Source organism: Bos indicus, chromosome 14 (assembly GCF_029378745.1).
Source record: "Bos indicus isolate NIAB-ARS_2022 breed Sahiwal x Tharparkar chromosome 14, NIAB-ARS_B.indTharparkar_mat_pri_1.0, whole genome shotgun sequence".
Lineage (NCBI taxonomy): Eukaryota > Metazoa > Chordata > Mammalia > Artiodactyla > Bovidae > Bos > Bos indicus.
This window is the reverse complement of record NC_091773.1, coordinates 10,895,284-10,966,176: the sequence shown is the minus strand read 5'-3', so window position 1 is coordinate 10,966,176 and position 70,893 is coordinate 10,895,284. Positions and strand designations below refer to the sequence as shown.

Genomic DNA, 70,893 nt, shown 5'->3' with positions numbered 1-70,893 from the left:
ATCCCCGGTCAGGGAACTAGATCCCACATGCCAGAACTAAGACCTGGTGCAGCCAGATAAAGAAGTAAATATCAGATCAGATCAGATCAGTCACTCAGTCATGTCCAACTCTTTGCGACCCCGTGAATCGCAGCATGCCAGGCCTCCCTGTCCATCACCAACTCCTGGAGTTCACTCAGACTCACGTCCATCGAGTCAGTGATGCCATCCAGCCATCTCATCCTCTGTCGTCCCCTTCTCCTCCTGCCCCCAATCCCTCCCAGCATCAGAGTCTTTTCCAATGAGTCAACTCTTCGCATGAGGTGGCCAAAGTACTGGAGTTTCAGCTTTAGCATCATTCCTTCCAAAGAAATCCCAGGGCTGATCTCCTTCAGAATTGACTGGTTGGATCTCCTTGCAGTCCAAGGGACTCTCAAGAGTCTTCTCCAACACCACAGTTCAAAAGCATCAATTCTTCAGTGCTCAGCCTTCTTCACAGTCCAATTCTCACATCCATACATGACCACAGGAAAAACCATAGCCTTGACTAGACGAACCTTTGTTGACAAAGTAATGTCTCTGCTTTTGAATATGCTATCTAGGTTGGTCATAACTTTCCTTCCAAGGAGTAAGCGTCTTTTAATTTCATGGCTGCAGTCATCATCTGCAGTGATTTTGGAGCCCCCAAAAATAAAGTCTGACACTGTTTCCAGTGTTTTCCCATCTATTTCCCATGAAGTGATGGGACCAGATGCCATGATCTTTGTTTTCTGAATGTTGAGCTTTAAGCCAACTTTTTCACTCTCCACTTTCACTTTCATCAAGAGGCTTTTATATTAAAAGAAAAAAAAAATAGTGACTCTGACACCAACTATGTCACTTGGGGCCAGTTACTCCAATTTTTTGAACTTCATATTTCTAATATAAAACATTGATCCTCGTGGTTATTGTGAAGACTAAGACAAATCATACAACTCTGTGACTTAAGTGTTCATTCTGTGATGGTGCTCACCACCTTCACCCCTGGTTTCTAAACCTTTATTTCCTTCCCTACTTCCTAGTCCATGTCTTGTTTGGTCTTGATCTCCTTTTGCTATTTTCTGACTGTTCCTTGTACAATCCAGGTCCTTCAGGTTCTAACCATCTCTTCCGGGAAGGAAGTTCCACTGCTCAATGGTCGGCATGCAGAAGACCCCAAAAGAAAGAGCAGTTCTGTTTTCCTGAGAGCCAAGGAAAGTGGCACAGAGGAGGTGATTATGATGTAATCACTGAGTGTATAAAGTTACCAGGTGGAGGAATGTACAAGGGCCCTTGGAGCCTGGCGTGGCTGGCACGTCCCAGTGCCTGTCATGAAGCTGAACCTTGGAGCTGGGCCAGGGCGGCAGAGGAAGCAGAGAGTGACCAGGTCTCATGGAGCCCTGTGAAAGCCCTGGATGTCACCCTAAACCTTTGAAGACCATCCTGAGGCTTCGGGTGGGTTTTGAACATGGGAGAGACATGATCACATCTGTTTTAGCTCCAACCCACACTAGAAATGGGAAGAGTAGATGGGAGAGAAACAAAACTAAAGAGTTAGAGACCAGCTGGGAGGTTTTCCAGGCTTCCCTGGTGGCTCAGACGGTAAAGAGCCACAATGCAGGAGACTCAGGTTCAATCCCTGGGTCGGGAAGATCCCCTGGAGAAGCAAATGGCCACCCACTCCAGTACTCTTGCCTGGAGAATCCCATGGACAAAGGAGCTTGGCAGGCTACAGTCCATGGGGGTCTCAAAGATCAGACACAACTAAGCGACTAACACTTTCACTTCTTAGGAGGTTTTCCAGGTGAACACAGGCAAGATACAAAAGGGGCCCCAGTTAGAGCAAACAGGGATGAAGACAGAGAATGGATCAAGGGACATGCCTAAAATACAACTCACGGGATCTGGTCATCGCTTGACTGGGGAAGCAATGGAAAGACAGCATAAGCATCAGGTTCTAGCCTGCGAGCCAGGTTTCTGGTGTCAGCATTAACAAAAATTTGGGGGCAAGAGAGGCACACCCCAGACAGGGTGAGATGAGATTAGTTTGTGACATGCAATATTGGAGTTTCCTCTGGAACATACAGCTGAATCCCAAAGAGATTCTAGCAAATGGATCTGGAGTGAAACCAAGACGTCTGGACTGTGTTATAGTCCACGGGGCATTTGTCATAAAGGTGATTGATAACCTTTAGGGGACTAGATGAGGCTTCCCTGAGACCTCTTTTAATGAAGAATCTGCCTGCAATGCAGGAGACCTGGGTTCGATCCCTGGGTTGGGAAGATCCCCTGGAGAAGGGAAAGGCTACCCACTCCAGTATTCTAGCCTGGAGAATTCCATGGACCGTATAGATGAGTTCACCATGGATAGAGTTCCTATTTAAAAAAAAAAAAAATTCTGAAATACCAGCATTTCAGAGGCATTTGGAGAAGGAGAAACACGCTAGGAAAACATGAAGGAATGGACAGAAATTAGGAGGAGGAGGAAAGGCTGAGAGGGGCTGGTGAGGGTGAGTGGAGGAGAGAAGCAGCCATACAGAGGTTACACAATTGCACACCTAGGCTACAACTCACACAACTGTGCACCAACATACTTCAATTTTGCCCTAGAATGATTGAAAAACTAAAATCAGTGAAATACAACTACTGAAAAAAACAAAATCAATAAAAATTGAGAAAAAAAAAAGTGTCTACTAACCACAAAGGAAACCCATCTTGACATTTTGGCACATTTCTTTTTTTTTTTTTTTTCTTCTTATGCATTTCTTTGACATAGGATTCCCAGGTGGCACAGTGGTAAAGAATCCCCTTACAGTTCAGGAGATGCGGGTTTGATCCCTGGGTCAGGAAGATCCCCTGGAGGAGGAAATGGCAACCCACTCCAGTATTCTTGCCTGGAGAATCCCATGGACAGAGGAGCCTGGCAGGCTAGTCCACAGAGTTGCAGAGTCGGACACGGCTGAGTGCACGCACATGCATTCTGTTTGTGCAATTAACAAGTCCACGTGTAATCTTTCCTAATTTACATTACATTGCTTAAAAAATTACATGTGTTACGTAAATAAAGTGCTGCTGACACAGGGAGGAAGGACGGAAGGACTAAGGAAGCGAAGAGGGAGGGAGAGAAAAGGGACCATTGATACTGACCATGATACACTGATCAACAGTATCACAGGGAAACACAGAAGATGCCTGAGAAGACGATATGATTTCTTTCAAATTCATTTTAAATCCTACCTAAAGCTTAGAAGTATACGTCCTTTTAGAAAGCTCCCTCCCCAATTTTCAAAGAAGGGGGTGGGGGGGAAAGGCTTATTATTTTTCCGGAAAGGAAGGAAGCGGCAGTTTCAAGCCACGCGTTTCAACTCCCCGTGCGTGCAGTAACATCGCCATCTGCTGGACATGGATGACATTGCCACAGAGCATAACTCTGAGCCCAGACCTTCCGCGTACCCAGGAGTGGATTCCTTCCACCCCTTCCCCCGTTAAACACTCTAGCACCCCCATGGTCACAAAGAAGTAAGCATCAGACAGTACCAGGGAGTAACGGGGAGAACCCCACTGAATGCAAGAGACGCTGGATGTGATTTAAGACACGGCCAAAAGGCAAGTGGATAGGTTGATTTGGAAAATTGAGACTCCCACATCCCAAGCCAGGTATGCTGGCTGGCGTGGTGAGACTCCAGAACTCCGAACAAGATCATGGCTTTGCCACCAACGGAGAAGCCCTCGGGGTTCACATCACAGCAGCACTCTCAGTAGTGTGGGGTTAGCCAAAAATTGCGTTTGGGATTGTCTGTAACAGCGTTTTAAAAAAAAAACAACCTGAAGGAACCTTTTGGCCAACCCAATAATTAAGTTGATTGCTTTGCCTCCAGTCACCAGCTCCCTTCCTCAATTTCTTAGTAAGTTCTAGACTCAGAGTTATGAAAGAAGTATGATTAATTAGCCTCCTCAGACTTCATTGGTTCACAGAGAATATCTTTGCAACAAAGGATGCTTGGCCCAGCAAAGCCTATCGTGGAAGACAAAGGGGTCCTCAAGAGCCCACTGGGAGAAGTGATTTGAAGTGAGGGATCTCTCCTTACCCCCTCCTGTGACCCTCACATATGAGACCACCTGTCTGCTCACACACGATGAAGCCCTGTGCCATCACCACACGTGAGCCTCTGGTTGTAGCTCAGAGACGGGACAAGTCCTAGTCTCTCTTCAGGTAGATGACCCGCCAAGAGCCCCAATACATGAGGCTGGGAGGTTCTCAAAACAAACAAAAATGAGCTTAGAGCTCAACTCCTAGGACTTAAATGGACTTAAATGAACACCGAGATTAAAACGTTTCTTGGGCTCAGACTGCAGCCTAGAAGACAGATGTGAGCCTGACTGCTGTGAGCAGCAAGGGAGGAGGGTGGGAGAGAAGCAAGCAGCTGGCAAAGTCAGGGATGAGGAAGAGAAGAGACCGGGGGACCCTGGGTGCCCACCAAGTCCGCAGTGCAGACCCATGAGCCTGACCACGACCTCATCCTCCGGGGAACTTTATACAAGGCTCTCTACTCACTGCAGTACTTCGACGATAGAAACTTCTGGCAAAAAGGAAAATATAGCATTACCTGCTTACTGGCAAGGTAAGTGAAAACACAGTTAATTTAATTCCTAGAAGGGACACTTGGTCTTTCTGCCATGTCTGATTCCTCTTCTCTTGCTTAATGACATCATGCAGAGAGGCAATCAAGTCATGGGGGTTTGGATGTGTTACGCTTTCGTTCACAGAGGATGTTTATTTAGTGCCTACTTTGGCCGGGAACCATACAGACACACATGGGGGATACGACATTCAGTACAGCAGACTCAGGCGCTATCCTCCTGGAGCTCACAGCCACGGGAGGCTCTGGGACGAGACGGCAGGGCTCTGGTCCACCGCTTCCTACCTGTGTGATCTGGGGTGGGTTGCTAAACCTCTCTGCGTCGTAATTGTCCTCATCTGGAAAATGCAGGTCATAATAGTATGGACCTCCTAAGGCTGGTGAGCATTAAGTGAGGTTGCAGCTAAGAGTTTAAAGCTGGGCCAGAGAACACGGACAGCATCTGATGAAAGTGCTAGTCGCTCAGTCGTGTCCGACTCTTTGCGACCCCATGGACTGCAGCCCGCCAGGCTCCTCCATCCATGGCATTCTCCAGGCTAGAATACTGGAGTGGATTGTCACTCCCTTCTCCAGGGAATCTTCCCAACCCAGGGATCCAACCTGGTGCTCCTGCATTACAGGCAAATTCTTTACCATCTGAGCCACCAGGGAAGCCCAAGCAATCAATAAAAAAAAGGCAATTATTATCACATAACAAGTCCTAAGGGTCTTCATTCTAATGTAATAGCTGTACTGAACAGTGCAGATGACAGGGTTTAAAAGAGAGGCAATTACCCTGAGATCGCACTGACTTAAAACCTTACTCAGATATCATGGTAAGCAGAATGATGGTCCCAAAGATATCCATGACCTCAGCACTGGAACTTGTAACTTTATGTGGCAAAAGAGACTCTGAAGATGTGACTCAGTTAAGGATCCTGAGGAGAGGAGATCACCCTGGATTATTCAGGCGGGTCCACTCTCACATAGGCCCTTTTAAAAGGAAGGCATGTGGGTTGGATGCAGAAATAGAAGAAAGTGGGCTTCCCTGCCGGCTCAGTGGTAAAGAGTCTTCCTGCCAGTGCAGGAGACACGGGTTCAATCCGTGATCCAGGAAGGTCCTACATGCCACGGAGCCACTAAGCCCATGCACCACAACCACTGAGCCTGTGCTCTAGAGTCAAGGGGCACAACTATTGAAGACCACTTGTGCCCTAGAGTCCCTGCTCTGCAACAAGAGAAGCCACCGCAATGAGAAGCCTGCACATGGCAACTAGAAAATAGCCCACGCAGCAACAAAGACCCAGCACAGCCAAAAACAAATAAATAAAATTACTTTTTAAAAAAGAGAGAAATAGAAGAAGGTGGTATGATGATGGGAACACGAGGGAGAAACGGGGATGGGATGAGATTCCTTGGCCACAAGTCAAGGCATGCGGGAAGCCGCTAGAAGCTGGAAAAGTAAGGAAGTCTTCAGAAGGAAGAGAAGTGTGCTGACACTTGATTTCAGCCACTTAAGATTCATTTCCGACTTGTGACCTCCAGAACAATAAGAGAACAAATTTATGATCTTATTCGCCACTAAGCGTGTGGCAATTTTTCTCAGCAACAATAGAAAACTGACACATATTTGAATAAGAGCACCGGTTTATTTCCTTACCACGAGTACTTGTTGAAACACAGCACCACAGGGCAGACGAAGCACTGGACTCGGGTTGGAACCCTGTTTCTGTGCATTACTGGATGTCTTCGGGTAAGTTTCTTAACCTAGCTGAGCCTCGTCGTTCCATCACCAAGATAAACATGACTAGTTCCAGTTTGGGTTGTAAACATATACAGGAGGGCACTCAACAGTTGCATCAGTCTTTCCATTAAAAATACAGAGCCCTCTCGCCTTCCCCCCAGAAGCTGGTAATTTAGAGGCTTCCGCTTAGCTCAACCCAGTGCTCTGTGACAAGCTAGAGGGCTGGGATGGGGTGGAAGGGAGACTCGAGAGGGCAGGCACATATGTACGCTTCGGGCTGATTCGAGTTGCTATACAGCAGAAACGAACACAACATTGTAAAGCAATTATCCTCCAGTTAAAAATAATTTTTTTAAAAAAAGCTCTAGCTTTTCTGCACTTTAATTAAGGATATTCATTTGAACGCAGGCCACTGTCCATTTCTGAGTACTCAACTTCTCGTTGCTCCTAGAGGTTGAGACTGACAACCTAGATAACGTGTGTTTGCCACAGATAGTATTTTGGTCTCTGTTACCCTAGTCTGCAGATAACCTGAGCCCTACCCAGCGCCGCTCTCCATCCCTGCTGGTGAGAGTCAGACCCCCTGCTGATAGTCTGTCCTCTGCTCTGTGGCATCTTGTCTCAGCACACCAATTCACCACCTTATTTTGGAGTGGCTAGAGAAACATCATCAGAATCTTCACGTGCCCATTGGAAATACCACTGCTACTCTTACTGCTACCAAGAATACCGATGGCCGGCACCTGTTACTGCCAGGGCACTGGAGACTTTGTATAACACACTGCAGGGGCAGGGGGGCAGGTTCATCCATCCCAGTCTCTGGGGGTTTTGGTAAGAAGAAAAATGCAGCCTTGATTAACTAAACAGCATGCTGGCAGTATGCAATAAAGGTTGTCCAGATTGGCAAACAAGAAACTTGGTCTTGTAGACCAAGACTCCAAGAGAGAGTCTCCACCCACTTCCCCATCCAACCCCAGCCCCCATCTCTGCCCCCACCTCCAGCTACAAAAGCAGTTAAGGCGTTCCTTCCGCCCTAAATGCGTTCAAAGAAGAACAAGAGGGTACCGGTAGAACCAGAGCATGAATTCTTGGTGGGGACTGAGATGAAGGCAGAGTGACTGCCCACCCGTGGGGACCCTGAAGAGAAGGAGGGGTTGTCGGGGAGGAGGGACTCACAGAAGGAAAGCTCCCTCTTGCCCTTTGCCCCCGATTCTCTCCCTGCAGGGTCATCCAATCACGTGGTTCTCAGCCTGGTAGTGACCTGAACCTCTCCATCTTTCCCCAGGTGGCAGACGGAGCTAGGAAACTCCATCATGGACCTCATTTCATTGAATTCTCATGAGAACCTGTTAGACGGGCGATATCGTTCCCAGAGGGTAGGTGAAGGGTCGATGCCCAAGGGAGCCTCTCATTGCAGCCTGGATCCAACCCCCCAAGCCCAGGGCCTGTACTCTCCCCAGAGAGCCTGGCCCTGCCACCGCGGCCAGACTTCACATCCCCTCCCCAGGACGGCCTCTGGAGCCAAGAACATTTCCAGGGCCTCTTCCAGGGAGGCCCAAAGGCCTGGGTGGTCTAGAAACCTTGAAGCAAGTTCCGTGCTTTATCCCGGAACAAATGAGAAACGGGAAGGGAAGGTCCGTCCCGGGCTGGAAACAGCTGGGCCCAGCTGAGGGGCAGGATAAAATCACCTCTCAGCTCCGCACCACCCTGCAAACGGAGGCCCATCGCCCGCGGGGGCTTGGAGGAAGGCCAGGGGTGTTTTCAGAGAACGGCATGGCCAGGCCAGGCCTCAGAGCCTGGGGAAGGGGTGGCCAGGGATGTGGGCCAGCTGCTGGGGTGGAGGCCCCTGAGCCCAGAAGAAATGCCCCCTGAAGCTCTGGGCACAGCTGGAATTCAGGCTAAACTGCCAGGGTCCTCCCTGCCTGTCGGGAGGCTCACACTTTCCGGGAGCACCTATTGTGCATAGCAGGCACTGCGCCGTGTGCTTTCAGGGATGTGGTCAGAGACAGAGAGCTTCTCAGGGTCAAAAGCCCTCCACTGCCAGCCTGTAGAGAGCGCTCCTCCATTTACGGCTCCGCCTGAATTCAAGTTCAACCCTGTACGCCACGCTCAGTCGCTTCAGTGGTGTCCGCTCTACGTGGCCCCATGGACCGTAGCCTACCGGGCTCCTCTGTCCATGGGATTCTCCAGGCAAGAATACTGCAGGGGGTTGCCATGCCCTCCTCCAGGGGATCTTCCCAATGCAGGGTGCGAACCCACGTCTCTGATGTCTCCCGTATTCACAGGCAGGTTCTTTACCACTAGTGCCGCCTGGCAAACCCATGTTCACCCAACGCTATGCTGGGCCTTTTTCTTTGAACTGAACTGGCACAGTCCTGCTCCTCCTAGCTTCACAGCTGGTTCTAAACCTTCTGTGTAGGCAGTAATCACTGGTTTTGTGGGTCTAATGAGGACACCGGGAACTTACATGTTTAACAAGCCTCCCCAGGTGACTTTCTTTTTCTTCCTGCCATGCTAGAAAGCTTATGGGGGTCTCAGTTCCCCAACCAGGAACCAAAACTGGACCACGGCAGTGGAAACCTGGAATCCTAACCTCTAGGCCACCGGGGAACTCCCCTCCGGGTGACCTTTTTTTTTTTTTTTTTTTAATATGGACCATTTTTTGAAATTGTTACAATATTACTTCTGTTGGATGTTTTGGTCTTTTGGCCGAAAGCATGTCGGATCTTGGCTCCCCAGCCAAGGATCGAACTTGCAGTCCCATGCAGAAGAAGGCAAAGTCTTACACTGGACCACCGGGAACCTCCTCTCCAAATGACAAGGCTTCTAGGTAGACTGGCCCCAGACCGCAGCTGGAAGACACTGCTCCTTCTCTAGACCGGGGCCTCCAAGCCCTGCTCTTTCAGACCCCGCACTAGCATGTGGTACAACACCCCTGCTCTCAGAACGCCTGGCTTCTTCCTGGACACCCAGGCCAGCATCCTGCTTCTTCAGCACCTCGATGGCACAGCCAGCCCTTCCTGGACTGAGCTTTGAACCGCATCAGGCACCTGACTGAGACAGTCGGCTCTGGGTCACACTAGTGGAGCTGGGCCCACAGTGTAGGGTCTGCCTGCAGGAGGACCTGCCTTGAAACATGCCTTGCCTGGTGGGTTCCTCTCTTTGGCTTGTGAGCAAGCCTCCCTCCCTCCCTCCCTCACTTGACTCAAGAATGTCTTCTCCAGGCTCAAAGCCTTTTCCCAAGCCCACCCCGGCCCCCTCCCAATCCAGCCTTGGCCCCACAATCTTCACCAACAGACTGCCCTTTGCCCACCAAGGCTCCACGGCAAGGGAGAGGGTCCTGAGGATTCCAGAACTCTTGGGCGTCACGAAAATATGCAGTCTGACAGGAGAGAGAAATAGAGCAAAGAAGTGCTTCTCAGAGTTCGTAAAGGAGGTAGGCCAAACGGCAGGAGAGGAGGAATAGGTCTTTGCAACAGTCTGACACGGGAGCCCAAGTGAGCCCCCTGGGAGGGGGACATGTCTTTGAAGTTTCTGGTCTCAGCTTAAAATTTAAATGCATGTGCGTTCAGCCCCACCACAGAGCTGTGCTGGTTTGAAGGTACAATTGATGTTTGAAATCAGTTGTGACTAAGAGGGGTGCAGGGGATGAAGAAATGTGTTTCACATGGGATGACATGAGAGAAGAGCATTGAAACATACACATTACCATATGTAGAACGAAAGCCAGTGGGAGTTTGATGTGTGATGCAGGGAACACAAAGCCAGTGCTCTGGGACAGCCTACAGAGGTGGGATGGGGAAGGAGCTGGGAGGGGAATTCAGGAGAGAGGAGACGTATGTATACCTAATGCCAAGTCATGTCAATGTATGGCTAAAACCATCCCAGTATTGTAAAGTAATTATTCTCTAATTAAAAAAAAAAAAAAAAAATATATATATATATATATAAAGAAATCATCCTCATGATTAATCCCTGTCTTTGTCTACAGTGTAATGGGATTTTAGAAGTTAGGTTTTAACACTCCAAGGAGGTAGAAAGAGTCTGATTCACTGCTCAGAGGTGCCCAGAATAGGTGAGGAAAATACACATGGAAGAAAGAACCGGAGCATGAAATGAGCCAGGTCTCAAGGCTCCACGACAGGCTCAGGATTTAAAGCGGAGGGCAGTTAGGACTTCCCTGGAGGTCCAGTGGTTAGGACTCTGTGCTTCCAATGCAGGGGGCGGAGGTTCAATCCCTGATCAGGGAACTGAGATTGGCAGGCTGCAAAGAGCAGCTAAAAAAACGGGGGGAGAGAAATTAAAGAGAGCAAGGAAGGTGGCATAGACCAGGGGTCCCCAGTCTCTTGGCTCTAATGCCTGAAGATCTGAGGTGGAGCCGATGTAATAACGGTAGAAATAAAGCACACAATGAATACGATGTGCTCGAATCATCCTGAAACCATCCCCCCACCAAGCCCAAGCCCATGGAAGGACTGTCTTCCACGAAACCCGCCCCTGATCCCAGAAAAAGGCTGGGGACCTCTGCCGTAGACAACGTGACCGCATCATTGGTCCTGCCAGGAGACACGGGTGCAGAAGAATGTGAGAATATTGTTCCTGGTGACGAACACAGAAGAACTGACCTCCCCACCACCAGAATAAAGAAAACCTCATTTTACAGATAGGAAACCGAGGCCCAGAGAGAAGCAACTCAGCCAAGGACCTCATGGCTCAGCTCGTAAAGAATCCACCCACAATGCGGAGGGCCTGGGTTCATCCCTGGCTTGGGAAGATCCCCTGGAGAAGGGAAAGGCTACCCACTCCAGTGTTCTGGCCTGGAGAATTCCATGGACTGTATAGTCCATGGGGTCACAAAGAGTAGGACACACCTGAACGACGTCCACTCCACTCCACTTCAGCTGGGGGTCTCAATGAGCTCAGGCCGGGCTGTGCCCCACGCCTGGGCTCCGCCCCCCCACGGCACGCTGCTCCCAGCCCGAGCATCCCCCCTTCCGGTACCCAGTTCCCATCCATCACCGGGCTTCAAGGGCCTCTGTGATGGGCACGGCCGTGCGGTGCTCTGACCTGAAATAAATCACCGCTGCTAATGGTCTTTCTGCTCCCCATGACCGATGGCAGACAGCCCTGCTCTCACTCACTCGTGCAATAAAACAGCTGAGGCCACGGCGTGCCATGAGGGAAGTGTGGGAACCAGGAGATGGGAGAGGCCCCTGGCAGGATCTCGTCCCCCTCCCCCATGCCTGCTTCCTCTCTCCCCTCCCCTGCCTCCCCTCTTTCTTCCCTCCTCCTGGTGTCACACACATAGGGCACTATAAGCTAACAATTTCTTTGTGATGACCCCACCACCTCGGTCATTGGGAACACCACCCTAACACAATAGGGTCACTTTATGATTCGGAGGGTCTTACTCTGTGTGGAAGCTGGTGGAGGGCGCCGTAGTGACGACCACCCACCCACACAGGAGGCTGCAAAGACGCCCGGACCCCTGCCCCCAAGTGCTCCGAGTTGGGCAGCCCTCTGCTGCTTCTAGGCCGAGCTCCAGCCTCAAGAATTCCTGACCAGCGGCCTCGGGTGGCAGGTCCCGAGACAACCGGCTCCCTCTCCCTCACTTAGATCTCCAGGCCTCCCTGCAATACTACATGGGCCAGCACCGCTCTGAAGCCCGAAGAGTCCGCTCTGCTCCCCCAACCCAGGAGAATCTCTTCCAGGCCCTGGGGGCTCAGCCAAAGACTTTCCTTGCCCAGGAGTGTCCATTCTTGAGATGCTGCTTTTCCAAAGGACACAGGCCTAAGCCATTTACCTTCATGGATCTCAATTTCCTCTGCTATAGTAGTACCTTCTCAAAGAATTATTGAGAGAGTCTTTGAGCTGGTGCAATTATGGAAGAGGAAACTAAGATGTAATGTATTTAGAACTCTGGCTGCCATACAGTAACAGCATATTAGCAGTTACTAGGCTATCAACGGTGTACAGCAGCTGCCCCCTCTCCAGAAAATGAATAATTCCTTCAGTTCAGTTCAGTCACTCAGTCGTGTCCGACTCTCTGCGACTCCATGAATCGCAGCACGCCAGGCCTCCCTGTCCATCACCAACTCCCAGAGTTCACTCAGACTCACGTCCATCGAGTCAGTGATGCCATCCAGCCATCTCATCCTCTGTCATCCCCTTCTCCTCCTGCCCCCAATCCCTCCCAGCATCAGAGTCTTTTCCAATGATTCCTTAGGCTGTATTAATGAGACTATAATATGCAGATTGATGGAGGTATGGTACTTATGCCATATCCAAATATCAGACCAACACAGAGTGTATCTCAATTTCAGGGGGAATATTTTAAGAGAAACTTAGATAAACAGAAGGCCATTCAGAGGAGATGGATCCAAATGATATAGAAACTTAAGAAAAGTGTCAGTCACTAAGTTGTGTCCAACTCTTCACCACCCCATGGACTGTAGCCTACCAGGCACCTCTGTCCAAGGAATTCTCCAGGCAAGAATACTGGAGCGGGTAGCCATTCCCTTCTCCAGGGGATCTTCCCGACCCAGGGATGGAACCCAGGTCTCCCGCGTTGCAGGCAGATTGTTTACTGTCTGAGCCACCAGGGAAGCGCCCCCACAGAAACATAAGATTTTCTCATTTGAAAAGGGTCTGAAAACTAGAGATGGTTAATTGGAAGTAGAGATAGTTGGAGGAATGAAGAGATGGAGTAGAGGCCAGTGCATATTTCATCCTCAAATATATGAAAGGGCTATTATGCCATCTTCATCTTTGTATCGCTGGGTCCTGGCAGGAGGAATGGCATTTTGGTCATGTTTAATCACTGTTAGCTTCCGATTGAGAAGGCAGCCAGCTAATCCACCTGCCAATGAATACTCATATGGACAACATATGAACAGCCCACATGGGCAGAGACTGATATGAGAAATGACAGGAAAATAAAATAGACATAAAGAAATTCATATAAAGACATTGCAAGAATAATTTGTACAAAGAGTCAGGGAGTTTCTCTGCCCTTGGAGAAATCTCTATCAGTGTTCTTTTCAGAATGATGTGCAGAATGGTGACGCTGCTGAATGAGGGACAAAGAGGTGCAACTGGACACCAACACCTCCCAGATTCTGTAGGTGTGGTCCTAGGTCCCTAATCAGGAACTGAACGTGCACCCTCATCAGTGAAAGCACAGAGTCCCAACCACTGAACCACCAGGGAATCCCCCAGATTTTATATGTCATAGACCAGTAAAAGTTTTCCCCACCCAAATGTCAGAGGACTGACAGAGGGTTGCCCACATTTTGCCAACAATGGATACGAAACAAATTCAGCTATCATCTACTACTGCAGTCATTCTGCTTTAAAAAAAATGCACATTTACATTTTAACAATTGCAGAGTAAAGGAAATCCTTTAAATTCACAAATTTAGCTCTGTGAAGCCTCAGGCTTATCTCACTGTTCTTCTGTGACCCAGTAAAAATATCACTCGGCAGGACTGGATTGAGGGTCCCCATTTGGAAACGCATGTGTGCAATGACTCCTAGGTCCTTTCTTTATCTGACTGTTCATGGTTCTGACCCATACCTGGAACCAGTACCTTAGTAGATGTTCAATATACATTTGTGGGAGAAAAGACCAAATTTTGTTCAGACATTTGATATCGGGTGGCACCCCTCACCCCAAGATAGAAATCTCATCTGGATAGACACAGAAGCAAGACACCTGTCCAACACCCCCAAAAGTGCATGCTGTCATGTCCGATTCTTTGAGACCCCAAGGACTGTAACCCACCAGGTTTCTCTGTCCATGGAATTTTTCAGGAAAGAATACCGGAGTGGGTTGCCATTTCCTTCTCTAGGGGATCTTCTCCACCCAGGGATTGAACCCAGGTCTCCAGCATTGTGGGCAGATTCTTTACCATCTGAGCCACCAGGGAAGACAAAGCTCTTTCCGAGCCAGGAATCAAACCAGCGTTTCCTGCATTAGCAGGTGGATCCTTTACCACTGAGCTACCAAAGTGCATGGAGAAAACCAAATGGATCAAAATTCATGAGGACAGGGGAGAAGAACATCTTGCTCTGCTCTGGCTGAGCTCTGGAAAGCTATATTCTCTGCAGTACCTATATTTCCCCCACCATTAGGGATAACCCTCCTATTTCCATAGTGTTAAGCAGTTAACAAGACACTTTCATGTTCATTACATTACATATTCTTTCATCAAACATATATGGAGCCCTCACCATGTACCAGGCACTGTGCTAAGTTCTGGGAAAGAGTGGGGTAGGTGAGCCTCACCAGACATGGCCTTCCCCACCTCCCCACACACAGGGCTGCCCCTGCCCTCAGCCCCCCTCACTGGACTGGAAACTCCTGACCGAGCAGGGGGTGCATCCTATTTATCGGTGGATGGCCAGCACCTAGAAGGATGATGTGATCAAAGAACGAAGGAACCAAGGCCAGCTCAGCTGTCTCTCAGCTGAGTGCTGTAGCTGTCCAGGTCAGGCACACCAAAAATGTTTGATAGGATAAGCCCTGAGTGTAGGAAGAGCTACATCATTTTCGAGGCCTAGAGCAAAATAAAAAATATAGGACCCCTTGTCCAAGAGGGAAGACAAAAGAGCCCTCAGAGAAGCTGAACTTTTTCCTTTTTCATGGTCTTGTTTTCAGCTAGTGATGGTGTGTTTGTATGTGCTATTTAACATGACTGTAAGGAATGAATTATTAGCGTAAATTTTAGTGTTCATCTTTATATTCCTCTGAGGCTGGTCTTAGGAACCTCTCTGCACCTAGAAATGGGGAAAGGACCAAGACAACAGTGCCAAGCTCAGTAGGACTCAAATTCCCAGGGAATTCCAGTCCCAGTTCCACAAGAAGCGTGTCTTGCATACACACTGATGACGGAGGTCATCGGATCGAAAACAGGAGGGCACTGGAGGTAGAGGGGACCAGCCCTGGTCACTGGCAGCGCAGCCAGGTAGGTTCCCTTTGAGGATACGGCCCACCCCTAGCCCTGACTCAAGCGCTGCCATATGGAAGCCTGGACCACCACCCTTCAGCTGTGTGCCTCAGTCAAACCCGACTCTTTGCAACCCCATGGGCTGTAAGCCCGCCAAGCTCCTCTGTCCCTGGGATTCTCCAGGCAAGAATCCTGGAGTGGGTCGCCTTTCCGCCTCCAGGGGATCTTCCCGACCCAGGGATCAGACACACATCTCCTGAATCTCTTACCTCGGCAGGTGGATTCTTTACCCCTGAGCCACCCGGGAAAGCCCATCCTTTACCTATGACAGACAAAATGACTGAAATCTCTCTTCAAACACCGAGCTGAACCGTTTCGTATGTTCTTCCCTCTGCCCCCTCGTTTGGCATAACCATCTCTTCCTCTTAACTGAGATCTCATTAATTTTGATGTTTTTTGATCACTGGGTCTAAGGCGGTCTCCCAAGGCGCCCCGATGGTGGAGACAATGTATCTGCTGCTCCTCTCTGGGTACGGGCATCTAACATAGTGGGTGACACACAGTTAGTTTGTGAGTGTTAAATGAATGTGAAGTAAATATTTTTTTCTTCTGCCCTATGCATGTAATTCTTTTCTGGGTGTTTTGCAAATGCAAATTGTATCTCCCATTAGGATGCAGGCAAGGTAAGCGTTATAGATTTCTTTTGTCTGCAGTACAGTATAGCACTTGATACGACACTCAAGAAATGTTTGATGAATGAATGGCTGGGTCACTGAATAAACAACCAGTCGGGCACTTGCCCAAAACTTGCTGGACTGAATTAAGCAGACCTGCGTGTGCAAAGGAGGTGCCACAGCCTCACGACAGCCAACATATGTTCTGTATTTGTCAGCCGGGCTTTCTTACACTCGGGCCCCTCACGTGGTCCTCACCCATCAGCCCGCTAATGGCATCATAAAGGGAAAGGGTCCCAGGTCCTGGGCTTTCTCAGAGCCATCCGCTCCAATCCCTTTTAATGTGAGTTCCTGACTCGACTGGGTGTGGAGAGAAGAGAAAAGGTGATGAATGGCCCTGAGAGAGGAGAAACTCAGATACCTGACTTTGTTCTTATCTCGGGAAGAAGGCGGCAGCCTGAAAAAGCCGGCAGCAGGCACACCGACTCATGATGAACTAAGAAACTCAAGAATGTCCCTTGATAAATGCTTGCTGGATAAATGAATGGGTGCTTCTGTTGCTTATTACCTTTTAAGTGAATAGGGTCAAAGGTTGGTATGAACCCAAGGCTCATGGGGTAAGATATCCTTTGTCATCTGGCAGGAATTATTACGGAGGGCAGACTGGGCCAGCCGGTTCACATGGCTAATGAAGGCAAGGTCACAGGTTTGAGGCCCCCTGGAGACTAGTTATCTGCAGGCAGAGGAAAAATCTGCTTCGCAGCCACACTCGGTGCACTAAGTCTGGGCAACCATCTCGCAGATTCTTGTGTTTGTCCAGAAGGGGAGGAGAGCATATGAGTGGCTTAGCTGAAAGCCTCCGTCAGAGGAAAACAAGCGAATTCTTATTTAAACAGGCTGTCTTAAGGATGATGACAACGACCATCCTAGCAGCACCAACTGAGAAGTTGCTCTATGCCAGGCAGTGTGCGTGGATTTTCTCACTCAATCCTTACAAGCAGGTACCACCGTCCCACTTTCCAAAGGAGAAACCTGAAGCGTAAAGAGGTTAGCAAGACACTTTCACCTCCACTTATTCACATCATCTAATTGAATCCCCTGCAGCCCTGTGAGGGAAATTTCATTCTCCTGCTTTTACAGATGACAAAACCAACGGCAGAAGAGATTGGTGGATTTGCCCAAGGTCACCCGGCTGGGGAGTGGCAGAGGCTGGTCCCAAACGCAAGGGTTCCCAGAACCAGTTCTGTTCTCTGAACCATGAGATCAAGAGGCACTGTTTTTTTCTTGACAAGCAGATTAATAACGTGGTCTTTACCAATGCAAAGGGACTAGTTCAAAATCAATGAAAGCAAGGACTTTGACTGTTGCAAAGAAATGCCACCTAAGGCATCACCCGAGCTAATCTCTTGGCCCCAAGGCTGAGAAAGAGGGCAGGGAGATGCAGAGAGAGAGGCGGCCCTAGAGCCAGAGGGCCTTTCTGCAAGTCCCAACTTGACCATTTACTGTTAGTAGGCATGGAGCTCGACATTTCTGGGCCCAGCGAGGCACTGTTCTAAATCACAAGCCTTGGAAATGGGCATTAGTAGTTTTATTCTATGAGTAAGAAAAAAAGACTGAGTCAAAAAGAAGCTAAGCTGCTTTTCCAAGGTGATGGTGGTTTAGTCGCTAAGCCGTATCCAACTCTTTGCAACCCCATGGACCATAGCCCTCCAGGCTCCTCTGTCCATGGAATTCTCCAGGCAGGAATACAGGAATGGGTTGCCATTCCCTTCTCCAGGGGATCTTCCTGACCCAGGGATCGAACCTGGGTCTCCTGCATTGAAGACAGGCTCTTTACCATCTGAGCCTCCAGGGAATTAGACTACAGCAGAGTAGGCATTTCAATCAGGTACTCTGGCTCTAGTGCCGGTACTGTGCACACAGGACTAAAATAACAATAATAATTGTAATAATAATAATACCACCCACCTCATAGGCTTTGGGGATCTGAGGCACGTAAAGTATTACATGCAAAGTGTCTGGCCTGTAGTACTTACTCAATACAGGATACATTTTATCCTTAAACAAATTTCCCACCTCAGAAGATTCATTCATTTTGCAGTAGGTGTGTAGGACTATCTTGAGAAGCTACAGCTGGATGATACACAGATGGTCCCAGGCAACCCAGGATTTGAAATTAAACATTCTATGCATGGGCTGAGCTGCAAGTCCTAGGAAGGTAGCTAGCCCAGCATCCTGACACCGGTGCAGGGTGCATTCACTAGTGAGGGGAGCTAGCTCAGGGGTTTCCACCAGCCACAGAAGACAGAGCACAGCAACAAGAAACTGGGAGAAATTTATGCTGAAGGTACAGGTCTATACTGAGGAGGAGGGGAAGGAAGCAAGACCAGGCAGCAAGACCTCAGTCAGTGGGCTGGGCCCAGGGACAAGGTTATAAACCCTGGGGAGATGATCTTCCCAAGACAAAGCCGGGCCGGGAAGTAGCTACACCATGAAAACCAAGGGGGAGGGATGGGTAGCTGGTGTAGGGATGGCTTCATCCCAGTTGCTAGATAACTGGGCAAAGATAGGGAGTAGAGGAGCAGCCCAAGGGGGACCTAAATGTTAGTTTCACTAACTCCTCGAGGGTTTCTAGAAACGCTCCAGCCTTGGGATAGCTGGGGTCCTGAGAGCTCCAGCAAACAGCAGAAGATGCCACAAAGGCTGGGCACCAGGCAGGACCCACCAACTGAGCCACCAATGGGCGCTTGTCTCGAAGGTCAGGGTGGGATTCTTGCATTCCGTAGAGTGTTGGGCCGGCAACCTCTAATGCGCCGTCCAAGTCCGCAGTCCCAGGACTGTAACAGGCTCACTCCCCTGTGCTCCCCTCTGGAACATCCCCTCCTGGAACATCACGCAGCATCTTCAGGCTGGACCGAGGCATCTTAGGACTGCTTATGTGATAACTGCTATTGTTTCAAATACAGAGGCAGCATCAGTTCTCCGAAACCTGACCCTGACAGAGATGTCTACCGAGGACCATCTTCCTACAAGGTCAAGGCTCATCCTGAGATGTAGGACTCCACAGTCGTGCGTCTGTTCCCCCCAGGGGATGCGATGGGGAGGTCGGAGCCCCTAGCGTGGCGCCAGGTCTCTCGAGGAGCAGGGATGGGATGGTCCCGGGCGTCAATGGAGCTCTGTGGCCTCCGAGCAAAGGGAGGAACGCCCTGTCTGAGGAATGCAAACCTCCAGAGAGCTGAAGACAGCCGCTCTTTGCCATTATGAAACCCCAAACACTCTGGGTGTGGTGGGGTTTTTAAAAGCGGATTCTGCCGCCACTGAGGAGCCTTGGAAATGTGGACGGCATACCAACCCAAGCCATTAAATGCCCAGACGGCTCAGGACAGAGTCGCGAACAAGGAGCCAATGAGTTTGGGGCAGAGTGTCTCAAAGAAATAAACATGCGGTGAAGGTGTTTCCATAGCCGGTAAATACTGTCTTTCAGGGGGTTCAGAAGGAGACCAGACAGCCTGCCCCCACGATCCCCCCGATAAAAGAGTGACACTGTGTATCGAAGGAGCAGGCCGCCAGGCACAGAAGCCAGCTTTGCCAGCCACCCTTTAATTTATAGGCCGTAAATGATGGAGCTCATGATCTATTGCCCCTGACTCGGCAGGGGCGGGGGGGATTTATCCTGGCTACGAGCACACACAGAGCCACTGATATAAGTAACGGCCTTGGGTGGAAAAAGGTCGGGCTCTCGCTAAATGCTAAGTAAAGACATTTGGAACAGACAGTTATATTACTGAGCAATGGCTCTGAATACATCACAGGAAGCAGCTCACACCACCCATCCTGGCTGAGGCCGAGCTGGAGGGGAGAAAAAGCTGGGAGGCTGCATCCCAGGGAGGGGCGGGGGGGAGCGGTCTGCAGCCACTGCCAGCCAGCGTTGATCCCTAATGACCTTTCTTCCCACCGGGCATCATCTTTTCAAGTCATCCACTTACCCCAGCTCTGGCCTCCTCGAAACCTGCTCTCAGGTAAAAAAGCTGGTTCTTCTCCTTCAGGTGAGTTGCAGGATCACTGCACCCTGAGATCTGAAACTTCATGTGTTCCGTGATCACTGTGATGCCAGAGCCAGTTCAGTGCTGTCCCAGCAAAGAGGCTCAGAAAGTCTTCATTGAGTGAATGGACAGGAAGTCTGCTTCTATTCATTCATTTATCCATCCATCCATCGGTCTATCCATCTAACCATCCAATCTGTATTTCCCAAAGGGCATGATTGTTGGGAAGACAGAACGTATTTCACGCTCAGTGCCAGGCCAGCAAGAGAGAACTTACCCATGTTTCATTTTCACTGTGTGTGTATGTATATATATGTGTGTGTGTGTGCATGCTCAGTCACTCAGTTGTATCTGACTCTTTGTGACCCTATGGACGATAGCCCACCACACTCTTCTGTCCACGGGATTCTCAGCACAAGAGTACTGCAGTGGTTGCCATGCCCTCCTCCTCCAGGGGATCTTCCCAACCCAGGGATCAAACTTTCATTTCTCATGCCTCCTGCACTGGCAGGTAGGTTCTTTACCACTAGCACGACCTATAACTAAAAACTACTAAACTAAAACTGTGAAGTAAAACCTGATTGAGAAACTGGCATTTCCATGCTGAGATTTCAATACCCATGGGTATCTCTCAAAAGTTGCTAGGACAGTAAGGATATAGAAGATATGAACAACCCTATCAACCAACAAGAACCAATAGACATTTATAGAACACCACACAATACCAGCGTAATACATGTTCTTCCCAAAGGTACATGGAACACCTACCAAGATAGATTAGATCCTGGGCAGTAAAAGACCTCAGCACATTTCAAAGGATTCAAGTCACACAGAGTGTGTTCCCTGACCACATGGATCATGTAACTTCTCTGAGATGCAGTGTTCTCATCTGGAAATGGAATTAATAACGGGAACTCTCCTTTAGAGGGTTCATATGAAGCTTAGACACAGTAATAGGCAAAAGAGCTTCAACATAAAAGGCACTCAACAATGTAAATGATAATGCAAAGTAACTATGATAAGATACCAAAGCTAGTAAGTTGGCAGAAGCCAGGATAGAAACCTGAGTTTGACAAGCGTCAAAACATGTGCTTCTCCCAACATACAAATCGGGAGCCCTCATGAGGATGTGGTGAGAACAAATAGGAGGGTGCTCATGACCACATTTTATAGGCTAAAAACCGCAAATTTACTAAAAGTTAAGTTTAATAACTGTTATTATCAACACCCAAGACTGTGAATGTATTTATGTTCTGATACCAAGATATGGGCAATGTTTTCTTTTTTTGCTTAAATTCCTCTTTAATAAAGTACATTTTAAAAGCCAGTAACGTGGCTGTTTTCTGAGTACTGAGACAAAAACACACACACTCACCCCAGTACACATACATCATACCTACCACACATATATCGTGCATGAACACACTTATGAAAATTCTAAACTCGTAAAATATTAATGCTATTCTGCATTCATATATACATGATTTATCACATATTAACGAACATACACACAGACATTGCAGCCATTTGTAATAATGCCACCTTAACACATATATAAATTATAAAGGCTTATAACAGGAATGTCAGCTTATAGTCGTATGTTAACTTACCATTTACAAAGCCATTTCATATTCATCGCTTCATTTTAGGGTCTCAATCGTCTTACACTGGAGTCAAGCTAGAAATCGTTCCAGCAAAGCATAGCAGGAAAAGCATGCGTTCTAGAGTCAGGAGGATTTGGTCCGGAATCCTAGCTAAGTCTGTTGCAGAAGCAAACTCATAGGCATAATGATAACAAACTGTGTTTAAATGCAGAGGGAAGCTGAAATAGGTATTAGGAAGGCAACCTCCGGTGCACGTGAGCTACAGGCAGGAGGTCTACCTGGAGGAGGTGCCATCTGTCTTACAAAGTAACTGACAGCCCACTGGTTCCCAGGGGCTCTGGAATACACACACTTGTCTGCAAACAAACACACACAGTAAGAAATCACCTTCACTGGTTCCTCTTCCTCCTCTCAACTCCTAAACCTGGGTCCTCTAGCTGGGTCCACCCATGGCCCATCTTTCTTATACACATGCTATGGACTGAAGTGCTTCCCCCTAAAGTTCATTATGCTGAAGCCCTAGTACCTTTGTGACTATATTTGGAGATAAGACTTTTAGGAGATAATTAAGATTAAAATGGGGCTTCCCTTGTAGCTCAACTGGTAAAGAATCCGCCTGCAACACAGGAGATCCTGGTTTGATTCCTGGGTTGGAAAGATCCCCTGGAGAAGGGATAGGCTACGCATTCCAGTATTCTTGGACTTCCCTCGTGTCTCAGATGGTAAAGAATCTGCCTGTAATAGGGGAGACCTGGGTTCATACCTCAACTGATAAAGAATCTGCCTGCAATGCAGGAAACCCGGGTTCAATCCATGGATTAGGAAGATCCCCTGGAGAAGAGCATGGCAACCCACTCCAGCATTGTTGACTGGAGAATTCCACGGACAGAGGAGGCTGACAGGCTACAGTCCATGGGGTTACAAAGAGTCGGACACAACTTAGTGACTAACATTTTCAATTTTCACTTTCTTTCAAGATTAAAATGAGGTCATAGAATCATACTGAGTGAAGTAAGTCAGACAGAGAAAGAGTAATATCTTGTGACATCCCTTACATGTGGAATCTAAAAAGAAATGATGCAAATGAACTTATTTACAAAAGAGACTTAGAAAACAAACTTCTGGTTGCCAGGGGGAAGGGATAGTTAGTGACTTTGGGAAGGTCATATACATGCTGCTATATTTAAAATGGATAACCAACAAGGACCTACTGCATAGCACATGAACTCTGCTCGGTGTTATGTGCCAGCCTGGATGGGAGAGAGGTTTGGGGGAGAATGGATACATGTATACGTATGACTCAGTCCCTTCACTGTTCACCTGAAACTACCACAACATTGTTAATCAGCTATACCCCAATACAAAAGGGTTTTGGTGTTAAAAAAATTAAAATTCAGTTCAGTTCAGTCGCTCAGTTGTGTCCAACTCTTTGCAACCCCATGGACTACAGCACACCAAGCTTCCCTGTCCATCACCAACTCCCAGAGTCTGCTCAAACTCATGTCCATCGAGTTGATGATACCATCCAAGCATCTCATCCTCTGTCATCCACTTCTCCTCCTGCCTTCAATCTTGCCCAGCATCAGGGTTTTTCCCAATGAGTCAGTTCTTCACATCAGGTGGCCAAAAGATTGGAGTTTCAGCTTTAGCATCAATCCTTCTAATGAATATTCAGGACTGATTTGCTTTAGAACGGACTGGTTGGATCTCCTTGCAGTCCAAGGGACTCTCAAGAGTCTTCTCCAACACCAGTTCAAAAGCATCAGTCCTTTGGTGTTCAGCTTTCTTTATGGTCCAATTCTCACATCCACACATGACTACTGGAAAAACCAAAGCTTTGAGTAGATGGACATTTGTTGGCAAAGTAACGTCTCTGCTTTTTAAGATGCTGTCTAGATTGGTCATAGCTTTTCTTCCAAGGAGCAAGAGTCTTTTAATTTCATGGCTGCAGTCACCATCTGCTGTGATTTTGGAGCCCAAGAAAATAAAGTCTGTTGCTGTTTCCAGTGTTTCCCCATCTATTTGCCATGAAGAGATGGGACCAGATGCCATGATGATAAAAACTGGTGTCGGAAGATTCACCCATCCTCTCCTCCCTCCCCTCTTTCTCCATACATATTCACCTAGGAAAAGCAAGAAGATGCTGCCTGCAAACCAGAGGCCTGAGCGTGCTGGCAACCTGAGCTTGACTTCCAGCCTTCAGACAGAACCACGAGAAAACAACTTTCTGTTCTTAAACCACTCTGTCTCTGCTCTTCTGTTTCGGCAGCTGAAAGATTAACATATCCACCCCTATGCTCTCGTCTGGTGATTTTACCCACTACGTTTTTGTTTTTAATGATTTCCTGACATTTTAAAAATAGTCTCACTCCTTAGCTGCGGTCCCAAGTTTCCCACTACCAGGTTGGACGCCCAGCCAGCACTGGCAGCTCAATATGCCTACAATGGGTGTCATGCCTTTGCCCTACTCCAGATCATTCTCCTGACTTCCTCACTTCAGTCAGGACACCACCAACCTAATCATCAGGCTCAAGATGACAAATCTGGCTTCTCTGGTGATTCAGTGGCTGGCAGTCCACCTGCCGGTGCAGAGTCACAGGTTCGATCCCCAGTCCAGGAGGATTCCACATGATGTTGGGCGGCTAAGCCCAACTGCCCCACAGCTACTGAGACCACATGCCCTCGAGTCTGTGCCCTGCAGCAAGAGAAGCCACTGCACCGGAAGCCCACGCTCCACAAAAGAGAGTAGCCCCCGCTCACCGCAACTAGAGAAAACCCACGTGCAGCAATGGAGACCCAGTGCAGCCACAATTAAAGAAAAAAAAGATGCCAAATTGTACTGGCTTCCTCCTCCTCTCATTCATCTGCCATATTCTTCTGCAGTTTTTCTCCAAATTTCCCCTCATTTCAGTTACTGCCATTGGCAGCAACACAGATACAATTAGAGATGATCATACTAACTGAGATAAGTCAGAATGAGAAAGACAACCCTCGTATCACTTAAACGTGCCATCTAAAATACGGCAGAAATGAACCTCTCTTTGAAACAGAAAAAGACTCACAGATGCAGAGAACAGACTCGTGGTGGCCGAGGGTGGGGGAGAGAGACGGACTGGGACTTGGGGTGGTGAGGAAACCAATCACATTTAGAGTGGATAAACAACCAGCCCCTGCCATATAGCACGAGGAAGCACATCCAGTCTCCTGGGATAAACCCCAATGGAAAAGAACATTTTATAATATATATATGGGGTGGGGGAAGGTGGGTATAACTGAGTCACTCTGCTGTCTAACAGAGATTGGCGCAACATTGTAAATCAACTATACTTCATTTTAAAAAAAAGAACCCACAGCTCGAGCACGGTTCACAGCAAACATCTAGAAATGCTGACTTGGGGATTTCTGTGTACCCGTCAAAATTCTCACACACGCCCACAGGAGTCCTCTTTCCTTCTCCCTCACCAGGAGAGCTACATGAGTTTTTCTCTTTCCCATTATGTCACGAGCCCCACTAGAATGTAATACTATGAGGACAAGAAATATATCAATTTTATTTATGTCTATATTACCAGTGTCGTGCAGAGTACCTGGCAGATTGTATCCTCAATAAATCTTCATTGATTGAATGAATGAATGAACAAGGTCAAACATTATTCTTGCAGTTCAGGAGCATTTAATCCAGAGACTTGCATGTAGCATGTGCCCGCTAGATGTTTACTGGATTTCATTTAATTCAAAACATGTAAGAAAAGGAAAGTAAGGTTTTCTGGTTTGAGGCTAATGCAAATTTTGGGAAGTAGCTGGCTTTGCACTATCTATGTACCAACATCTCCAAAATGTGCAGCTTTCAATCCTGAAACTGTAGACTATTTCACTGGCAAATAAGCCACGTTGCATTTTCCATGTCATTCCCATTTCAACACAAGTGTTGCTGAAGCAGGTGTCAAGGACGTTTGAAAACAAGCTTTATCCTTTCTTAGATGTGAATGGTGTCATTCTTAGCCATCCAGAAGAAGACACGCCGGCCTTGAATGCACACCCCTCCCCTGTCCCTAGGTAAACTTCCCTCCTGTGCCCGGCCAGGTGACCCTCAGCGCTCAGCCTCCAGAGTTTCTCTGCTGCTCTAGAAACGCAGTGAATTTTAATACTGTTGAGCAACTCTGTTCCAACACTCCTGGTGTGAATTGAGAACAAAGCTCTGGTTGCTAGGCAACTGTTACAAAAGCAGAAGGATTTCCAAAATAAAAAGCAACCCAGAATACACTTGACTGGAGTACATTTGCACTCTTAATTTGCAATTGGTTGGCATGCACCCTTACCTTGGTCAGATGGTTTATTTATTGGTTACTCTATAAGATTTGTTGTTGCTGTGGTTGTTGTTCAGTCACTAATTCATGTCCGCCTCTTTGCAACCCCATGAACTGCCACATACAAGGCTTCCCTGGCCTTCACCATCTCCCAGAATTTGCTCAACTCATATCCATTGAGTGGGTGATGCTCTCCGACCATCTCATCCTCTGTCACCCCCTTCTCCTCCTGCATTCTGGAAGATAGCTCTTCAAATTTTTAACTAAGCTGAGAATTTCCTTAATTCTTTCCAGAGTCCAGTGAAGAAATAAAGAGTTATGTTCCACTGTTGGGATCGCGGGCAAGCAGTGGCTGCTCAATGACTGTTTGTTAAATGAATGAATATCTGGGCACAGGGGCCTGCTTCTGCATCCTGAGGGGATCACGACATTGGTAGGTAGATAAAAACATACTTATACATCTATGTGATGGTTTTAAAAGAGTCCACAAATTCTTTGGTACCCCTCACTTCACGAGATGGAACATGAATGGGAGTTGGGTTTAGGGGCTAACTTTTTTTTTCTTCAATCATTATTTATGTCTTTCTTAGGTCAGGCCGTGAGAGGCATGTGGGATCCTATCTCCCCAACCAGGGATCCCATGCACCCCCTGCACTGGAAACAGAGTCCCAACCACTAGACCACCAGGGAAGTCCCAGGGACTAACTTCTAACAAATACAATATGGAGAATTCACAGTGTGTGAGTAGATTGTATGAGGCATGGAAACTTTCTTCTCTCTCTCTCTCTCATCATTCATTCTGGGGGAAGCTACCTGCCGTATTGTAAGGACACTCAAGCCATCCATGGCTTGGCCCACACAGTGAGGAACTGAGCCTCCTGTCAACACACACGTGAAGAGACCCATCTTCAAATCAGATTCTCCAGCCTCAGGTAAGCCTTCTGATAAGCACAGCCTCAGCCAACATCAGACTCCAATCACATGAAAGACCACAAGCCCAAAGCATCCAGCTAAGGTCACTTCCAATTTCCTGACCCACAGGAACAAGGAAACATACACTAAATGTTTGTAATTTGAAGCCACTATGTTTCAGAGTGATTTGTCACACAGCAAGAGATAATACAAATGTCTTTCCCGTTTTCTGAGATGACAGCTTATAAAATATACATTCCTTAAAGCTGTCTTATTCTATGTCCTCAACACCTAGCATCTTGCGTGTGGTCAGTCAACCATAGGTAGCAGCTCATTTAATGACAAGCTTTCCCTTAATCTTTTATGGAAACCTATACATACATGAGGTGGGCATGGCAACCCACTCAAGTATTCTTGCTTGGAGAATCCCCATGGGCAGAGGCGGCTGACAGGCTGCAGTCCGTAGGATTGCAAAGAGTCAGACACGACTGAAGCGACTTAGCATGCATGCATACATGTAAAAGGGCTTCCCTGGTGGCTCAGTGGTAAAGAATTCACCTGCCAATGCAGGAGATGCAGGTTCAATCTCTGGGTTGGGAAGATCCCCTGGAAAAGGCAATGGCAACCCACTCCAGTATTCTTGTCTGGAGAATTCCATGGAGTGAAGAGCCTGGTGGGCCACAGCCCAGGGGGTCACAAAAGAGTCGGACATGACTGAGTGACTAAACAACGACCTCCCCTAATTGGAGTGAGAGGGCCCTACGTCTAGAAGGAGTATTGAGCCTTGGTGTGTCCAAGGTAAGAACAATGAACAAGACGCACAGCCTGAGAAGTCCACGAGAAGGAAAGGGAATCAATGGTCTCAGGTCTTAGATCCCACATGGGGATTTTCTTGAAGTTCTCCTGAAGCAAAGTCATCAGGAGCACTCAAGCTTACAAAGACCAGTTGGATGGCTCTTAAAGATTGCTGAAAATGAATACGAATGAATCTAAACTATCTATAATCTAAAATAAACACCAGCATTTACTTCTTGGGAAAAAAAACAAAGAAACAACGAACAGAAACGGCCAGTAGGAGGAGATAACCCTTCAGGACCTTGCTGACTTGAGCTGCCATAACTGGAAGACCCCCTCCTGCCTCTGCTCCCTGCCCACCTGGGAGGCGGGTGGGGTGTGCAAAGTAAACCAAGGAGAAGACAGAACACCTGCATTGCCCATATTCAGGCTCACACGCTCTCTATCACCATCACGGGATGAGACAATCAACTTGCAAACAGGTTACACACCTCCATAGATACAGGGCCTCCTTGATGGCTCAGCGGGTAAAGAATCTGCCTGCATTGCGGAGACACAGGAGACATGGGTTCGATTCCTGGGTCAGGAAGATCCCCTGGAGGAGGACAATCAAGGCGAGAGATAAGATCATTCCATTTTTGCCTGAAAAATCCCAGGGACAGAGGTGCCTGGCTGGCTATAGCCCAAAGAGTCACAAAGAGACACGACTGAGCGACTAAGCTCACGCGCGCACACACACACACACACACACACACACACGCAGATAAGAGAGGGTGAATGATGGCAGCCAATCACTGTCTTGCTTCCTCGGTGATGACAAGGATGATACAGATTAAAAGCTAGACTTGCCCTCCGGGACCCAATGGACTATACAGTCCATGGAATTCTCCATACTGGAATAGGTAACCTTTTCCTACTCCAGGGGACCTTCCCAACCCAGGGATTGAACCCAGGTCTCCCACATTGCAGGCAGATTCTTTACCAGCTGAGCCACAAGGGAAGCTCCCATGGAGGGCTACTGTACTCTGATAAAAAGACCCTGTGATGCTCGCGCTTCTTTTTAACAACTGGTGTGTGCTCCACACACGTGACATATGTGAAACGTGCACGGAAAGTAGCGTTCGGTCTCTGATTCCAGTTACTTATGGGCCCACTCCACAGGGAGGGGACATTTTTAAATATGCTCAATTACCCAAGAATACCTATAAACTTTAAATAGCGGTTTAAACGTCCCAAAATAGAGAATCACATTTTTCTCTTCTTTTTCTTTCTTTCTCTTCTTTCTCTTTCTTTTCTCTGCTTTTGAGTTTTCTTCACTCTGGTGGCTCAAATGGTAAAGAATCAGCCTGCAATGCAGGAAACGCAGGTTCGATCCCTGGGTCAGGAAGATTCCCTGGAGAAGGGCATGGCAACCCACTCCAGTATTCTTACCTGGAGAAGGAGACTGGCGGGCTATAGTCCATAGGGTCGCAAAAAGTCGAGCATGACCGAGCTACTAAACACAACACAGGCCATAATACCAAGGATACAGCCTTTAAAACTTCATGTTACTTCTGCCCTCATTTCCATCCATTCAAGGAAATCTTATTGAGTAGCAGCCATGTGCTAGATGCATGGTAGGATCCTATACAACTTATTTAATTAGATCCAACAGCAATTCCCTAAGATGAGAAAACTGAAGTTCAGAGAGTCTGAATTCTCTACCAGAGGTTACAAAGCTAGTGGTCTGTCCAACTCCAAACCCAGATTCTTGCGTCTGACCCCACCAACCAGTCACAATCACTCTCTAAGTACATGAAGACAATCTTTGTTTCCACCAAGACAGTGAATCCCAAGATTTTCACCACCCCTGTTTTCCCATGTGTTAACCAAGGTTCCAAGAGCTTGCAAAAGTTTAATTGCCTGGCTGAGTTTCTCTAGAAATAATATTTCCCTGCTTTTTGAGAAGCACGTAAAACTCTCAACCTGGGCTTTTGCTCGGCCTGAAAACAATCAGATTTACCACAGAATCCATAGTAATCCCAGCATAAGCAGCTGACATTTTACAAGTCACAGTTTCTCTGAAACACTGAAAATAGCTCTAAGTTCCCTGTGTAATTCAGGTCTTACCCCCGGTTCCCCACCCCCCTCATTCTCAGGATATGAAAAGAAACCAGTATTAATGCCCTCTGCCATTGTCCCATTTCTCCCAGCAGAGAGGAAACTGGAAGGGGGAGGAGAAAGAAGTGGGGGAGGGCAGGGAGGGAGCATAGATGAGACAGAAGACAGAGGCCTGATACAGTCGGTCCCTCTACAAATGAAGGCATTGCAAGCTGGCCCTGCAAGCTTCCAGCTGCTTGATAATGCTGCCACCTTCTGGCATAAATTGGAAATGCGTGAGAAAATACTGCCAGTCACTGGCACTCATTGGATGAACTACAAAGATGAGATCCTATATACGAATCAAGTTTATAAAAACAAAATTATGCTCCAAGGTCTCCCTGGCATATGTTTAAACTATAATTCAGTATAATTCTTTTTTAAAGCTCCTATTATCTAGTGCTTGGACAATTAGAGAAACTACTTCAATGGTCTCCCCATTTCCTTCCATGCATGGTGGCCCCTCTTCCAAATTATTCCCCCAACAGCAGCCAAAGCTTCCACTGACTCTTAACTTGGAAATGAATTTTTCTTGGAACAAAAGTGTTACTCTGGCCCAGGAGAGATCCCCAGCTGGCAGCCTGCAAGCCCAATTTGCAGCAGCTCAGATGTGTGTGGGCGTGTCCAGGGCAGTGTTTGAAATGACTTTATGGGGAAGGCACCTCCTATGTCCTCAGGCTGCTGGTAACCCCCTGCGCATACCTGATACAGACATGCCCATACCCCCCTTCACAGGTTAATTTATCCACGTGGTCCCTGAACTCAGGAAAGCTCGGGAAGAAATTCACATCCACATGGATGCCCCCCGCCCAAGATATGACATTATTTGGGAAATAGAATCTTTGCAGATATAATTAGTTAAGCTAAGAAGAGGTCATCCTGGATGAGAGTGGACCTAAATCCAGTCTTCATAAGAAAAGACACAGAGGGACTTTGCACTTCCATTGCAGGAGGCATGGGTTCATTTCCTGGTCAGGGAACTAAGATCCCGCATGCCATGTGGTTGGAAAAAAAAAGAGAGAGAGAGACAGACACGAGCCAAAAGACTGTGTGAAGAAGGAGGCAGAGACTAGAATGACGCAACCACAAGCCAAGGGATTTCAAAGATTGTTAGCGACCACCAGAAGCCAGGAGAGGTAAGTTAGGATTCTCCCCTAGTGTTTGAAGAGAGCACATCCCTGCTGAGTCCTTGGAATGTATTTGAGGAGACACAGAGAAAGAGAGAGAGCTAACAGAATATAAAACCTCGACTTCAACACAAGGAAGTTCTCAAAGATTTGTACAGGCCAAAGCACACATGAGAGTTTAGCTAAAAATAAAGTCGGATAATCAGCACAGGAGCACCTTAGAAATAATTAGAAATCATTGTTTTTTTTTAAATCTTACTTTTCAGAAGAGAAAGAAAAAGTCACAGAGTAACTCGCCTGTATCCCTTATCTCTCCTGCATCTTCAACGTCTCCCTCTGCACTGATACGTCCCATCGGTTTTTTATTTATTTATTTTGGTGGTACTGTCTTCGTTGTCACGCAGGCTTTTCTCTAGTAGCAGAGAGTGGGGGCTACCCTTTAGCTGTGGTGCGTGGGCTTCTCGCTGCAATGCCTTCCCTTCTTGCGGAGCACAGGCTCTAGGGCGTGAGGGTTTCAGTAGTTGCTGCTCCCCGGCTCCAGAGCACCGGTTCAGTAGTTGTGGGGCACGGGCTTAGTTGCTCCATGGCCTGGATCAGGGACTGAACCCACGTCTCCTGCATTGGCAGGCGGACGCTTTACCACTGAGTCACCAGAGAAGCCGCCCCACCCCCATCAGTTTTTAATCACATTCAAATGAAGAAGTTCTCACACCACCCTCCAACCCCCTCGAGTTACTTACTGCCTTATAACAATCTTTTTTCGCCATTAACAGAAGGGAATTTAAGCAATGACTACACTTGCCTCGCTTCCCTGATACCTCAGTTGCTAAAGAGTCCGCCTGCCATGCAGGTGACCCCGGGTCGATTCCTGGGTCAGGAAGATCCGCTGGAGAAGGGATAGGCTACCCACTCCAACAATCTTGGTCTTCCCCTGTGGCTCAGCTGGTAAAGAATCCGCCTGCCATGCAGGAGACCTGGGTTCGATCCCTGGGTTGGGAAGATGCCCTGGAGAAGGGAAAGGCTGCCCACTCCAGTACTCCGGCCTGGAGAATTCCATGGACTGTATAGTCCATGGGGTCACAAAGAGTTGGACATGACTGAGCGACTTTCACTTCACTTTACACTTGCCTCATTTCTCAACCCACGGCCATGAGACTTCAGGGCCCATCAGTCCACACACAGAGATCTTGCTAACTTCCCCAAATGACATCCATGTAGCCAAATCTCATGTGAACGTTTAATCCATTTTTTAAAAACTATCAGCAGTATTCAAATCTTTTGGCCGTTTTCTCCTTCTTAGAGAACACTCCTTCTATAATGTTGGTGATTCCTCCCTAGGGTTTCCTCCTCGCTTCAGCCACTTGCATTTATTTTCTGTTGTTTTCCAACAAATTACCACCAGTTTGGCAGCTTAAACACCATTTATTTAATGACCTCCTGGTCTCTAGATCAGAATTCCAGACAAGTTTGCCTGGGCTCTCTGCTGAAGGTCTCACAAGGTCGAACTCAAGGTCCTAGGGGTCTCTGGGAAGAATTTGCTTCCAAGCTCATTCAGTTTGTTGGCAGAACCCAGTTCCTTGAGGCTGTAGGACTGCCATCCCCATTTCCTTGCCAACCTCGGCTGAGGGCCTCATCCTCTATTCCTTTTTTTTTTTTTTTTTAGGGAATCAAAACTGACATATGCTATGAATTAGTCTACAGACCTTACTCAAATTTCTCAAAGTGTTTAAATAATGTTATTTTTATGATCCAGGATCCCATACTGTATTTAGTTGCTGCGTCTCCCCCAGTCTCGGATCATTCTATCAGTCCCCTCTTGTCTACATTCAGAATCTGTTGGCAAGAGGGTCACAGAGTCCCTTGAATGAATGAAGATGCCCTGGTTGGTACATCAGATTGAGACATATCCGATGTCATTGTATGTCTCAACCCAGGGAGCTTAACTTTGGTCGCTTGACAAAGTTTAACCTTCCTGCTTCCCCACCGTAAAGTTACTGTTCTTTCCTTTGTCACTGGTAAGTATCCTGGGAGGCAGTACATTGAGATTATGTGAATAGCCCAGTTTCTCATCATAACTTTTGCCTCTTCATTTTACCATCCTCTATTCCTTAAGGCTGCCGATACTGCTTCTCACATGATCCTTCAAGGTTAGCAACAGCACGTGGAATCCATCTCACACTTGGAATTTCACCAGGTTGTTCTGACATCCACTGACGGAAATGCTCCACTTTCAAGGATGTCTCTGGTTAGGTTAGATCCATCAGGATAGCTCCATGTTTTAAGACCAGTTGTGCCATAGAATATAATCACATGAGTGAAGACACAGGATCTGGGGACCAGGGCATGGAACCTTGGGAACCACTGCTAAAAGTTCTGCCCACCATACCACCTCATTTTCAGTTGCCTCTCCTGGTTCAGCCTTCTCCAACCAACCACCTTTGCATGTTAGGAAACCTCAGACTTGGTCTCAGGTACACTTCTCGTCTTCCATATACTGCCTTTAAAGTCAGCCTTATCTATTCTCATGCCTTTTATGGCCATTTATAGAGCTGTTTCTGCTACTGCTGCTAAGTCGCTTCAGTCGTGTCCGACTCTGTGCGACCCCATAGATGGCAGCCCACCAGGCTCCCTCGTCCCTGGGATTCTCCAGGCAAGAACACTGGAGTGGGTTGCCATTTCCTTCTCCAATGCATGAAAGTGAAAAGTGAAAGTGAAGTCGCTCAGTCGTGTCCGACTCTTCACGACCCCATGGACTGCAGCCCCCCAGGCTTCTCCATCCATGGGATTTTCCAGGCAAGAGTACTGGAGTGGGGTGCCATCACCTTCTTTGATTTATAGAGCAGTCTCTCCCAAATTCACATCATCAATCCAACTTCTCAACTCCAAGACCATTATTTCAAGCTACCTATTTGACACTTTCATCGGGAGATCTCACAGACTTTTCAATTCAATATACCCCCAAGTTAATAGGGCTTCCCTGACAGCTCAGTTGGTAAAGAATCCACCTGCCGGGCAGGAGACCCCAGTTCAATTTCTGGGTTGGGAAGATCCACTGGAGAAGGGATAGGCTACCCACTCCAGTATCCTTGGGCTTCCACTATGGTTCAACTGGTAAAGAATCCGCCTGCAATGCAAGAGACCTAGGTTCGATCCCTGGGTTGGGAAGATCCCCTGGAGAAGAGAAAGGCTACCCACTCCAGTATTCTGGCCTGGAGAATTCCATGGACTGTATAGTCCATGGGGTCACAAAGAGTCGGACACGACTGAGCAACTTTCACTTTCACCAAATTAATAAAAGATCTCCTGCCGCCTGACTGTCAGCCATTACTTCTCAAAGCACAGCATTACCAGAACCCAGGGCACAAGCCAGAAACTCAAACCCATTTGGGTCAGATCCCTTACCCACTCTTGCTCTGCTCTAAATATTCATTCCATCATCAAACTGTTAAACCAATAAATAGACATTTATCCGAAGGACACTACTTAACCGAACAAGAACCCTCATAGAAGTGCCTGCACGTCCTGTGTTGACCACTAGGTGGGGGGCTTGCTTATTTACACAGTTAAGGCATCTGTGAAGAGAAGGAACATTTCAATGGGTCCAATGGAGAAGGCAATGGCACCCACTCCAGTACTCTTGCCTGGAAAATCCCACGGATGGAGGAGCCTGGTGGGCTGCAGTCCATGGGGTCACTAAGAGTCGGACATGATTGAGCGACTTCACTTTCACTTTTTCATTTTCATGCATTGGAGAAGGAAATGGCAACCCACTCCAGTGTTCTTGCCTGGAGAATCCCAGGGACGGGGAGCCTGGCGGGCTGACGTCTATGGGGTCACACAGAGTCGGACACGACTGAAGCGACTTAGCAGCAGCAGCAGCAGCAATGCAGTAAACCCTGGACCTATCTGAACTAATTTCATCCTCATAACAAACTAAAAAAGAAAATAACAGGCAGAAAAGATCAATCATTTGCCATAGCACTTGCTACGTTTCAGTTGTGGGGGAAATATAATTAAAATCTCCGAACCTAGAAAATTTGTCCACAAAGGTAGTAAAAAAAAAAAAAAAAAAATATTATCATTGAATAAGCATTAAACCAGAATATGGTGCATGTCATCAGCAATCCACTAAGAGACTGCAAAGACAGAAAAAAACCTCACCCTTTTATTTACATAGTCCTGCAGTTACAACCAATTGTGTGTGTATGCATGCTTAGTCATGTCTCTTTGTGACCCCGTGGACTATAGCCCACCAGGCTCCAATGTCCATGGGATTTCCCAGGCAAGAATACAGGAGTGGGTTGCCACTTCCTCCTCCAGGGGATCTTCCCAACCCAGGGATCAAACCCAGGTCTCTTGTATCTCCTGCATTGGCAGGTGGATTCTTTACCACTAGCACCACCTGGGAAGCCATATAACCAATTACATGGTACTTATTTTCAATATTGTTCAGTCACTAAGCCATGTCCAACTCTTTGCAACCCCATGAATTGCATGCAGCACACCAGCCTTCCCTATCCTCCACTGTCTCCCTGAGTTCGCTCAAACTCATCTCAACTGAGTCAGTGATGCTATCCAACTATCTCATCCTCTGTTGCCCCCTTCTCCTCTTGCCCTCAATCTTTTCTAGCATCAGGGTCTTTTCCAATGAGTTGGCTCTTTGCATCAGATTTTTTCTTAGAGCTTCAGCATCAGTCCTTCAATGAATATTTGGGGTTGATTTCCTTTAGAATGGACTCGTTGGATCTCCTTGCAGTCCAAGGGACTCTCAAGAGTCTTCTCCAACACCACAGTTCGAAAGCATCCATTCTTTGACACTCAGCCTTCTTTATGGTCCAACTCTCACATCTGTACATGACTACTGGAAGAAAACCATAACTTTGACTAGATGGACCTTTCTCGGCAAAGTGATGTCTCTGCTTTTTAATGTACTGTCTAGGTTTGTCATGGCTTTTCTTCCAAGGAGCAAGTGTCTTTTAATTTCATGGCTGCAGTCACTGTCTGCAGTGCTTTTGGATCCTAAAAAAATAAAATCTGTCGCTTGCCGGGGTCCAGCCCCAGTGGATCCAGGGAATTTGAAGCAGGGTCGGTGTTGGTGAGGATCAGGAAACAACTGCTTAGTTAAACGCTGATTAAGGATATAAAGAGTAATAGAATAAGGATATCTCAGTAGGAAAATTCAGTGAAGAAAAGAGGCTGAAATAAGGATAGCTCAATGAGGAAATTCAGTGGAGAAAAGAGGCTGAATAATTCAGCCAGAAGGTGAGAGAAAGAACGACATGGGGAGACCAAGTTTCGGTGAACAAGGCCCACACTTTATTTTCCAAAGTAGTTTTTATACCTTAAGTTATGCATAGAGGATAATGGGGGAAGGGGTAGAGTCATGCAGCAAGCCAGGCTTTCTTCCTGCAAACTTACCATATGCAAAAGCTTAGGTGATTTGCATCATCTTCTGGCCCGGAGGCCTGTTAACATTTTAAGACCCTTTCTTCAGAAAACTTATTTTTCTCTAAAGGTGATTGGTCAGGAGCCACCCTCCAAAAAGCATTAGATAAAGTTGCATTCCTACAGAGCAAAGGTGTGGTGGGCTATAACAAGAAAAAGAATTAACTCAAGGGTCCCAGGTTACAAACATTAAAGTTACTACTTACACCAATTATATTAATCAATACACTGCCAGGGACACAGCAGGTAAGGGATATGGAAACTTAGCAGCAAACATTGGCCCAACAAGTGAAAATCCCTTCACCAATACAATTTCTAATCAATCTTTTAACTGCTCAAAGGAATCTGTATTTAGACAGTTTAGAACATCTCATGTCTCTCACAGATGGGAGGCTCTGAGCAATCACATGTGGCCGGAAAAACCTATTCAGGCAGGCTAGAGGACTTCCAAAGGAGTTTGTAGGTTGAAACACTGTCACATCCAGGAATTATTAACTGGAGCTGTAAGCTAACTCTTTTTTCAGAGAGAGGTAGTGGGGGACAGCCCCCCGTAAAGTCAGAGGTGTAGGTGAAAGCACAAAGCAGAAAGTAGGCAGACTCTGGTTTGGGGGGTAGATGCTTGAGAATTTCCAGGGGAACTCCTGAGGCTCTATCCAGCCTTTGCGTATGCCAAGCCTCCTTCCTCATGACCTTTGCCACGGGCGGAGCTCGCTCCCAGCAGTCACTGTTTCCACTTTTTTCCCATGTATTTGCCATGAAGTGATGGGACAGGATGCCATGATTTTCTTTTTTCTTAACGTTGAGTTTCAAGCCAGCTTTTTCACTCTCCTCTTTAACCTTTATCAAGAAGCTCTTTAGTTTCTCTTCACTTTCTACCAATAAGGGTGGTGTCATCTGCATATCTGAGGTTATTGATATTTCTCCCAAAAAGATAAATAATAAAAAGACCACCATTTATCACATGTAGTTTATCCTGACTTTACCTGGTATTGTGTGAACACCTGTGACTTAACTGGCTTTCATCCAAAAGAAAAAACAAACCTTTTACAACAGGGAATAAGTTTGTGCCCTAGAACAGCTACCCATGGAATTTAGGTCCTGCCCTTCCACAGAACTGGGAGGGGAGATACAGGTGTTTACATTCAAGGAGCAGTTCTCAGGTCCTAGATAAAGACATTCCTGGGTCCCAAAGCTGAGTTTCCTAAACAATTTATATACATTTCCAAGACAGGAGAAAGTGCAGACTTTTTTTTTTCTCCCAAGTTTTCTAAAATATTCTAAGGAAAAGGAGAGGAGGGAAATCTTTCCCTTGACTGTCAACTGGGAGAAATAAGCTTATTTTTAATTTGTGTTTGTTCTTACACAGCCTTCCCATCTGTAAAGTGGAAGAGACCTTCTCTTCAGAGTTGATGTGATGATGAGAGAAAGGTGTCCAGTGAAGTGATGGACACAAGCTTATCTGCACCCTCTCCAGGTCACCCAAGTGCTTCCCCAGGACCTGATGACCAGAGCAGGCCTCTGCCAGCTCGTAAACCCCTTCACCCAAATGCCCTCCTCCAGTGACTCCCCTCGTCCCACCCACCTGCCCCTCATAGAAACTTCCTTAAGGATTTCCTATACCCTGCGTCCTCACCCCCTCCCCGGCACCCACACCTCAGCCCACTGCAGTCTGTCCTTTAGTGAATGCACTCTGCGTGCACCACCATGGAACACACACTTGATCATTCCCTCCTAGAACTCTCTTCTCCCCAGACACTGCCACACCATGATCTGTGGGGTCTCCATTTATGGGACCATTTCCACTCTGCTTCCTTGATGGGCTCTCATCCTCTGACAAACACTTAACGTTTGGTCTTAGGCAAGACTAGGGCCTCTGTATATTTCTTACATGAAACTGGAAATCACCCAGGGTGATGGCAGAACTAGATACACACAGGTGACGGAGGAGCTTCGAGAGTAAGATAACAGGGAACAGAAGACAACCCTAGAGGACACCTCTAGAAGACAACCCTAGAACAACGATTTCCTTTCCTTTTAAAGATGGTGTAATGTGTACGTTAGACTAAATGATGTTACAATCTAATATCAGGTTTTCGGTCATGTCTGACTCTGCGATCTTAGGGATTGTAGCCCACCAGGCTCCGCTGTCCATGGGCTTCTCCAGGCAAGAATACTGGAGTGGGTTGCCGTTTCCTCCTCCAGGAGATCTTCCCAACCCAGGGATCGAACCCGCGTCTCTTCCGTCTCCTGCGTTGGCAGGCAGGTGTTTCACCACTAGTACCACGTGGGAAGCCCAATGTCACGTAAGGTAGAATACAGTCGCCCTGGAAGTGCTTACTTAACGTGTAGGCGCCATGCCACTTTTGTGCAACACCGGATGGAGCTCAGTGACGTCATGCTACGCAAGACAAATCAGCCGAGAAAGGCAAATAGCGTGTCGTCTCACTTACATGTGGAAGATAAAAAAGCCAAAGTCATACAAACAGAGAGCAGAATGAAGGTTACCAGGGCCTGGGGGATGGAGGGAATGGGAAGACATCAGTCAAAGGATACAAAATTCTAAGATGAATATGTCCTGGGAATCTAATGTCAACTGTCATTAACAATACTGGAATGGACTTCCCTGGCGGTCCCGTGGTTAAGAATTTGCCTGACAATGCAAGGGACACAGGTTCGATCCTCCGTCTGGGACGATTCCACGTGTCGCGGAACAGCTAAGCCCAGGTATCACAGCTACTGAGCCTGCACTCTGGAGCCCGTGCGCCGCACCATGAGAAGCCACTGCAGTGGGAACCCCGCATACCACAACCACCGAGTAGCTGCTGATCGCCGCAGCTAAAGGAAAAGCCCACGCAGCAACGAAGACCCAGCACAGCCAAAAATAAATGAGTACATAAAAATTACAAAAACAATAGTATATTATATACTTGAAGTTGTTAAGAGTGGACATCTTAAACATTACCACAAAAAGTGGTAATTATATGAGGGATGAAAGTGTGAATTAACCTAATTGTGGTAACCATTTTGCAACATATACATGCATCAAATCATCACATTGGACACCTTAACCTTGTATATGTTATAGGTCGATATCTCAATAAAGCTAGGGAAAAAATAAAATGTGAACTCAAATAGAGGCCCCAGCTTCCTCTTCAGAAAGTCTGATTCAGTGAAAAGTTTTAGTCACTCAGTCATGTCCAACTCTTTTGCGACCCCGTGGACTGTAGCCTGCCAGGCTCCTCTCTCCGTGGGATTTCCCAGGCAAGAATACTGGAGTGGGTTGTGATTTCCTTCTCCAGGGGAATCTTCCCGACCCACAGGTCGAACCTGGGCCTCCTGCGTTGCAGGCAGATTCTTTACCATCTGAGCCACCAAGGGAAGCCAGTGTACGGTCAGCGATTCTGAGTCTGAATGATCATTCCAGGGGATTCTGATGCCAGGGGTTCCCAGGCCACACTGAGAAAAGCTTCTGCATCAGGCCTGGGGTGGAGTTGGGGGGGAAGGGGGGTGAGGGGGAAGTGGGACACTGAGGGACAGGGAAGTGAAAGGACCCAGCAGGAGTAACCTGGCTTCTTCACCATCTGGCCATTCTTCTCGTCTCAGATTATGAGAGGTAGAAAACCTTTGTAGAGAAGCGAGTTTCAGGGCTGGGGGGTTCTCTGCCCAGACCGTGGGCCCTGCTGAACACTGACCTCCATTTGGGGCCAACTGGACAGCTTTTGTATCTCCTGAACCCACCCATGGGTGCTCTGAAGACCCAAGGGAGGCTCAGAATTATCATCCACTGCAGGGCCAGATAGAGGGCTAGGAACGGTAGACATCCATGAGCAGCGGGAGGGGTGACGGTGGTCTTGGCAATTTGACTGGGAAGGCCTCACTGAGAAGGGACTTTTGAACAAAGACTTAAAGGGTTATAAGATGGGAAGTGGACCGTACAGACATTGCAGGGGGAGGTAGTCCAGGCAAAGGAATAAGCAAGTGCAAAGACTCTAAAGGAAGAAATACTTGGCGTGAAAGTGGAAGAGCAAGTGTGAGGATTCATCAGAGTGAGAACAAGTTGGTGCAGCCTACGCTTAGTCATTTGTACGACTTGGTTTGGACTTGAAGTAGGATTGGCAGCTATGGAAGGGCTTGAGCTCAAGAGTAAAATAAAGAGTAAAATAAAATCGCTGCATCTTTTGAGAAGATGCCTGTGGTTGCTGTGTTGACAACAGACACGGAAAGGGCCAAAGTAGGAAGTCACGTTGGGAAGGATTACGTGGATGCAGACGAGAGGTGATGGTCACCAGGCCAGAGTTCAGCACAGAAACTGATATCAAGAGAGCAGATTGGAACCCGTGCGTCCCAGACTGGGACTTGAGCCTGTGGTCTTTTAACTGAGATCACACGTCTGGCCTCAGGACTCAAGCTCAGGTTCCTGAGGAAGAAGTCAGTGAGAAACAGATGACAGGTAAGACGTGGATTAAGGGAGGAGCACAGGCCGCTCGCAGTGTGGGCCATCTCGTGTCAGTGGGTAGTTTTGTAGGCTAATGAGTGGGAGAAGTAGTCCAACTGTTTGGGAGGAAAGGCTGGGGATTTCCAGGAATTGTCCACCGCCCACTGGCTGACCTTTGATGATCGGACTTGGAACTACCATGGCACCTGTGGGTGCGTCGTTTACCTTGCTGATCCCCTACAAGGAGCACGTACTGAAGCTAGCAGCAGTCTCTGCCACCTCCTTGGACCTAGTTGGTTCTCACCGGTTCATGTCATGTCCTATGGCTATGTCGTTCTTTCAAGGCTGTGCCCTGCCCCCTTCCCTCCTGTTTCAGGTCCAGGCCTACTGCGAAGGCAGAACCAACAGCCACAAAAAGAGGGGTTTGGCTAAGTGCCCACCCTGGCTTCTTAAATGTGACACTCGGAAAGAATCGGGAAAGTGCGACGTATGCATCAGAAAGGTAACTCCAAGCTGGGTTGTTTGGGCGATCCTGGCAAAGGAGTGAGGTAAGCAGAGGACGTTAAGGAAAAGTAGATGTTGAAGAGTCAAGAAGGCGAGATGGAGGGACTGTGAATCCCGGCAAACAGAGGGGAGCCGGCCTGCAAACTCAGCATAAACCACACACGCACTCATCCACAGACGTACTCTCAGTACCCTTGTGAGGACACCCTTATTCTCCATCTTCTTTACTTCGCCAGTCTTAAAATGGGTATTGTCTGTCTTCCCCACAGTAAAGGTAAGTGTTTGGAGTCAGGCACTCTGTCTTACTGACCTCTGTACCCCTAAGACTGGAGTCCAGACAGTATGTAAGAAAATGTAGACCCAGAGACTAGAAATTGTAGCTGGCATGTAGCAGCTGTGTGCTGACTGAGTAGCTCAGGGAGGGAGGGCTTTGAGAAGCTCAGGTTGCCCTGGAAAAGAAAGGGAAGAGAGAATGTGCGAAAGAGCAGAGACCAAGAAGCGAAATGGCAGAAACATGCAAGACCTTGACCAGGAGAGGAGAAACAGAGTCAGGGGAGGAAGGAGGGCCTGAGAGGAAAGATCGCCATGAAAACCTCTGAAAAGGCTAAGCTGAAAAGATGACTAATGGAGAATTTTCAAGAAACTAACCTGTGTTTTGCAATGCCCCTACCCCACCTCATCCCCCTCTGAAATCTTGAGTAAATCAGCATGCTTACTTTTGGCCCTTCCTCGCTGATCCAGGATTGCAGTTTACACACAGCACACTTAAGATAAAATGTGAGCCAGGTGTGTTACTACAGCCACAAAGACTAATAAACGCATAAATCAAAGACCTGTTGAACCAGTTCTCTTTGTGCCAGGAAAAGAGCATTGCTTCCCAACATTTCTGTCCAATCTGCTCCAAGACAGCCTAATAAATATAGAACCAAGCATTGCCCGATTCTACTTCACAGACTTTTGGCTGATAAGGACTTAAGAAGGTAAGATTCCATGATCCAGAATTCAGCTCTGGCCCTGGTCTCCCGGAAGAGAAGAGGGCCCATCGTATGCTTGTCTTTCTAGGATTTTGCATTGGAAATTGAGTCAGAGACTTACTGGTGGAGAGAAAATAGTGAGTAGAGTCACGTGTATCTACTCTCTGAAGTTTGTCAAACTCTGCTTGACGTCAGGAGGTCTGAAGGGACCCTACTCAACTGGAATATTTTCTACAAGGCAAAACAATACACAGTCTGGTAAGTTCTAACTGGAGACTCGGGATGAACAAGAAGAGAAGATATTATATTCTGGCCAGAGACAGAAATGTTCAGGGTAGATTTCTGAAATGAACAGAGGTGCATTTGTTCGGGTTTTTCAGATGGTAAGGAATCCGCCTGCAATGCGGGAGACCTGGGTTCGATCTCTGGGTCGGGAAGACCCCCTGGGGGAGGGTATGGCAACTCCCCTCCAGTATTCTTGCCTGGAGAATCCCATGGACAGAGGAGCCTGGCGGGTTACAGTCCATGGGGTCACAAAGAGTCGGACACGACTGAGTGACTCAGCACAGCACAATGTGACCCCTAGAGAAGGTACTGCTTCCTCTAAAGTTCTCATTAGTAAAGGAGAACTCCTGATAACAATCTCCAAGCATGTAAGGCTCAGGGATATATCTCTGATACATCTTTATCCAGGCCCAGGCTGAGAGAATCCTTTTCGTTCTTATGTTTCTCTGTTGTCCATTGAGCCCTTCCAGGGCCCACACTAGACAAAACGGAAAGTCACATCAGGGATTTTATTTGAATTGTTGAAAATTCTGTCTTTATTCAACACTCAATGAGTGTTCAAAAGTGAATTCTATATAAGTGGAAAATCTTGTTCCTATTTCCTCGAGAGAGAGCACTGAATTGCTCTCATTTGATGTGGTCTGAAACATGCACTTCACATTTTTGCCTACCCAACTATTAACTGTTTATTCATGTCTGCATCATTACTGGGCTTCCCTAGTGGCTGAACAGTTAAGAATCTGCCTGGCAATGCAGGAGACTCGGGTTCTGCCTCTGGGTCAGGAAGATCCCCTGGAGGAGGGCAAGGCAACCCACTCCAGTATTCTTGCCTGGAGAATCCCATGGACAGAGGAGCCTGGTGGGCTACATACAATCCGTGGGGTCACAAAGAGTCAGACACAACTGAGCATGCACACACACATCCTTACTACACTGCTAGTAAGTGGTAAGTAAGTACTATACCAGGAAGTGGTAAATGGTTTCAGTTACCACTTACACACAGATAATTCAAACATTTGGATCTCCAGGGCAGTTCTTGGCTCTGAGCTCCAATCTACACTATTGCCTGGGATTTACTTCCTTTTTGTGCTTTTTTATTAATCTGTCTAATCCTTTGTTCAGATCTATTGAGGTATAACTGACAAAAATTCTATATATTTAAGGTTTATAACTTGATATTTTGATATACGTATATACAATGTAAAATGGTCACCATAATAAAGCTAATAAACATATCCACCACCTCACATGGGCTTCCTTGGTGACTCACAATAAAGAATCTGCCTGCGACGCAGGAGACCCAGGTTCGTGCCTGGATTGGGAAGATCCCCTGGAGAAGGGAATGGCAACCCACTCCAGTACTCTTGCCTGGAGAATTCCATGGACAGAGGAGCCTGGTGGGCTACAAGCCATGGGGTCGCAAAGAGTCAGACACGACTGAGCACCTAATACTTTCTACTTTGACCACCTCACATACTCCCTCTTGTGCGTGTGTGATGAGAACACTTAAGATACGAGCTCAGCATATTTCAAGTATACAATACAATAGTGTTAACTATATAGTCACCATTCTGTACATTAGATCTCCATGTTTTTTCCATCCAGTATAACTGAAACTATGAACACTTTGACCAATATCACTCCATTTCCCCGCACAACGCCTGGGCACCATCATACTCTCTGCTTCTTCCACGAGTTTAGCTATTTAAAATTCACATACAAGTAAGATTTTGTAGTAGTTGCCCTTCTGTGTCTGGTTTAAGACCTAAATTCATCTCCTATCATGTCCGTTCAAACATCAAGGATCTATCAGAGGTTGCCCCTTTTCTCCCAAATGAACTGTGTGCTCCTCTCTGTGCTCCTAGCATCATGCCCTCCCTGTTTGAGCATACTAGCAAGAATTTGGTCAAAGAACTTGGCGACAAAGACTTCAGGCCCCTCCAAAACCTGCTGAGTGCCCACAAATTCTGTCAGCTGAAGCTACTGCGGAAGAAGAGGAGGACCCTCTCTCAGTTCTGGGAACAACCTGATGTTCCAGTTGACCACACCCTCACCGACATCCTGGAGCCAAGCCCTTCAGTCCCAGGTAATGTCAACCAGGGGTGAGGGAGGTGAGGAGTGAGACATAAGGGTGCTCACAGTCGAGCACCCAAGAAACCCCTAAGACACCTGCACAGGTAGATACCAAAGCAGCCTGCCTCAAGGCACAGGGCAAGGAGCCACGCTTCTTTGAGAATCTAATTATCTGGACCCAGGCACGTTTTTTAGCACACTGAATCCTTACAGCAGCCTCTCAAGTTGGGATTAATAGCTCCATTTGCATAAGAATAAATTGAAACTTACTTCCCCGGTAAAACCGGCTCCCTGCAATAGGGGAGACCGGGTTTCGATCCCTGGGTGGGAAAGATCCCCTGGAGAAGGCAATGGCACCCCACTCCACTACTCTTGCCATGGAAAATCCCATGGACGGAGGAACCAGGTAGGCTACAGTCCATGGGGTTGCAAAGAGTCAGACGTGACTGAGCGACTTCCCTTTCACTTTCAAATTGAAACTTACAAAATGCCTTGTGGGAACTGGTAGAACTAGAATCCAAATCAGGTCTGCCTGGCTCTAAACCCCAAACATTTTCTGCTCGGTGTGCTGCCCCATGGGGCTGACGCAGTGCCTGGAGAGAGGATGCTCGGGCTCTCCTGGACCTGCGTGCAAGTGACTTCATCCCTTCTTGGAATCAGGACATCGTCCCTTGCTGTCCAGCCCCTGGGGAGATGGATTGCGTGTCCTCAGCAGTAATTTACGTTTAAAACTTTAACTGAGATTTACATGAGTAAGAGGGATGGCGTAGGGACTTCCCTGGTGGTCCAGTGGTTAAGACTCTGCACTTCCACTGCAGAGAACTCGAGTTCAATCCCTGATGGGGAGTGGCTAAGTAAATAAAAATTCACACACTATATATATATATATATTTTTTTTAAAGAGGATTAGGATAAAAAGAGGACTTAGTTATTCTATTTCCTACACCAGCTGTTCCAGAGTGAATTCTTGGCTAAAACTAAGACATTTTTTCTATCCCCAGAGCCTGTACTGTCAAAAAAATTCATCTTCATTGACAAAACGGTCTGGAAGGGGGCAGCTGAGGTGGATGTGACTGCTGGGCTAGAAGTGAGTGTGTCAGGGACGGCTACCCAGTCCTGTGAATGCTCCCTGGAGGTTCAGTCTGTTACCATCTCACCATGGGACTGGGAAGACCTCCAGAAGAGGTGAGGCCAGGGGAGAGGAAAAACGGGTCAGGGAGCCCCAAGGGCTCTCCTCGTGGGCAAGGAGGCATCTAGCAGAGCTTGTTGCTGAGGTTTAGAATGAAGAAAATGACCTCCCATATCATGCTGCTCTTCTTAGATATTCATGCATTCATTCATTCATGCAACTAATAGTCATTATCTTATACACACTTATTAAAACAGTAGTTACCCATTACTGTGTTATTATTATGTGCTGGGCATTGAATAATAACACGATATAAATATCTCTGCCCTATCTTGAGAAACCTGTATGCAGGTCAGGAAGCAACAGTTAGAACTGGACATGGAACAACAGACTGGTTCCAAATAGGAAAAGGAGTACATCAAGCCTGTATATTGTCACCCTGCTTATTAAACTTATATGCAGAGTACATCATGAGAAACGCTGGACTGGAAGAAACACAAACTGGAATCAAGATTGCTGGGAGAAATGTCAATAACCTCAGATATGCAGATGACACCACCCTTATGGCAGAAAGTGAAGAGGAACTAAAAAGCCTCTTGATGAAAGTGAAAGACGAGAGTGAAAAAGTTGGCTTAAAGCTCAACACTCAGAAAACTAAGATCATGGCATCTGGTCCCATCACTTCATGGGAAATAGATGGGGAAACAGCAGAAACTATGTCAGACTTTATTTTTTGGGGCTCCAAAATCACTGCAGATGGTGACTGCAGCCATGAAATCAAAAGACACTTAGTCCTTGGAAGAAAAGTTATGACCAATCTAGACAGCATATTAAAAAGCAGAGACATTACTTTGCCAACAAAGGTCAGTCTAGTCAAGGCTATGGTTTTTCCAGTGGTCATGTATGGATGTGAGAGTTGGACTATAAAGAAAACTGAGCACTGAAGAATTGATGCTTAGAAGGCTCTTGAGAGTCCCTTGGACTGCAAGAAGATCCAACCAGTCCATCCTAGAGGAAATCAGTCCTGGGTGTTCATAGGAAGGACTGATGTTAAAGCTGAAACTCCAATATTTTGGCCACCTGATGCAAAGAGTTGACTCTTTGGAAAAGACCCTGATGTTGGGAAAGATTGAAGGCAGGAGGAGAAAGGGATGACAGAGGATGAGATGGTTAGATGGCATCACCGACTCAATGGACATGAGTTTGAATGAACTCCGGGAGTTGGTGATGGACTCCATGGTGCGGTTCATGGGGTCACAAAGAGTCGGACACGACTGAGAGACTGAACTGAACTGAAAGCCACTTTTAATTAGTGTAGACAGGCAAAGGACAGGGAGTGAGGAAATAATCAATAAAAAATAAATTAATAAAATATTTATTTAAATGAGACAAAGACTCTGAGACTGTTTAATTAAACTCTGCAAGTGTCCGGTGATTTAATTTACCTCCATGCATATAGGCAAAGATGGATAGCCAATGAATCTCTAAGAACTTAACAAAAAACTTAAGTCTTTACACCTTTTAAAAACTGAGATGCCAGTTTAAATAGATTTTTATGAAGGCAACAAAGGTGGGAGCCCATGTTAAGGAAGCAACTAGAAACTTAACAGAAGTCACTTTGACAGGGCATTGCCCAATATCTGTCTTCCTTGTGTCTTGCCAGCCCTAACTGGAAATAGCATCTGCAAAGACGGTCTTGCAGGAAAATATCTGGGTTTCTGGAGCTAAGAAAATAAAAACCATTTTTCTCCTTGATGAATAAAGAGAAAATTCCTAGAGTAAATTGTATCAGCTAGTTTCAAGTAAGATAAGTAAGTCTGAGATCAAAGCTTTAAATATAAGAAGGCAGTTAGGTTTTTAATAAATGGGATGTGGAGGCTGCAACGCGTTTCAGCTACAAAGGTAATCACAGTTTGTGATGGGGGCTCTGAAGGTAAGACCGGAAGAAGTAACAGAGAATGCCTGGAGGGAGGGTGGTCTGTTTAGGCCTCGGAGGGGCTGAGTTCAGACCTAAAGAATAAAAGAAGCAAGCAAGAGCGGGATGAAAGGGATCCAGAAGAGGGGTTAAAGGCAATGAGGCAGGGCAGAGGTGGGTATTGTCAAGATGTTGGAGGGGGGAGGCTGCAGCTTAGCCAACCAAGATGAAGGTGAAAGAAAATGAGGCTCAGGAAGTAAGTAGATATCAGATAACACAGCCCTTAGACACCAGATAAGCAGCTTGAGAGCAGAGTGAAAAAGCTGACTTGAAACTCAACATTAAAAAAAAAAAAAAACTAAGATCATGACATCCGATCCTATCACTTCATGGCAAAAAGAAGGGGGGAAAATGGAAACAGAGACAGATTTTATTTTCCTGGGCTCCAAAATCACTGAGGACAGTGACTGCAGCCATGAAATTAAAAGATGACTGCTTCTTAGAAGGAAAGCAACGACAAACCTAGACAGTATATTCAAAAGCAGAGACGTCACTGCTGAAAAAGTTTATCTAGTCAAAGCTTTGGTTTTCCAGTAGTCACATATGGATGTAAGAGTTGGACCATAAAGAAGGCTGACTGCCGAAGAATTGATGCTTTTGAATTGTCATGCTAGAGAAGACTCTTGCAAGTCTCTTTGACTACAAGGAGATCAAACCAGTCAATCCTAAAGGAAATCAACCGTGAATATTCATCAGAAGGACTCTTGCTGAAGCTGCAATATTTTGACCACCTGATGCCAAGAGCCAGCTCATTGGAAAAGACCCTGATGCTGGGAAAGATTGAAGGCAGAAGGAAAAGGGGGCGGCAGAGGATGAGATGGTTAGAGAGCATCACCGACTCAATGGACAAGAATTTGAACAGACTCCGGGAGACAGCGGAGTATAGAAGAGCCTGGCAAGCTGTAGATCATGGGATCTCAAAGAGTCAGACATGACTTAGCAACTGAAAAATAAGTGGCTTGAACTGCACTCCAAGGGCCATGGGAAAGCTCAGCCCTGGATCCTCAGTGACCCCCTCCACCGAAAAGCAATCTAAGAGTTTCTCAGTCTTCGACATGGCTGGTATCCAGGGCACCAACCCTAGCAGGGGCCTTGAGTGGAATCAGAGATGAGTCTCAGAAATGAAATGGAGATGAAATTTGTCTTCAGGACTTCACACCGCTCACATCTCCCACCCAAACTTACATCTTCAAGCCAGGCCTACCCACCTACCAAGGATGTTCAATCCATAAACACCCACCCAAACTAGTCAAGAAAAAAAATCATCTAAAATCCTCCCAGCATCATCATACTTTATCTGTGTGCTCCACATCGCACCCTGACTATGTCTCTGGACAAGGATGGGTGTGGAGGTCCCCAGGTTTGACAACAGGATCTCCTAAGGACTGTTCTCCACCGTCTAGACTTGTCTACTTCTGGATCTTCTGGTCAGAGGCCCTACAGCTGGAGATCTATAAACTGCCCTCTAAAAGAAATAACATAATTTTGGAAAGCCTTAAGAAGATGGCTTGCATACTCTCACACCCATCCCTCCATAAGAGAAGGGGGCCTCTCCATCATGCATACCAGAGACATCCTTCTTAGCCTATAAGCCAGTACCTTCCCACCGTTAGGGCTCCACACAGGCTCTGCAGCCTTCAGGTCCTAAGGAGAGGAGAGACCTGAGAAGCCATCTCTTTTGCACTCTGACCCTCCTCCTCCTTTATGTCTCCTAGGAAAGTGTTGGATCAAGAGCCGTCATTTCTGCAGGAGTGCCGGACCAGAGGGGACAACCTGTATGTGGTGACAGAGGCTGTGAAACTGGTCAACGAAACCGTCCTTCAGGACAGCAGCAGTGTGAATGCCACGGGCACATTCTCTATCCCTTGGAGTTTTTATGCCAAGGTACCGTGTTGTCCTGAAGTGGGGTCGGGCCCCAAGAGCACAGCCAGCCCAGCGTCCCTTCCCAGGGTCTCTGGGCCCTCTTAGGACCTGCTTTCAGGGGGTGGGGTGAGTGGGGTCATTACTCCCCACTTCTCATGTGCTGAGGAAGCCTGACCCCTGACCTGAGAGTCCATCTAACATCCTCCCTTTAGTATTTCAGTACATGGGATTATTCCATAGTGGTAAAATGGGCAATAGATTTAATTATTTGAGATTATATTTTGTTTTGGGCAAATGATAGACCCTTGAAATTACTAAAGTGTAGTCACTATACTATATTCTTGTGTGGTTTGCTAGAGAAAACAAGGAATTATTGTCTAGTCGCCAACTCATGTCCAGCTCTGAGACCTATGGACTGTAGCCCGCCAGGACCCTCTGTCCATAAGATTTCTCAGGCAAGAATACTGGAGTGGGTCACCATTTCCTTCTCCAAGGGATCTTCCCAATCCAGTCAGGGATCAAATCTGTGTTTCTTGCATTGCAGGCGGGTTCTTTATCACTGAGCCACCTGAGAAGCCCAAGGAATCATTAACACAAAACAAAACTTTGTCAGTTAAAACACCCTAAATACTGTGATACCTGAAGCAGAAAGTTTATAGATTCAAATACATTCAAGCACATATGATGTACACAACTCACTCACGATGGCCAATTATAATCTTTTAAATTGATTTAGACAAAGTAATATATCAAATATGTATGCAATATCAGCTAGGATTCGCGGAGATAAAGAAATTGCATGTGTGTTATAACATGTTTTCTATGCAACATACTGTGTGTAAGTTGTCCTCATGTAAGAGATTTAGGAACTAAAAAGGGAAAAAAAAAATAACCTGAAATATGAACTAACTTTCCCCAAATCGGTTAATTTGTCCTGGGGGAGGCCAGATCCCACCTGCATCATTTGATTCCAAAGAATCCTGAAATAAATAAAACATGGCTCCAATCTGAAGGACATTTTGATGCTCAGCTTTGGGTCTCCATCTGCTTGGGCTGGGCACCTGGACTCTGCGAGAACAGGAGAAAACCCAGCATCCTTTCACATAGAACGACTCTCACAGGGCCCAGCAAGCTTCTAAATATCAGCTCCTGGGCTGAGATGCTGTTAAAACAGCTTGCTTCTCACCCTGGTTCACGGACGCATCCGTGTGGCCTGGTACCACCTGTGTTTCGATACGTCAGAGCCCCCCGTGGCATCGGTCTACACTGGACTCTCTCAGGAACTCGAGGGTAGGAGGCATCCTGGGGGATCAAAGCACAGAGCTGATTCTGGACAGCCAGTGACTCATGAGGCTGCCTGAGGACATTGTGTGTGTTTCTGAGGAACAGCTCCCTGATCCAAAATAATTAAAATAATAGCATCTACAAAGAACTTATGATGATACATTTTTTTACTGGCGTGTAATTGCTTTACATTGTTGTGTTAGTTTCTGCTGTACAGTGAACTGGATTGGCCATGTACACATATATCCCCTCCCTCACAAGCCTCCCTCCCAGCCCCCCACCATCCCACTCATCCAGGTCATATGAGGATATATGTTCATCGTCGTTCAGGTCTCCTAGAATACGGGAATAACTCCACGTAACGGTTAGTTTTATGTGTTAGCTTGACTGGTCCACAGGGCGCCCAAATACATGCAATAAAAGCATGACATTGAGAGACGTGAAGGTAAATACTTGACCAAAGAAGATTTAAAAAAAAAATGGGTAACTGGAAATCAGGACCAGGATGGGGAGTGGGAGGGTAGGAGGCTGCTGGGTCCTCGGCTCGTGAGCTTCTAGAAGCTCATGCACACATGACCGTATTGCCTGGCTTCTCTCCCCAGAGCACAGCAGAGGGATCGGGTCTCAAAGAAAGGAAGAGGACAATGACTGTGCCCCAGGGCACCGTGATGGCCTATAAGAAGAAGCAGCTGGTGTTCCGGGAGGATGGCCGAGGTGAGCAGGGACTGAAAGGGGTGGGGGCAGTGGGAGACCACCCAGAGGCCACCCTGGCTTCCCTCCCTGCCGGGGGAGGGGAGGAGCACAACTTCTCAGCCTCCCACAGCCACCTCCAAGCCCGCAAGACCGAACTATGACCACACGGAGATTCAGAGGCAGTGTCCCACGCAGAGATGGACACAGCGGGGGCCCAACGCAGGGTGTCCTTAGCACCAGGCAAAGAGTAGCCCTGATCCCTACCCTGCATTCAAGGCCCTGCCGCTCTTGGCAGCTCACCTGGGGGAGCCTCAGAGCCCTGTAAGCCCAGGCAAAGCTCATAACACAGTGACTCGTCATAAACAGAACTGCAGATGTAAGGCCATTTCCTCCTCCAGGGGATCTTCCCAACGCAGGGATTGAACCCGGGTCTCCCACACTGCAGGCGGATTCTCTACCATCTGAGCAACCAGGGAAGCCCCAACAAAGGAACACAGGAATTCATCTATTAATACGTCTTTCCCTCACTAGCCTCAAAATGCACAGCCCCCAATACACACACCCTCGCTTTGGGTTCTGACTCGACATCTGTGAACCAGTGTCATCAAACAGCAACCACACACCCAGGAGGAACAGTGAGCACTGCGAACACAGCTCAGTGTGCTTGGCGTCCCCTCTCTCCCCTCCCAAATGCTGAGACCCAGCTAGAGGCCGTCCTGACACAGCTGAGGTCCAAGGAGAGAGGGCGCCCTCAACACACACACAGACACACACGTATAGCACCCCGACTGTAACATCTCATCAAGGCCAGGTCCTGGCATCAGTCACCGCCTGTCGATAGCAGTAGAAAAGAACTGAGCTCTCCAGTCTCATGGGGTCAGAGGACCTCAGCTTCCAGAAAAAGGGCCAGTCCTACTGAGAGTAGAGACAAAGATGGGATTCACGGCTAATTTAGAAAGAGACCAGAGACTGTGCAGAGGGCATCAGGAGATGGTAGTGTTATTAACGAGCATGGGGAATGACAAAGTGTTATTTATTTAGGAGGGGATGAGAAGAAGCCTCATTTTCAAAAATATGTTTTCTAAGTGTTAGCCCGTGGGAACCGAAGTCAGCGGGACTCAGGAGAGTGTTACAGCCCTGCCTGCAAGTCGTGCCCTGACCACGAGGGGGCGTGCAGGGCCTCTCTGCACCATTCAGGCCGGAGGGCGAAGGGCGAGGTCTACGGGTGCAGCCGTGTGAAAGGACCCAGCAGGAATAACCTGGGCTCTCCTGACCTGGCTTCTTTCCCTTGCAGCCATTCTTCTCATCTCAGATGACGACAAGCAGAAAACCTTCCCAGAAAGTGAGTTCCTGATTTGGGCGGGGTCTCTGTCTAGACCTGGGGCTGGATGCTGCAGAAGCCCTGCAAGGCACTCAGTCCCACAGGAAAGACCCCTCCAGCCAGGTCCTCCACCACCTCCTCGTTTCTTCCCCTGCCACAGGCCCCTTGGCCCCAGAGACAGCCACCTCTCTCTTCTGAATCCTGAAGCAGAGTCCTGGGGAGGGGGAAGTTGGTGGGGGGCGGTACTTGCCAAGGTTTCCTGTCTCCAGGCATTGTGTCAGCTGAGAGGTGAGAAATAAGGGGGGGCAGGGAGGAGTTAGAGAGGCTGGGAGGAGGAGGGAGAAGGGACGGGAAGGGAGAAAAGGCACCTGAGTGAGCACATCTGTTTCTTCTTCCAGTTAAACTGCAGGGGCTGCCGCTGTCACCAGGTGAGCGAGTCATTTTAGAGCCGGGAAAGTGGGATCAGACCCCTCCACCAGGAATAACCTGGGCTCTCCTGACCTGCCTTCTTCCCCATCCAGAAATTCTTTCCATCTCAGATGACAACAAGCGGAAAGCCTTTTTCGTAGGTGAGTTCCTCAGCAGGGCAGGTTCTCTGCCAAGCCCCCAGGCCCTGCTGAGCCCTGACCCTCTCTGGATGCTAATAAGAGCAGTGCAAGGTGTTTAGCCCAGGTGTTAATCTGCAAGGCAGACCCAGAGGGAAACTACCCTCCTTCCTCCGTAGCCTGCTATCTTTTCTGTCTTTCACAAGCCATAGACCTTTGCAGCCACAGAGAAAGCCACTTTTCTCCTTTGAATGGGGTAATGGGGCGGGGGGGGCGTGTTTGTGTGTGTGTCTTGGGGGAGGGGAGGTTAACTCTTGGAGAATGCGCCCTTTTGCTATCTTTCCAGGCAAAGTGCAGAGGCAATCAGCGATGGGTGAGTGGATGACCTTACAGCCTACCCGTGGCGCTGGCTCTGGTGCCCTGGGCAAGGGGAAGGGGTGGACAGAAAGCAGGGGGTTCAGGGAAGTAAGGGCAGAAGTTCAGGGAAACCGAGTGTCCTCACAGACTAACTCTTGGATGGGAAATTAAATTTCCCTTCTAGGCACCAAAAGACGTCCCATCCTCCCAATTGGTGAGTGTGTGTTTGCTGGGATTGGGGTGGGGTCCTAATGGCACATACACGTCTGGAGAGCAGAGCAGATGGCCCCTGCCTTTGCTGCCACTGCCCCGGGGCCTGGCCCTAGTTTCTGTGGAATGGGAAGGGTCTGGGAAGGCCAAGGAGGTGGAGGGATGGGCTGGAATGGGGGGAGGAAGAGGTTAAACAAAAGGGAGGAGGTGTTTGGAGGGCAGGACCCTCCAAAACATCTCAAGAGTAAACCTGGGGGATGAGAAAGGGAGATGATCCCTTGTGACTCTTTCCAGGAAGAATACAGGAACCCATTTCCCGAGGTCAGTATTTATGAAGAAACCTGGGGCTTCCTGGGTGGAAAACTGCAAAGCTAAGTGCCCAAAAGGTGATGTGCACGCAACTTACAAATCTGAGCTCTACTTCCCGCTGATGCTTTGTACAGCCCCACTCATTCATTCATTCACTCACGGATGCATGCATGCACACAACAAACCCTTGCTGAAAACTATTCGAGCAACAGGCATTATTCTGAGCAGTGGGAATACAGCCAGAAATTCCTGCCTCACTGGACTGCTTCCTCTTAGCAGACCATCTGGAGGCCACCTGAAGTCTCCTAGGAGAAGCAGACAACCCCCAACACCATGCCTTGATTGTGTCTGTGGTCACAGATGATACAGGCAGTTACACGATGAGATCGATAATCTGTGCGTGCCAGGTGCTACCCCCCCGCCAAGCATTTTACTTAGTAAACTCATGTAATCCGCAAAACATCCCACTCAACACATGTGGGAACTGGGCCCAGAGCACCTGGGATTCTCACCTCTAGAGCCCATCACGAGAATCCATGTTGTTCTAGACATGACCCAGAACTGAGTGCTTGGTCATTTTCTTCCACTTTCTGTGACCTCTTTCCAGAATCTCCTTCTCTCCTCCCAGCCTTCTACTCCCCCCACCCCTTCCCCCACTGGCCCCTTCTCAGCACTAGGACTGCCCACCTTTCTAGACTATTATGACAGCTCCATCCTCAGAGTTCAAACATGCTGTCCGCAGAAATGCTTTTGGTTGGCAGATAAATGGGATGGAGGTGCCCAGCTTATCATACCACAAACCTTCTAATCAAAGAATTGTTCCCCACTTTCTGGTTGATGTTGATGCTGAGGACAGATTTCAAGTCCCTACAAAACGAGGTTTCTAGGGAAATAGAGGCAGTGGCTGAGCTCCCCAGGGACATTCGAGATGCTCTTTTCCATACCATCCTGGCCAAGCTCAAGGACCAAGGGGCTCTGCAGGACCTCACAGACATGGTGAGAAGGGGGTCCCATTCTCCCTAAGGCCAATCAGAGTTGTGAAGGGGCAAGTTTAGGAGGTCGACGACTGAGCTACCTGGGGAAGGAGGGCTGAGGAGGGGACCCCAGACACTGGCCCAGCCCAGTGACCAGGTCCAGGGCTTGCAGCCCACGTGCTGCAGCTGCTTGGAACCTCCTGGGGGAGGTGAAGAGCCCTTCCCCTCCTACCTGAGTTAATCACTTGTAAACTCAAAAGATACTGGCAGAATTGTACCACAGTATCTATTGCTATTACTATTATTGTTGTTGTTGTCTTTCTGCTAATACGGGTCTCCTCTAGCTGGATGGGAACCTTTGGGATCATACAGGCAGCTTCCTAAGTGAGATGCGGGAAGACTCAAGAAATGTGTGGCTTGAGTCAAGACCCTGCGTCATTTACCTCCTTGAAGCCTTACTGGGTAAGAGTGACTTGAGGGAAATGTGGGAACATCACAAATTTGGCCTCTAGACCCGAAAGGAAGGGGTTAGATGCCATCTGCCACCTCTCTAATGGGGGCTTCCCAGGTGGTGCTCGTGGTAAAGAGCCTGCCTGCCAACGCAAGAGACATAAGAGACGTAGGTGGGGAAGATCCCCTGGAGGAAGACATGGTAACCCACTCCAGGATTCTTGTCTGAAGAATCTCATGGACAGAGGAGCCTAGAGGGCTATTGTCCATAGGGTCACAAAGAGTTGGATACGACTGAAGTGACTTAGCACGCATGCACACCCCTGTCTAAAATCTTTCTAACGACCTTCATCTCACATCATACCTCTCTGCAAGGTCAGAAGGGCTCAGTGAGATAAATTCACCACAGGATATAGAACCAGCCCAGGACCTAGAAAGACCGGCCCAAGTCCATCCAATGTATCAGTGGGTGTGGATGATTCCAGGCTCCAGTCTGGACCGTGTTACGGAGCATCCTGGAGACCATCCCAAGAGCAGGAGGGAACTTGACCTTCACGCCTAACGGGTTTTATTTCTCTGCCTCAGGGTTCCCCTCTCTTGGGGTTCCCTAGTTCACAGTGGGGAAAAAAGCACTGACTCCTCATACTGTCTCTCCCCAAATGTCCCCTTGTCCCCAGTGCTGAGTGACATCCAACATGAGCTGCTGGCCTGGTCCATGGAGAAGAGGATCCTGCCCCAGCAACGGGAGCTGGTAAGAAATCAACCCCCAGGGGATAGTGTCCTGGGATGAGGGCGAGGGAACCGGGATAAGAATGATCCTGAGGAAAGAGAGGTGACGTCAGGTCCTGCTGGCACTGGGGACAGAGCTGTGTGGCCACTGGGAACTCCCTGGCTGCCTCTCCCTCCACCTCAGGAGGGTCTCCATCTCCATGGCAACCCCAGCAGAGGGTTCCCACTGTTCTAAAAGAGCCACACAGGAATGCATGTTTGGGGGCTCATCCTTTTCTCATACGGTTACCATTTGCAAATTGTCTTCCTCCACATATATGTATATGTCAGTACATATGTGTACAGATGTATGCACATACATGCACACATTGCACAGATACACATGTAATTGCAGATAACACCATTTAGCAAGGTCGATGTTAGTATCACCATTTGGCACCTGAAGAACCAAAGCTCAACAATTTTCAGAAACATATCCAAGCTCACCCTGACCACGGGTCAGAATAGGATGAGAGTTCTGGGCCCCTTGACTCCATCGCTCTCCTTCTCCCATGACCCCGAGAGGCCCTGGCTCTCAGGATAGAAGGTCTTGATTCCCAACTTCAAAGGCTGGCCTGCAACAACTGACCCTGTTTCCTCCAGGTGGAGAGCATCCTGGAGCCCAACTTCCGGTACCCCTGGAACATTCCCTTCACCCTGGATCCCAAGCTCCTCGCCTCGCTGCAGGATGAGGGGTTGGCTGTCACCTTTGGCCTGCTGCAGGAGTGCGGCCTGAGGGTGGCACCCGACAACCCCAAGGGGACTTGGGACCTGGAGGCCAAGAAGCCCCTGTCTGCCCTGTACGGGTCCCTCTCTGTGCTGCAGCAACTGGCCGAGGCCTGAGCCCTCCCCAGGGTCCCTGAGTCCAGAGAGGCCTGGCCGCACCCTGGTCTAGCTGTGAGCATCCTCTGTGCTCAGGGAACACGAAACCCCGCCTTCTGCCACTCCAGTTTGGGTGAACAGAGATCGATAAAGACCGGAGGGAACATTCTAGGGTGATGGAAATACTCTGTAACTCTGTATCTTGCTAAAGGTTTATGCGTTTGTCCAAACTTAACAAATAGTATCTAAAGATCTGAGCATTTCATTGCATGTTAACTTTACTTCAAAGCAATGTACGCAAAGATTGAATTCTCATGAATAAGCATTCTGAATTGCATTGGGTAAAGTGTACTGACATCTGTAACTTACTTGGAAATATATTAGAAAATAAGGTGAATTGATGGATGGATAGAGAAGCATGTGATCAAGGCAATGTGGTAAAATATTTAAAACAAGAGTTCTTTTTCATTCTGAAGTGTTCTTGTGTGTCTGGAACTGTTTCAAACTTATAACTACCCCCCCGCCCCCACCTGGCAACACACACAATTATGCCTGTGCGTCTGTCAGTCAGCCTGGGAGTTTTCAGACAGTGCCTTCTGAGCTGTGGGTTCAGTTCTTCCTTCATTTAAGGAAGATTCACTCATATCACTAAACATATTATACATTGTTTGTTGAATTCTCTATTTCTCAGTCACCAAATGTCCTTGTGCTGTGCTAAGTCCCCTCATTTGTGTCTGACTCTTTGCGACCCCATGGACTGTAGCCCACCAGGCTCCTCTGTCCCTGGGATTCTCCAGGCAAGAATACTGAAGTGGGTTGCCATGCCCTCCTCCAGGGGATCTTCCCCACCCAGGGATCAAACCTACATCTCTGACGTCTCCTGCATTGGCAGGCGGGTTCTTTACCACTAGCCCCACCTGGGAAGCCCACAAATGTCTTCTGGGTCCTCTAAATTCATTTTACCTTGTCTATGCGCTATAATCTCTCCTTTTCCCTTTTGCATTCTCTGAGATCATGCAGGTATTTTCTCAGTGTTTCTGAGTCGGCCCTCAACTGCAATCATCATTCTATTGCTTTTCTAATTTCTTAGCTCAGAAATTGTCATCCTGATATTCAATTTGGTCCCTTAGCTTTGCAGTCTCCCTTTTGGCTGAAGTCTTGTCTCTTCTTCTCATCTTTAAGGTCTTGTTTTACTGAGATTATTTCACTTCAATACAAAATAATTAAGGACACTGTGGGCTCTTCTTTAACTTCTCTACCTGAATGGATTCTGCTGCTGTCTTTCTTTCCTCTAGTGTTTACATAGATGCCACGTAACCCTTTTTTTATTCATCTTGCTCGTCCCCGGGCAGGATGCGAAAGCATGAGATACTGGGCCCAAATAGCCGAGATGCATATGAAAGGAAAGATTTCAGTGAGCCCAGACTACATCTTCGCATACACAGAAAAAGCGCTAAATTCCTTAACTTGACATATCTGGTCTCTTTAATTAATGGTGATCTTCTGATGTTCAGACTACCTGCACTTGGTCGCAAAGCTCCTGTATGTGCTAGCTCCTCCCTCGCCTCCTTGGAGCAGTTTCTCAGCGCTATCTGAAGCATGTCTCCTGGGTTGCAGTCCTCATTTTGCCCCCAAATAAAACGTAAATCACAACTCTCACCTTGTGCAAATTGTTTCCAACACCAGCAGAGCGCCTCTGTCCAAACCCCTCTCTGCCCGAAGTTGGAGGTAGGAAGTTTTTCTTGCTTCCATACCACCTGAACTGAGACCTGTGTCTCTTCCAACACAAAAGACTGTTTGGAGCCTGTTTCTACCGGCGTGAAAAAAAGAAAGGACTTACCTGGGCTCTGAGAAGTCCGGCACAGTTGGCCTGGACTCTGTCCTGTCTTGTACGGATTTGATAAACGCCCGGAGCTTGGGTTCCTGCACCCAGGAGAGGCATTTGCTTATCTCTCCACACAGAACACCCAGAGTCTTCAGAGGGGTCAGCGTGTGGTGGGAAGGGGTTCAGGAGGCTTAGCTTCCTTTAGAGAGTTCACCCGGCTTGTCTGGGGAAGAAGAGGCGAGCTGGCTACCGGTGTGGTTATTCTTCTCATTAATATGGCTTTGCTTCCCCCCAAACACTTCCTTGTGTTCAGGGTCAGCCCCTCTTCCCAGAAGCGATGCCTCGTCTTCTCCTCCCCGATCCCATCTCCCCTCCATACAAGGTCTCAACCAAGCAGATGAGAACGAAAGATTTATTTTGTAAAACTCGGGGACTTCCCTGGTGGCTCAGTGGTAAGGAATCCACCTGGCAATGCAGCAGGCATGGGTGATCCCTGGTGCAGGAAGATCCCACATGTTGTGGGGCAACTAAGCCCGAGTGCCGCAACCACTGAGCCTGTGCTCTAAGGTCCACAGTTCCTGAAGCCCGCGGGCCCTAGAGCCCGTGCGGCACAAGAGACGCCACTGCAATGAGAAGCCTGAGCACCACAAATGGAGAGGCGCCAGCGCAGCCGCGAAGACCCAGCACAGACAAAGATAAACAAACCTGTGGCCTTGGGCTCAGAGCCCGTAAAGCGGTGCAAGGCACCTCAGCCTCCCCCTGTTCCCCAGAAGATCTTGTTTAACTCCTGCTGTTTTCCCCAGTATTGAAAAGTTCTTGGGTTTTTTTGTTTGTTTATGTCACGATAATTAACTCTGGGTGCCTATTGCTCTCTTTTCTCTTTCCACCCAGCAAAAAGACAACAGAAGGATACATCTGGAAGTCTCTCCTGTCACTAGAGGGGCACACAAGTGGCCAGAGAGAGCCTCTTTTTCATGGAACGTTCCAGGTCAACCCTCGCCTCACCTTCTCTCCCAGCTGGGAGTTACGAGCGCAGTCTTTCCCAGTTGACTCCTTTCTGCCAGGAAGGAGACTAGAGGATTCTTCCTGGGGACCTGGCACAAGAGAAAGTCCTACTGATGCAGATGTTCGGTTTCCACAGAGAAAGGCACAGCAGAGGTCCTCAGCGTTGGGTATACACAGAAATCAACGGGGATGCTTTAAAAATTACTAATGCCGGGTCCCACCCCCACAAGTCTGATTTAGTTGTTTTGCAGGGAGAGCAGGTTCAAGAGCTCCCCAGCTGATTCTAACATGCAAGCAAGCTGAGCACTCTGCTGCCTGCCTGCCAGTGAAGCTCAGTCACTAAGCTCCACCCACTGCTCAGTTTCCAGTCTGATTTTTGACGCCCCTCCCCCAAAATGGGAGCCGACAAGCATCATCAGATATCTGAGAAACAGATGAAGCCAAAACTAACAAAAAGCAACTGGTGGCTCAATGGTAAAGAATCCACCTGCCAATGCAGGAGACACGAGTTCAGTTCCCAGGCTGGAAAGATTCCCTGGAGAAGGAAAGATGGATGCAGGCCTGCCTGGACCTGACAGCTGTGTCACAGCTCTACCTAGTTATTGCCAAGCGGGAATGTGGGCTCCACGGCACCGTTTTTGTTTTTTGTGATTTTTTTTTTTTTTTTTTGAGAAAAGCTAAAACTTGGGTTTTGAGGGCTCAGTCAGTAAAGTATTCACCTGCTAATGCAGGAAACCTGGGTTTGACCCCTCGGACAGGAAGATGCCCTGGAGAAGAAAATGGCAACCCATGCCAGTTTTCTTGCCTGGGAAATCCCATGGACAGAGGAGCCTGGCAGGCTACTGACAGCGGCATCGCAAAACAGTCGGACACGACTTAGCAACTAAACAACAAAATTTTTAAAGGAACATTGAGAAAACAGAGCTCTTAAAAATTAAAACTATTATCACAGAAATGAAATTCAAGATTAGAGGATACAGTTGAGGGAATTTCCCAAAAAGTAGAGCCAAAAGCCACAGGATAAAAATGAGAAAAGAAATTTAGAAGGGCAGTTTAGGAAGGCAAACATTTGGAAAAAACAGGCCCCAAAAGAGAACACACACACAGGGAATCATCAAGAAAACAATTCAAGAAAACACCCCATAATTAGGACACAAACTTCAAGATTTAAAGAGCCCATTGAGTGCCTAACACAAATATTGATACATGAAAAGGAGCTCATACCACAACATTTCAGGGACATTTCAGAACCTGTGGGACGAAGTGAAAATCCAGAGGGAAAAACAGGTTATTTACAAAAGATGAGACACGAGAATGCCGTTAAAATACAACCACTGCAGACTAGAGGCAATGGAGCAAGGGCTTCCTAAATTTGGTGGAAAATTATTTCCAATTTAGTAGTCTATATCATGAAGGTAGAATAAGGATATTTTCGACCAAAGTTTTTTTTTTTTTTTTAATAACTGTCCATGTTCCCTTTTCCAGAAAGTTGTAAGAGGATGTTGTACATCTAAGTGATAGGAAGCCTTGGGAGAGATTTCTCCAGGAGTATGAAACTGATAAAATACCTGGAACCTGGTCACAAGAGGAGGAGATGTAAGCACTTGGTGGAGTTTGGATTTAATTAGATATAAGTACATAGAAAATAGAAAGAAAAGGAAAAAAGGACGAAAAACTATCGAAATCCTCCTGGAAATAAAAGATAATTACAGTTTATTAATAGCTGGGTAGAGTTTACAGAGTCACAGTAATAATAAAAAACAAAAGAGAATTATAACTCAAGAGGAGGGATGGGATTCGTGCAGGTATAGAGGGAGGGGGGCCCTAAATTGTTTTTCCCTGGTGGAAGTCCACGTTTAATGCCTACAAGTGAGCAAGCTTATTATTTAAGTAAGGACAGATTCAAAAGACCACATCTTGTATTATCTCATTTACTTGAAATATCTAGAATAGGCAAATCCATAAAGCACATTAGTGGTTGGGATGGGGTTCTTGGGGGGGCGGTGATAAAAATATTCTAAGATTGACTGCAGTGATGGCTCCACAGTCCTGTGAATGTACTCATAGTCACTGGATTGGACACTGAAGTGTGTGTGAGTTACAGTGAACTGTGTGTGAATTACATCTCAATCTAGTCCTTAAAAAGAGAGAAAACAGCAACAGAAAGAGTTCAAAGTGATGTCTCTGGGGAGGAGCTGGGGGTGGGTGGGGGGCTGGTGGAGAAGGGGGCATCTGAGGTTTAAAAAAAATTACAAACCTGGGAACAATTTGATTCTTTAAATCACATGAAAGAAAAACAGCATGCATATTAATATTAGTGTACATCCACGGCACCCTTGTTGAAAGCCGGAGACTCACCCCCATGGGTCAGGGGTCAGAGGGAGGGGTGGGAGACTTCGCGCCCCCCCGGGGGCTATGAGCCAGGCTGGAAATCCCGGTGGTCCGGGTGGGTATCCGAGAGGGCTCCTGTGTGGGGCGCAGCCTGGGGTTCAGGACAGTCACCCCGTCACTCGGAGCCTCAGGTGGGGACTGGGGGGGCCAGGACCCAGGTCCTGGGGGACAACAGGGTTGAGTGCGAGGGTTCCTCCAGCGGACTCCTCCGGACAGGTCGCCCCCGGCGCCCCGCTGCCCTCTCCCTGTGCCGCTCTCCCTCCCTGGACCCAAAAATTTCTTTCTTCTGATTTTACTCAAATTAGAAATATTTTTGTGGGGCCCTGGGCACCGTGCCTAATGGAGGAGTCAGCCTCTCACTTCCCTCCACCCATTACACTCTCTCCCCCAGCCCCCAGCAGGGAACACATCTGTCCTGTTGGTTTGGAGCCCACGGTCACATCCCTTGGATATAGTTATAAGCTCTTCAAGTCTCCCCTTTCCACTCGGTTGTGCTCCCAGCTGTCAAGGCGCTCCTCCTGAAACTCACGTGCTGGTGTGCAGTGTCGCTGTCCTGCTCAGAGCCCTCTGTGGCTCCCCGGCGCCCTCTGAAGTACGGTGCCCACCGCCATGGCAAGTGCTATCAAAGACTGAGCAAATCGCTGCTGCCCCCACCCGCTCACCCCCCAACCACTCCCCACCGCAGCTTTGGACCCTGCCTGGGCCCCACTACCTGGGAGAAGGAGATGGGGCCAGACCCCCGAGGGGACAGCTTATCACCGTGTGCCAGCCCTGTTCCAAGCGCTTTACAAGCAGCACGTTAGTCCTGGTCACAATCCCCAAAAGGAGGTATTGTTATAGGTAATAATAACCCATAAATATGGGCTTCCCTTGGAGAAGGCAGTGGCACCCCACTCCAGTATTCTTGCTTGGAGAAGCCCATGGACGGAGGAGCCTGGAAGGCTGCAGTCCATGGGGTTGAGAAGAGTCGGACACGACCAAGTGACTAAGCACAGATCAGATCAGATCAGTCGCTCGGTCGTGTCCAACTCTTTGCGACCCCATGAATCGCAGCACGCCAGGCCTCCTTGTCCATCACCAACTCCCGGAGTTCACTCAGACACACGTCCATCGAGTCAGTGATGCCATCCAGCTGTCTCATCCTCTGTCGTCCCCTTCTCCTCTTGCCCCCAATCCCTCCCAACATCAGAGTCTTTTCCAATGAGTCAACCCTTCGCATGAGGTGGCCAAAGTACTGGAGTTTCAGCTTTAGCATCATTCCTTCCAAAGAAATCCCAGGGCTGATCTCCTTCAGAATGGACTGGTTGGATCTCCTTGCAGTGCAAGGGACTCTCAAGAGTCTTCTCCAACACAACAGTTCAAAAGCATCAATTCTTCGGCGCTCAGCCTTCTTCACAGTCCAATTCTCACATCCATACATGACCACAAGAAAAACCATAGCATTGACTAGACAGGCCTTTGTTGGCAAAGTAATGTCTCTGCTTTTGAATATGCTATCTAGGTTGGTCATAACTTTCCTTCCAAGGAGTAAACATCTTTTAATTTAATGGCTGCAGTCACCATCTGCAGTGATTTTGGAGCCCAGAAAAATAAAGTCTGACACTGTTTCCCCATCTATTTCCCATGAAGTGATGGGACCGGATGCCATGATCTTCGTTTTCTGAATGTTGAGCTTTAAGACAACTTTTTCACTCTCCACTTTCACTTTCATCAAGAGGCTTTTGAATTCCTCTTCACTTTCTGCCATAAGGGTGGTATCATCTGCATATCTGAGGTTATTGATATTTCTCCCAGCAATCTTGATTCCAGCTTGTGTTTCTTCCAGTCCAGCGTTTCTCATGATGTACTCTGCATAGAAGTTAAATAAACGGGGTGACAATATACAGCCTTGACGTACTCCTTTTCCTATTTGGAACCAGTCTGTTGTTCCATGTCCAGTTCTAACTGTTGCTTCCTGACCCGCATACAAATTTCTCAAGAGGCAGATCAGGTGGTCTGGTATTCCCATCTCTTTCAGAATTTTCCACAGTTTGTTGTGATCCACACAGTCAAAGGCTTTGGCATAGTCAATAAAGCAGAAATAGATATTTTCCTGGAACTCTCTTGCTTTTTCCATGATCCAGCGGATGTTGGCAATTTGATCTCTGGTTCCTCTGCCTTTTCTAAAACCAGCTTGAACATCAGGAAGTTCACGGTTCACATATTGCTGAAGCCTGGCTTGAATTTTGAGCATTACTTGACTAGCGTGTGAGATGAGTGCAATTGTGCGGTAGTTTGAGCATTCTTTGGCATTGCCTTTCTTTGGGATTGGAATGAAAACTGACCTTTTCCAGTCCTGTGGCCACTGCTGAGTTTTCCAAATTTGCTGGCATATTGAATGCAGCACTTTCACAGCATCATCTTCCAGGATTTGGAATAGCTCAACTGGAATTCTACCACCTCCACTGGCTTTGTTCATAGTGATGCTTTCTAAGGCCCACTTGACTTCACATTCCAAGATGTCTGGCTTTACTAAGCACAGCACACATAAATATTTTATGAAAATATGTATATACTTCTACTTAACAAGGCACAGAGTAACATTCCCAAGGGAACAGCTGTTCAGACTGAGGCATCCTTGGTCCTGGAGCTTCTCGGGGTCCCATGCAGGCAAGTGGGGGGTGTGATTGGAAGGATGATTCCAGGGGGTTTTGACCACCTGTGATTTCCACCTACATGCTGACTTTAGCACCCAGGGGAAGAAAGCTGATGCCCCCTCCACCCAGACACATGCCAGGGGCACCTCCAGGCAGCATGTGCCTGCCGTGGTGGGAAGAGCGCATCTTTTCCTCCCTCCTGTCCCAGCTCTCTGATGAGTAATCATCATCATCACTTTAATCGCCATAATGGCTGACACGCACCAAGTGCTTGCTGGGCGGCAGGGACCCTGTAGGGAATTTCTTCGGTAAATGCTGACCACCACTCTTGGAGGGAAAACCCTGTCATTCTTCTGCCCCTTTTAGAGATGGGGAAACTGAGGCTCTGGGAGTCGAGGGCTTCTTGCCCTGGGGTCACACCAAGCCGGTAAGAGGTGGAGGCCAAACTGGGGCCTGAGGCAGAGGTCTAGTCGCCCCTGCCCCCTGGCCTGCGCCTGGACCCCTCTCCCCACAGAGCTGAGCCTCAGTGAACCCATCCGCTTCCAGGAGATGGTGGCGGGAGCCGTGACGGCAGGCATGAGCCTGGCACCGGGAAGCATGGGAAGGTGATGGGCGGCGGCGTGGTGAGCCGCAGCTCCGTGCTGGCCGTGCAGATGCTCAGGGTGCCCCCCCACACCTGGGAGACTCTGGTGGGGGAGAGGTGGGTACATCAGCCAGGCGGGCTGGGCTCAGCTGTCCGTGGGCCCAGGTCCCCGGGGCCGGGGGGCAGGACGGAAAAGCCCCAAGGTCCCGGCCACTCAAGGGCCTGGCAAGAAGCTTTCTGAGGAGTAGCTTGGGATGGGGGAGTCCACTATTAGTAGCAAACCCAGGGGCAGGCCCCCGCCCCGGGGAAGAGAGAGTGGGCAGTGAGAGGGACTCACGTTAAGTCAGAGGTTTCAAACCCCTGGTTGTTTTTAAGGCCAGAAAAAGAAACAGAAGTGCAGTAGCTACCAAGGGTGGGGCAACAGGGCACGGTGGGGACTCCGGCAAACTGGGGGACACAGGCCTGCTGACGCCGACAGCTGCGCCTGCTTATCGCCCCGTGGGAATGTGAGCTCCAGGCGGGAATGCGAGCTCCGTGGCACTGGTTTTTTTTTTTTTTTTTTTTGAAAAAAGCTAAAACTGGGGTTTTGGTGACTCAGTCAGTAAAGAATCTGCCCACAACGCGGGAGACCGTGGTTTAACCCCTGTGGGTCAGGAAGATCCTCTGGAGAAGGAAATAGCAACCCACTCCAGCATTTCTTGCCTGGGAAATTCCATGGACAGAGGAGCCTGGCAGGCTACAGTCCAGGGGGTCGCAAGAGTTAGACACAACTGAATGACTACATCACCACTACCACCAATTTTAATATTATCTCAAAATTTTTAAACACCACATGAACCATGGAATATATGCCTTTTGCTCAATTCAGCTGGAAAGAGCCCAGTGGTAACCTCTGGGCTGGTCATTTTAAGTCTTGCAGAAGACAGATGTCTCAGGTGGAGGATGTTTCCAACCATCCCCACCTGACCTTGAATTCTAGTCCTGAGTACAGGCCAGGCCCCCGCTGTAACGCCCCCCACACCCCGCCCATATCAGCATAGAGTCCAGGCTGCCCACTACGGAAGGCCTCAGTACAGGGGAGCCCTAGAGAGCACCCCCCAAGCTCTGTCTCTTCTCCTGCCCCCACCTGCACCCCTGGCAGGAAACTGAGGACTCCGAGACCCTCGTTCCTCCAGGAGCTGCAGAGCTGGAAGAAGGAGAGCCTGTGTGTGGTGACCGAGGCCATGGAGGCCGCGTGGGACGCCACGTTTCAGAGCCGAGCAGAGGGAGCCGAGCAGCTGTCCCTCCTCCAGCTGGGCCACGTCCAGGTGCAGGGGGTGCCCTGGGGCGCAGACGTGGTGTGCCAGGTGCTGAAAGCCACCAAGGAGCCCACCCCTCACTCCTGGCAAACCACCCCATCTCACCCAGGAGTGTGGAGTCCCTGGGCCTTTGTGTCAACTCTGCATTTTAGAACCACCTGGAGAGGTGTCTTGTTGGTTTTTGACTTTTTAAAAATACCAGTTCACACACACATACAGAATTTTCACTGGTGTGGACTAGGACCCAGTCGCTGGTGTTCCGACTCTCCCAGGTGAGTCTTACCTGCTGCTGGGGGCACTATCATAGTGCAGGGGGTTTCGCGTCAACTTTGAAATTGGGTGTGTCTGAGTGCGAACCCCAGCTCTGTCCCTGGCTGGCTGTGTGGCCCTGGGCAAGTCACTTGGCCCTCTGAGCTTGACTTCTCTGTTCCATGAAGCTAGGCTGGAATCAGGGTGAGACTCTGCAGCGGTGTGAGAAGAGTGCCCGGGATGTGCCAAGGGCAGGGACCGGCAGGGTTCCTTCAACGTGCCTTCAAGACCCAGACCTGCTCCTCACCAGCTCTGTTCTTCTGCCATGCAGCGTCCATGGCTGCCTCTGGTCCCCACTGTGATGGGGGAGGCAGGGCCCCGAGTTGCACTCACAGCATCACCTCCGGGCCCCACCTCTCACCATCCCCATAAGTGCAGGTGAGGGCTGGTCACCTGGAGGTCAGTTTCCAGGCCACCATACTGAATACGGTCCAGGAGTTCAGACGTGGTACAGAACGGTCTCCGTACTCTTGTCTCATCCATTCCTCAGGATAGTTCTCTTGCTCCTCGGTAGCACTTCTCCGGTGGGATCCGGTGCTGACGGTGGTGCCACTGGTCCCACCTCGGGAGTCCCAGCTTCTGGAGAGCTCCTTCGTCAGCTGCCCACTGACAGAGGACGACTTATGGAGGTTCTCAAACTGCCACGCCCCAGGCTTCCAGCTCAGCCCTTCCCGAAGTGAACCCTCCAAACTCTGGACAACACTTAGTGAGGCAAAACAAAACTCGTTTCTTTGCAGTGGGAACTTTGAGCGCTTTTGCCATGCTACCGTGGATTGCTTTAACCCCAGAAAGCTTTGGGGTTTTTGGAAATGTCTCATGTGCAACATATTTTGCAGAGTGCCTTCCTGCTGTGCCCGAGTGACCCCTGCCTTTGCACTTTTCTCTCCTCCAACCTCAACAGCCCCTGGTCATCAGGTTGGCCTCCTGCAGCCCCTCCCCCTGTGCCTGCCATGCCCTGCTCCTGTTTAGCCCTGAGACCCCTTCCTGCAGGTCCTAGAATCTCCCCTCCCCCTCCCAGCTGCACGGTCAGAGCACCGTGGCCAAGGAGGCGGCAGCGGGCATCCCAGGGCACTGTCTTGGCCTACATGGTGCTGCAGCTGATGATGGAGGAGGATCGCTGGGGCATGTGGAGGCCGGAGGAACTGGTGGAGGAGGGGCAGCTGCTGAGTAAGGGGCAGGAAGAGGGAGAGGGAGGCTGTTTCCTCATGGGCCTGAGCACTCAGGTGCCTTTCGTAGCGGGCTTCCAGGCCAGATCTCAGGGAGGCCTCAACACCCCACCTGTGCCCAGCTTGCCCCGAGGGGTGGGGATGGGGCCGGGGCATTGGACCTGAAGAAGGGAGAGACACGAGAATCACATGGACCGAGGTGGGCCTGCTCATCGGTGGTCCAGGGACTTTTCTCTTTTCTCTATCCCCGCTCCCATGCAGCTGTTCTGTACCTGCCTGAAGGAAAGCTCTGTAGAAATGCCAGTGGAGGTGAGTTACCTCTGCCAGGAGCTCAGGAACCCAGCCAGAAATCACCGCCTCTCCAGAGAAGGCCCTGACTCCGTCGTTGGGCCCCCTCCTGCCCCACGCAGTCACCCCGTCACTCGGGGGCAGGGAGGGCCCTGTGTCCTCTCCCTGGGGGGATGGAGATGTGCTCAAAACCCCAGGACCAGGCTGTGGGCAGGATGGTGAGCACGGGGCTCGTGGGCCAGCTCCAGCCGTGGTCTCCCCACTGCACAAGGGGAGGGCGGGGCTTTCTTCCCAGGTCGGAAGATCGGTGGTGATGTCTGGGCAGCACTGGGTACCTGGAAGGCTCTTCAGAGGCAGCCTATATGGTTAATAAAACAGGGTTGGGAAGGCAGGGCCCTCTGGCCACCCTGCCAGATCCACCCACGCACCCACCTCTGCAGGGGTGCTGAGACCCTGAGAAGCCCTGCCTTAGCCATCCCAGAGAGGTGATGGGGTGGAGCGGGGCTCAGTCTGGGAGTCCGAGGAACAAACAGAGCAGGGCAGAGAAGTGGCCTCTCCTTGAGCTGAAGCATCAGCCCTGGGCAGGGTGAGCGACTGAGGAGGAGGAGAGGGAGGTGGTGGAAGGCGGAAGGTGAGGATAAGCCCCGTGGGTGTGCAGTGCCTGGCATGCAGTAGGCATTCAGAACATGCTGAGGGCCTACTGTGTACAGGGAAGGCAGTGGGGTGAGCACATCCAGGTGCGCTCTGCCTGACATGGAGCTTCCCCGGGGCTGATCAGGGCAGGGCTGGCGCCGGGCAGGAGCCTGGGCACAGGCTCCTCGCCAGGGGCCTGCAGCGCTGAGTGCCACCCAACACTGCCTGCTGGTCTAGTGCCTGGAGGGGTCCTGCCCCAGCAGCTGGAGCTGGTGAGAGCCTGGGGCGGGGACATGGGGGGTGTGCTGGGCTCTGACCCCTGTGGACCCAGACCACCATGGCAGCCACACGCAGGCTCATTCAGGGGTTAGGCTGGGTTCCTGCCTTGTGCCAGGCCCTCTGCTCGGGCCTGAGAACACAGGCTGGTCAAGTGGAGACTCTAGGAGGTGATCGCAGACAGTGCCCAGAACAGGAGACGCACTGGGTCTTATGTAGCTTATGTTGGCAGCTGTGGGGGCCCAGGGGTGTTTCCAAAAGGGGGCCCCTCCATGCAATTCAGGGATTAATGGATGAGGAGATGGGGTGGGTTTCCAGGCAGAACAGTGTATGCAGGGGCTGGGAGCCCTGGGAGTGCTGGAAACCAAGGCCCCAGGCAGTGCAGGGAAGGGCGCATTTAGGGGGCATTGTCCTTGGAGCCCCAGTTCTGCAGGAAGCAAGGCCCCAGGCTCAGGTGTGGTGGCGGGGATGGGGCGGGGAGTGGGGGTCAGTGATCAGAGGCTCCAGGCTCCCATCCTCAGGACGGGTCCCACTGCTTCCAGTCTTGGGAGGCCTGTGTGTTCACCCTGGGTGATTCCTGGCAGGTGGCGAGCATCTTAGAGCCGAACTACAACCAGATGGAGGAAACAGGCTTCTCGCTGCCGCCGGAAGTCCTCTCCTGGCTGCAGCACGAGGACGCGGCCCTCACCTGGAGCCTGGTGGAGAGCTGTGGACTGGAGCTGGGGGGCCCTGGCCACCCAGTCACCAGGGACCCTGAGGTGGTGCTGCAGCTGTCTGCGCTCTACGCGTCCCTCGCGGGGCTGCAGCTGCTGGCCGAGCCCAGCCCTACGGCCCTCCAGACTGATGCCTGAGGCCCTCCAGACTGATGCCTGAGGAGGGTGCCCCATGCTCCCCAAGGGGCCCCACTGCCTTGACTCCAGGGAGCGGCTGGCCCAGAGCCTCCACGCAGGTGGCCCCAGGTGACGGTGGGGCTCCGCCCAGCTCAGGTCACACTCCTCTCTCCTTCTCAGGACTGGCCCCCAGACCTCAGTCGCCCATCCAGGTCTGGGGCAGCGGGGGCCCCAGTTAGGCTAGAGTCCTACCTTGGATCAGGATTCTTCCAGGAGGGCCTGTAGAGGCTGGTACCAGAACACCCTCCCCATCACCAACAGTTGGGTA

At 48.7% G+C, this 70,893-nt stretch overlaps 2 protein-coding genes across 2 annotated transcripts; both read left to right on the top strand.

The window, feature by feature from the left end:
- The first annotated feature begins 42,165 nt into the window (after positions 1 to 42,165).
- LOC109568288 (gasdermin-C) lies at positions 42,166 to 59,011 on the top strand. The gene is made up of 16 exons (XM_019973483.2): positions 42,166 to 42,273; positions 42,356 to 42,525; positions 44,418 to 44,638; positions 45,627 to 45,810; positions 49,445 to 49,613; positions 51,479 to 51,590; positions 52,864 to 52,911; positions 53,289 to 53,318; positions 53,412 to 53,459; positions 53,782 to 53,808; positions 53,977 to 54,006; positions 54,297 to 54,323; positions 55,168 to 55,307; positions 55,630 to 55,747; positions 56,413 to 56,486; positions 57,107 to 59,011. Exons 3-16 carry the CDS (start codon positions 44,422 to 44,424, stop codon positions 57,344 to 57,346), a joined length of 1,464 nt encoding a protein of 487 aa, XP_019829042.2. The 5' UTR covers positions 42,166 to 42,273; positions 42,356 to 42,525; positions 44,418 to 44,421; the 3' UTR covers positions 57,347 to 59,011.
- Positions 59,012 to 60,708: 1,697 nt separating this feature from the next.
- On the top strand, positions 60,709 to 70,586 carry LOC139186997 (gasdermin-D-like). Its single transcript, XM_070803003.1, has 9 exons — positions 60,709 to 60,772; positions 63,048 to 63,158; positions 65,729 to 65,882; positions 66,146 to 66,271; positions 66,907 to 67,111; positions 67,868 to 68,078; positions 68,363 to 68,673; positions 68,800 to 68,847; positions 70,320 to 70,586. The coding sequence occupies exons 1-9, from the start codon at positions 60,709 to 60,711 to the stop codon at positions 70,584 to 70,586; spliced, it is 1,497 nt and encodes a 498-aa protein (XP_070659104.1).
- The last annotated feature ends 307 nt before the right edge of the window (positions 70,587 to 70,893 follow it).

What these genes read in the sequence shown, in the direction of transcription:
- LOC109568288 (XM_019973483.2), top strand. Translation starts at nt 44,422, where the DNA reads ATGCCCTCCCTGTTTGAGCATACTAGCAAGAATTTGGTCAAAGAACTT. An exon ending in CTTGGAGTTTTTATGCCAAG is followed by an intron (nt 49,614 to 51,478) that starts GTACCGTGTTGT and finishes TTCTCTCCCCAG; the next exon opens with AGCACAGCAGAGGGATCGGG. An exon ending in CCTCCTTGAAGCCTTACTGG is followed by an intron (nt 55,748 to 56,412) that starts GTAAGAGTGACT and finishes CCTTGTCCCCAG; the next exon opens with TGCTGAGTGACATCCAACAT.
- LOC139186997 (XM_070803003.1), top strand. Translation starts at nt 60,709, where the DNA reads ATGCAGGCCTGCCTGGACCTGACAGCTGTGTCACAGCTCTACCTAGTT. An exon ending in TGCCCAGCTTGCCCCGAGGG is followed by an intron (nt 68,674 to 68,799) that starts GTGGGGATGGGG and finishes GCTCCCATGCAG; the next exon opens with CTGTTCTGTACCTGCCTGAA. An exon ending in CTGTAGAAATGCCAGTGGAG is followed by an intron (nt 68,848 to 70,319) that starts GTGAGTTACCTC and finishes GATTCCTGGCAG; the next exon opens with GTGGCGAGCATCTTAGAGCC.